A 72,089-nucleotide genomic window follows, 5' to 3' on the forward strand; every position below is an offset into this window, starting at 1 on the left:
CCCAAACGGTGTGTCGCGACTCGATCCTAAAACTATCAGAAACCATCAAATGAACCACCAGAAAAGATAATAAAAATCTAAACAAATCGAATTGTGTGCAAACACATATATATTGTTAAATAAATATCTGTTTTGCTACAAAGTGCTTATAGTTTGTCAACCATTTTCAAATCAGAACACAAATTGTCTATCAATAATCAATCTGAATCTTAAAAGCACATATATATGTATATATACAATATTTGATGGTAAAGTATACATACTTACATAAAGAAGGGGTTCGATACAAATAAGGTTGTTTTACTCCACCGTGGACCGATAGACCGTGGAGGTATTATCTTTGAGAGATTTGTGCAATGGGAGTGCATGATTTGATGTTACCTTTTGGACACACGCCATTGCTAAGCACATGTATATCTTTAATTTGTGTTTTTGTCTTTTGGGTTTTTTTGTAGTTTTCCTCTACAGACATACATGTGCTTAGCAATGGCGTATGTCCAAAAGCTTACATCAAGTCGTGGAGGTATTCTTCCTATAAGGAAAGGTGGGTCGCCAGCTGAAAAGGTTTGGGAACCACTGCTGTATACTGAAGCCTGACAACCTTGAAGGTTTTCCCCGCTCTCAGCCAGTGACACTGACCATCGGGTTGATTCCCGTAGTTCCCTGCGTTACGCCTTTCTGTTCGTGCACCGCCGCCGGCCTTGCTCTGCGCACGCATTCCCCACCATGGGGGGGGGGGGAAGCGGGATCTCCCGGGCCCTGGAAAGTAATTGGAAACGAACTAATTAAACTCCCGGACGCAGTACTGGTTTTATCTCCGCCGCCACACTCGTTCTACTTTCCGTTTGCGTCCAGCCTCCTTTTCCTTTGCGACCCAGTCGAGCCGGGGGAATTCACAGAGGTTCAGACAGGCCCGACCCGATGATTCAGGTTTAAGTGAAGTGAAGTGAAGTGGCGTGGAGTTAAGCAGAGTTTGGCAGCCGTCTACCCGACCCGGGTTTCGCGTAGCGTTTTATTTTCTTTCAATAAAACTCACTTCAAAAATTGTTTGAAGTGAATCTTCCTTTACGCTCTATGAGAGTGAAATTTCAAAGCCGAATTTTAATGTAACGTTTTCGTTGTGAAAAGTTTCTGACGCGAAAAGGACAGAGCATAGGTACTTGGCTGAAGAAAGATACAAAAAAGAGCACTATGCTTTAAACGTTTTTCTGCGCTCGTTTTCGTTCTCCTCTCAGTGTATTGATTCGTTCGACACACAAAAATAAAATAGAACGGAGATAGATAGATTAACGAAAGAATAAGACAGCAAATGTGCGCATGCGCTTGTTTCAGATGTGAATGCCTTGAATTTTATATTTGCTACCAGCACGCTCGCGTTTCTCCTTGTTCAACCAGCAGCGTAGAGAGCGCTGTAGAGACAGTCCCTGCATTTCCCGCATAGATAGCGCTACCTGTTAGGAATTTCATGTTTCGTTCAGAGATTTGGCGTGTTCCCAAAATGCAGAATTGTTTGGGGGAAAAAAAAAAGTGACCTGCACAGTTTTACTTTATGGTGTGAGTTTTTCAACAGTGGGTAATATTTATTTTCAATCATTTATTATTGATTGATCAATAATTAATTATATCCTGAGCTGTTATTTTGAAGTAAGTAATAATTTGGTTCATTCATTTATTAATTTATTAATATTTTAATCAAATTTCTAATAAATACAAAAATATTGGAATTCTTAAATACGTTAAAAAGAAGTTAAAGCTAAAAAAAAAAAACATTCTGTGTTATTTTTAGAAAACTAATTTCTTTCTTTTCTCTCTCGCTCTCTCTCTCTCTCTCTCTCTCTCTCTCTCTCTCTCTCTCTCTCTGTCATTTACCCTGTATACCGATGCACAGTACAAAAAACAGGCTAATTTCAGTTTATTATAACTGACGGGCCTTTGAAATTTACACAAGTTATAAATAAAAAAAAAATATTTAGAAAAAATCTAAAAGTGTAGACAATCTAAGAGAACGTTTTTTGATAGGCTTAATATTAACAAGTTAATTGTTTTAAAAAATAAAGTTTTCAGAAAACCTTCAAAAAATGCTGACGTTTTGGTTTAAAAAAAAACATGTAATGTAAATATCACACTTGGTGAATATCCATTGCTAGGGACTGGAAAAATTCGCGGGTTCAATGACCTCTAGGATGAACTTTATAGTTCTACATACACTCGGTCAAATGTCACCCTCTCATTGGCTGCTATATTGTGAAGGTGTCCCAATGTAGCGGCCTGTGATTCGATACAGCTTCGGTTGAGTGTTTCTCACTGGGCCAGAGACATCCAGGTGAGTTGTGAGCCAATAGCAGAGGCAGCACTGAGGTACAACTATATGAATTTTAGGCTGTCGTGAAATGAATCCGCGAATTTTTCCGGTCTCTATCCATTGCAAATATTTGGTACAGAGAAACAAATGCAAGGGAGGTATCGAGTTAAGTATTTTGTAAATAAAAAATATCCTTTAAAAATAGTAATAATGGGAAACTTAAATAAAAAATCAACAATGACAAGTGAGACTGAACCTTAAAATAATCACGGTCATGTAGACAGATGTGGCAACTTCCTATCCTCTGTCTCGACGTGTCTCGGCAGCCCGCGGTCTAACGGCGCTAGCAGCAGTGTTATATTGGAGTTTCGCAAATAATATTTATATTTATCCTAATTCACAGAGACCGGAAAAATTCGCGAGTTCATTTCGCGATAGGCTAAAATACAAATAGTTATACCTCAATGCAGCCTCTGTTATTGGCTCACAACTCACCTAGATGACTCTGGGCCAATGAGAAACACCCAACCGAAGCTGTATCGAATCACAGGCTGCTACGTTGGGACGTTTCACAAGACAGCAGTTAATGAGTGGGTCACATTTGACCGAGTGTACGTAGAACTATGGAGTTCATCCTACAGGTAATTGAACCCGCGAATTTTTCCTGTCCCTTTTCCTGTTCCGAAATCACAATTTTTTTTTGCATTCGTGTGTGTGCTTCGTAAATGCCTAATCTGTGCCGGTTCCTTGACCTTTTCCGCATTTGTCGGTTAAGTTAAGGTGTAGTGAGAGAGAACACCCTGGCTATTGTATTGCGTCTGGCTTCAATGAAGGTTACAGCTAAAAACCGTAATTTTTTTATTTTTACATTTTTATACCTACTAAAGACCCGGTTAAAAGAGGAAAATAATGGCAAGCTACAATACCAGGAAAAATGAGAGTGGAAATCTTATGTAGATTTAAAAGAATTACTGAGAAAAAAAATGAAACTATCTTGATGATCATAATGTATAGCAAACAAATATTCTTGATTTAAATGCGCAAATAACATTTCAGACATGCCTTCTTAAAAGGGATATCCCGGTTATTTTTGGGATCCGCATTCTCAACTCTCCAACTTTTAACTGACATTTACGGCAAAGTTACAAGATATTGCCATAAATTCAATCCCTAAAAAGCTCCCGAATTATATTATAAATCCTAAACTGTAACCGTAAGTTTAAAACTAAACGGACTGTTTAAATAAAATCCCCCACTTTTAAACGCAACTCCCATTTAACGCAATGCTTACAAAATGTTCCACTAAGTGTACGGATAATGAACGTAAGTTCATAGATATAGGGGCATGCAGATTTCGCGAAAAGATTTTTAGACTAGATGAAAGTTAAAACACTGTAGCATCGTCTGTGTTTCGTGAATGGGTGAGTTTCTCCCAGGTACTTATCGATTGTAACAACACCAATCACAGTGATTCATTGCGGAAGTAAACGCGTCCTGAGTGGCTCGGTCAAATAAGGCAACGACTTCTCTCACAGACGGCCGCCAATCACAAGGAAGAAACCACAGGTGCAGTTGTACCTTGTTGCAGTCTAATAAGTGTTCAGATCTTTTCGCATAAAATGCCTGCCCCTATTAATAGACTTATCTGTATGACCGTGACAAGAATAACGTAACCCTGTGAGAGTTAGGGGCGAGGGGGAGTAATTATCACAAAAAAAAACACACACGAAGCCCGCAATCTGAGTCATAGTTGATTTCCGGCAATGCGAAGTGCTGGTGTCGCATTCGCTTTTAATTTTTTTTTATCGCAAGCGCGTGGCTTCGAAATCATTAAAATGTAAATGATGCATGGCGAGTATTTACTGTTAATTGTCGGTTTTATTCTGCGGCGTTTAGAGAACGTTTAATTTGTTTTAAAAAAATAAAATAAAATTGGGGTCAGGGTGAGAAAAAATAATTATTATTTTTATGGAAAGGGGTTGGTTGGTAATTATCGTGAAAAAATAATTCTGATGATTGAACTAGTTCGTTCGGCACAGTTGGGGGAACCCGATCCTAAAGCTCGCGTCGCACGAATGTAAAATGAATCACTGCTCTTTTGTCCTTTATGACTGCGGGAACATTAATAATAGCAGCCATTCCAGCCTGCGAACCACATTCATGTGAACCAACCCCTCACACTGGGGGGGAGGGGTGATAATAATGGAAGGGGGACGTTAATTAATCTGCAATCAGCCCCTCCCTCCCCCAATCAACTCTGGTTAGGATGTCGGGAGAGAAATTTAAGAGGGTTCATCATTCTGGAGCCTATTATACAGAGAGAAAAAAAATTGTTCAGTACTTTTACAAAAGATTTCTCTGGAAACCAGTTGCCAAGAAATAGTTTTGAAATAATACAAGATAGATATTGCGACTTTCTACAACACATGGCTATGCTTATTTGTGCATACATTAAATACTGTTTTTTCTAGATAACACTGAGTGATTCTTAAAAATATTAGCGCATAACGTTGTATTTCAATTGATGTTTCACTCAAACATGAAATTTTTTTAAGGCACAGAAAATACAATAGAATATTCAGCAACTTATTTTGTCGACTCGTGCTTATTATTGTGCGCAGTTAATACTGGAAAGCTATTCAGGGAACGGTTTACAAATAACTTTCAACTATCGGAGGTTACTGGGACAACACATAGCATAAATACCCGGGTAATAATCCGAAACCAGTAGTACTTCGAACACTCTTTTGTAGTGATTCAGTTGTTTTCACGTAAATGTACAAATATCTGAAATTGTACATGACTTTTTTTGTTCCATTTACAAAAAAAAATGTTTACATTGTTTTGCATTATACTTCGTTGCCATGCTCTCGTGTGACACTAACCTATGATTGCAAGTTACGTTACGGCAATGGTCTAGAATTTATAGCACTGAACGTAATATTTTCCCGCGTGCATAGAGGATGCATGGAGTCTCTCCTACAGGTCATTGAAATCGCGAATTCTTCCGGTCTCTAGTCATTATTAACTCCCCCCCCCCCCCCCCCCACCCTACCCGAACTTAAAAATAGATCAAAACTTTGTTAGGTTGGACCCAGGTTTAAACCCGCAAACACTCGCGGGAAACCCTGGGTGACGGACATGTGGGGTGAAACAGCGCAGGAGAATACAGGAGACAATGTGATGGTCTTGATGAAGAGTTGGACAGAGCAGAAAAGAGTCTACCAAGCTGGGGTTGGGGAGCACTTGGACGCAAAGTCCGGCTTCGTTCTCTATTCCACTTGTGTATTTCGATAACCAGGAACTGAAGCGCCCCTGGTGGTGGGTGGCTGAAATCTGTCTCACGCTTGGATTGTATTACAAGAGACCGTAAAAATTCGCGGATTCATTTCGTGATAGGCTGAAATTCAAACATGTGTACAGTTCTGCTGGTTCTGCTATTGGTTCGCAGTTCAACTGGATCTCTGTGGGCCAGTGAGACACCATCGACCAAAGAATCATCGAATCACAAGCTACCCAGTGGAGACGCCTCACAAGTTAGCACCCAATGAACACGCCTGTTTGCTTGATAAATGCATAGGATAATGGAGGCTATTCTAGAGGTCATTGAATTCGCGAATTTTTCATATCTCTATGTATTACAGATCAAGTGGCCACCACTTTTGCCAGATTGAAACCTACCCGGCTTACTAACATTAAAATTCTTATTTTGTAGGTAAGTTTTAATTTATATATATTTTTTAAATTTTACTAATTTTTTATTTTTGTTGGATTATTAAATAGTGTCTTTTGACAGTAACATAACTTTTGTGCATCAGTGCCAAACGGAAATTATTATTTCACAGGGGAAACTATGTGTTGCAGTCGATCTCTATTAATAAGACATTCCATTAATTATGTACCTTGGACGAAAAGACCCTAAATGTTTAATTATAAATTACAAAACATAGATGGCAAATTTTATACGTTGTATGTAATGTTTAAAACTTTTGTGCTATTTGCCCATAAATACCTGGCAACCGAGCACGCTGAAAACAAGGCAACAGGGCAAAAACGGCAGGGATCGTGCGTTGGAAAGAGAGAGAGAGTAAAAAATACCGTTGAAACGCGCGCTGCAGTCTGTAAGGATGAGACACGCTGTTGGCTCGTTGCAGGGCCGCTCGCCGCGCGCGGAAAAACCCGAGCAGCTGCTCCGGAACTTGCCAAGGTCTCCCCCCCCCCCCCTCCATCATCGGGGCAGCCATATTTTCACAGACGAGAGAGCCAAAACCCGAAGTTCCCCGAAGTTCATGTTTTTTTCCCGTATCTTTAATGTAGCTATCCTAACCAAATAAACCGTCCACAATGTTTTAAAGTATTTATAATGCAACCAACCTTACCTAATTGACCATTAGTATCCTTTTATCAACACCGCCATATTTATTTACAATGAACAAAAAAAAACCTAAGATGCACTATCGGGAGTTTGGCTCTCTCGTCTGTGAAAAGAAGGCTGCCCCCCTTCCCAGCCAGATCCCTCCCTCCCTCTCTCTCTCTCTCTCTCGCTCTTTCTCTCTCTCTCCCCCCCCCCCCCTGACTGTCGCTTCCACTCGGGCCGCTCCAAGACGGCTGTCCGCTCGGCTGAAGGAACTGGCAACTAACTAACTAACTTAGCCCCTCTCCGATGGCTCGACCGGCTTGGGAGGACTCAGTGTAACTGAGGCTCGGGTTCATTGGCCTCTCGCCGGTGAGAATACCCGTGCTAGAGACCGGAAAAATTCGCGATTTCAGTGACCTGTAGGATATACTCCATGATCCTATGTGCACGCGGTAAAATATAACATCTGCTCGTTGGCTACTGACTCGTGACACCTGTTTAACTGTGATGCTAGTGATTCGATACTTCTTTTGTTAAAGGTTTTTCACTGGCCGAGTGTTATTCAGATAAACTGTGGCCCATTCACTGATGCAGTAAAGAGGCAAACGTTTTTGGATTCTAGACTATTACGAAATTAATCCGCGAATTTTTCCGGTCTCTAACCCGTGCGCTACACAGAAAACAATTTCCTGTACTTTTTTTTTACAAAAAAAATGCCTTTGGAAATAATTTACCAAGAAATAGCTTTTGAGTACTACAAGAAATAAGTAGCCTGGCTTCTGGGTTGTAGCCGTGTGCTTGGAGAATAATTCACCGACGTTTCGGTCGACTTCGCAGTCGCCATCATCAGGGAGCAGTTACCTACTGACAGTTACAGTAGGTAACTGCTCCCTGAATGATGTCGACTGCAATGTCAACCGAAACGTCGGTGAATTATTCGCCTAGGACACGGCTACAATACAACCCAGAAACCAAGCTACTTCAGACAATGGCCGTGAAAGCCTACGAACATTACTACAAGAAATATATTGTAACTTTTGACAACACATGGCTATGGTTATTTTTGCATACATGAGAATATACTACGTGTTTATTTTGAAAATTGACTAATAATATTAAATTAAAACATAATTTTTTGAAACCATGAACATGATAGTAATCGAATTTTCAATAAATTTACTTAAGATTTTTTTTTGTGTCATGCTTATTATGTGCGCAGTTAAAACTGAAAAAGCTATTCAGGATGCGGGTTACAAAATAACTTTATTTAATGTGGGTCATAGGAAAACTCGAAGCATGAATGCCCGGGTTAATAATCCCAAACCCAGTCCGTATCACTGTGAACCATAAGTGTCGTAGTGAAACAGCTGTGTTTTTCGTGCAAATGTGAAAATTTACAAAATACCTGTAATTTTTACATTACCATTTTATCGGTTCCATTTACAATTCCCCTTTGCAGGAATCACTGAAGGAACAGCTTATCGCTAAGAGCGTGTATTTTTTTCGCAAATTAGACTTCGAGGCTAGCTGAGGTTTTAAAACACTGAAACATCATCTTTGTTTCGTGATTGGGTGAGTTTTATTTGAGGTGCATGTCTACTGTCCGGCACACCAATCACAGCCACCCAGTGTGGAAGCAAGTGCGTCCTGAGTGGCTCAGGTCAAATAAGGCAATGGCTAAAGGGGGGCATTTTTCGCGAAAAAAATTTGAACGCCTATTACACTGCAACAAGGTATACCCTCACAAGCGGTTTCACCCTTGTGATTGGCGGCCATCTGCGAGAGAAGTCGTTCCCGTATTTGACCTGAGCCACTCAGGACGCGTTTGCTACCGCGCCGAATTACTGTGTGGTTGGTGTTGTAACAATCCACGTGTACCTGAACGAAGCTCTCCCAATCGCGAAACATGTAAGATGCTACGGGTGGTTTTAACTTTCATTGTAGTCTCTGGTACCCTTTTCGCGAAATATGCATGCCCCTAGCAATGGCTTCTCTTTCAGACGGCCGCCAATCACAAGGAAGAAACATCTGGCACGTGGCATACTATATATTGCAATCTGATGGACGTTCGGGTTTATTTTTTTCTGCGAAAAAAAAAATGCCTGGCCGTATTTATCGCGTGGATGTTGGTGCAGGGTGGCAGAGGCCTGCAAAATTCGCGGTTTCGATGGGCCTTCAGGATAGACTGCACATACCCCTGTACACTCGGGCAAATAACGCAAGTTCATTGGCTGCCGACTTGTGAGTAGTCTCAGCTGGTTTGTCTGTGATTCGATCCTTCTTTGGTTGAAGGTTTTATAACTGGTTGAGATGGGTCCAGATGAACAATAAGCCAATAGCCAAAATTATCTAAGAGGTATATGTGTTTGAATTCTAGCCTATCACCGAATTAATCCGCGAATTTTGCAGGTCTCTAATCTAATGGGTGAGGAAGGGAGGGGGTAGGGGGTAGTTGCACGACGAGACACCAGGCGCACGCCAAGCTGTCTGTGCTCGTGTCTGTGTTCGCCCGCTGGTAGGGGGAGGGGGGATTTGCCCGAAGCCCAGCACACACAGACTCCGGCCGGCCCGCGCGCGGTATCGCCGCTGCGGAGAACAAAGCTAGCTGCTCCGGTGTTAAACAGGCTCGCAGCCTCGCGCTGCTCTGTTCGATACGGTGCGGTGCATTGTTCCCGGTGCAGCGGCCGGACCCAGGGGTGACCAGCCTTGCGGTGGCGAGGCCCGATCACTAGAGACCGGAAAAATTCGCGGGTTCATTTCGTGTTATGCTAACATTCAAATAATTATAGCTTAGTGCTGCTTCTGTCATTGGTTCACTGTTAATCTGGAGGACTGAGGACCAATCAGAGACCCTCACTCATAGAAGTGTCGAATCACAGGCCACCCAGTCGAGACGACTCACAAGTCAGCAGCCAATAAACAGTTGGCATTTGCCCGAGTGTGTAGAGGATATTGGAGTCTATCCTGAAGGTCACTGAACCCGCGAATTTTTCCGGTCTCTACCAATCACCAACATTCCCAAAAAAAAAAATACCCGCAAATGCCTTCTCTTTAAACGATTCATGCAATTGGGGAATTGTTGATTCTATTTATTTTTTGGACGTACGCCATTGCAGTTTTGCACTTTTTGTCGTCGAAAAAAGTTCCTAAGATAAAAAATAAAATATATAAAATGTCTGTTTTTTTTGTGAATTTTTTACACCCTTCTTTTTTTCTTTTTTTTTATTTATTTTAATTTTTGGAATTTTTTCCATGACAAACAGTGTAAATTGCAATGGCGAAACAAAACTGCATTTTACCTTACGAATGCAATTTTTATCTTGTTCGTCTTTTCTAATGCCAATTAATGTTACGAATCAATGCCAGTTTAGTTTTCTTTAAGTCAATTATAAATTATTTAAAAATGCTGAATGCATTTCCCCTTTGTTTTAATTGATCTTTAAGGGTGGTATCAAGAAGTAATTAAAAATGATTAATTTTAAAAAATCAAAGTTTTTTTTTACATTTGCGAATAGTCTTTAAACAGAGAACTGTATACCTATATAAGTATTTTCTAAGACTTTGAAATTAAGGGTTAAATGTTTCAATGGATTTGTAAAAAGCATAAAATAACATAGCTGAATAATTTACAAAAGAGTATTTATAAATTTAGTTCGACCTCCATCCTATTGAAAACTTAAAAGTAGAGACCGGAATAATTCGCGATTTCAATTACCTTTAGGATATACTCCATGATCCTCTATGCACGCGGAAAATTACATTTGCTCATTGACTACTGACTCGTGTTACCTGTTAACTGGGACGCTAGTGATTCGATACTTCTTTTGTTGAAGGTTTTTCATTGGCCGAGTATCATTCAGATAAACTGTGGCCCAATAAATGATGCAGTAAAAAGGCAAACGTTTTTGGATTCTAGACTATCACGAAATTAATACGCGAATTTTTCCGGTCTCTACTTAAAATGCCTACAGAAGTCGGTGATGTAGGCACCGCCTGAGAAGTGCTCCGTCAAGCAGCCCGCAACACTGTTCTGTTATGCTCGTAGCCTATCACCATGAAACCGTGGGCTTACAAAAACAAAAGCCAAACAATTGGGAAGCCTTCGTTTCACAGACGAGACAGCCACACCCGAAGTTCCCCGAAGTTCAGGCTCGCTTTTTTTTTCCTTTCTATCTCATTGTATAAACCGGTGTGGCATTAAATTTTGCGGTCGATTAGGATAGGTTAGCTACATTATAAATACTTTAAAAAATTGTGGATGGTTGGTTATATTAGGTAAGTATAGCTACATTAAAAACACTGTAAATTCATTTTATGGTTGCTTAGCGAATAACTTTTTATTATGTAGCTATCGAGGGCTAGGAAACCGTTTACATGATTTCACAGTATCTTTAATGTAGCTATCCTAACAAAATCAACCGTCCACAATGTGTTAAAGTATTTATAATGTAGCTAACCTAACCTTTTACAATGAACAAAAAAAAAACCGAAGATGCACGATCGAGCGTTTGGCTCTCTCGTTTGTGAAAAGAAAGCTTCCCCAAACAATTCTGAACCCCAAAGCGACAAACAAGAAAGCGAGTTAATATTTCATTGTCATCCAGTTTTGAGCTAGATTCAAAGCCTCAAGTCTCTCGTCGGGATATTAGTCTAAATTCGGTTGCAAAATTTATACCAAGCAGACAAACAGACAAGAAAACGAGTTAATATGGGTTGGTATGGGGTTTTTGCCCCTCATATCACCTCGCTAGCTGGCGAAAGAGGCACTGTGAAAGTTTGCCATGGACATATTTCAAATAAGCAGCGCAGTTCACTTGCGTTTAAATCATCGTTTAAAAATAACGTCACGACATACGGAGAACAACGGAAAAATTCTCGGATTCATTTCGTGATAGTCAAGAATCCAAAAACTTTTGCCTTTTTACAGCATCAGTGATTGGGCCACAGTTTATCTGAATTATACTCGGCCAATGAAAAAACTTCAACAAAAGAAGTATCGAATCACTAGCGTCCCAGTTAACATGTGACACGAGTCAGTAGCCAAATAGCAAATGTAATTTTCCCGCGTGCATAGAGGATCATGGAGTATATCCTACAGTTCATTGAAATCGCTAATTCTTCCGGTCTCTACCTATACGTAGGGACTGGAAACATTTGCGGTTTCAATGACCTCGGGGTAGACTCCACAAGCCCCTACCTACTCGGGTAAATACAACCCGATCATTGGCTACTGACTCGAGAGACCTGTCAGTTCGGATGCTTGCGATTCGATACTTCTTTGGTTGAAGGTTTTTTTTTTTTTCATCGGAGCAGAGCCCTTCATATAAGCTGTGAGTCAGTCAATCGCAGAAGGAACAGGGAGGTACGTGTGTTTGTATTCTAGCTTAACGCGATTTGAACCCACGAAATTTTCCTGCCCCTACCTATACGTGTTCACGGTCTGTCCGGGTGCGCCCCTCCCCGGATGCGCTCCTGGCTGGGAGGAAGGTTGCGAGAGCGATGCTGAAGACCTCGGTGTACCAGGGCTCAGGAGGAGCAGGAGGAGAGAGGGGAGGGGGGAGCGCGCGCAGATCCAGTGGCTGTCACCACGACGACGGGGGAGGGGTTCGGTAGAAGGAGGGGTTAAGGGATCGCGCCCGGAGAGACCCCGTGGCTCATGGTCGCCGGCAGTCCCGGAAGTCCCTCGGGAGACTTGAAGGAGGGGAGGAGCTGGGGTTGTTAGACCCCCCGTCTACTTCTACTAACTTATCCTACTGCTTCTTCTACTTCTTCCGCCGACTCGCTCACCGCCCGCGTAGACCTGGCGAGCAGATTGTGTTCTTAGGAGGGGGAGGGGGAAAGCACCCGGGCGAAAGGAGAAGAAGACAAAGAATGATCCAGTGTGTGTGTGTGGGAGGGGGGTTGAAGAGGGAGAACGCCCCTGGTCCGCGGACAGCTGATCGAGCGGCGAAGACCCCTTGAGGGTTTCCGGCGGCGATGTTGGTTATTAGGGTTGGGGGGGGGGGGGTGGATAGGGAGGTTCGCCTCTCGCCGACCGACGCGACGGGGAAACTTCATCGTCGGTGAAAAGGGAGAGGGAGTGAAGGGGGTTCCCGCCTGGGCCCTGGCTAGCGAACCACCACACGCGCGCACCTTCTCCGCCCTCCGTGTGCTTCCGAGTGGGTGACGCGCCCCTATGAGACTATAAACGGGAAGAAGTTTAATAACGCGGCGTGATATTAAGAGCCCCGCCCACCCGGTTACACATACGGTGTGCAGAGTTACAGGATAAAAAAAGGGGATGGGTTGTCTGATAAAGTCATTTTACGGACGAAAATTTTACGTGATAACGCCATAAGAAAAACATTGATGAAAAAATTACATGCTTTTTTAAAATTTCAAATATTACTTACAATTTTTAATGCAAATTTAATTTAAATAATTTTTTTAAATATAATAACGGACAATTTGTTAAAAAAAAAGCCCGCATTTAACCTGTTTGATATTAACAGAAGATTTTCTCGCACGGTGGTTGGCCGGTACTTGCACGCTCGGCTCAGGGCGGAACGTGACAATTTTTTTCGTCCGTGCAGCCGGCGTTCATCGATTTATAAGACGTTATCACTTCAAAAAAAATCCACGCGATCGTAATCCCGCTCAAGATATTGTTTTCAAAATCCTTTTTTTTTTTTTTTTTTTTTTAAGATGATTGAAACTGGCTATAACGCGAGTTTTCAGAATAACTCTTAGACGTAAACTTTGTGAAGGACTTAACAATACGACTTTAATCTTCATTTCTTCCGCCGTGCAGTCTTATGGTCACCGCTCAGATTACATATCTGTACTGCGGGCCAGTTCAGAGCCTTGCGCTTAGAGATGAGGCCGCATCAGAACCACCAGCGGGCGTCGCACTCATCATCCCGCCTCGCTGACGCAGATACGCCCCTCTGATGAAACAGGACACCGTTAAGGTCGTCGTTCGGCTAGGGCGTAAACGCGCTAGCGGCGTATGTGGCCTGTCGTTCCTGCTCGGAGCTGGATGGCGAGTTAAGTATATATTGTTGCTCTGCACCCTCTTCTCTTCTCTTCTGTTCTTCCTCCCCCTGCCCCTTCTCCTAGTACCCTCCCCCTCCCTCCAACCTTACTGGCCTTGAGACGACGTCACGCGCCCGAATCGCTCTTCGCTTCTTCAGTTCAGTTCAGTTCCCCACAGCTGGCGCGCGCCGGTTACACAGATCATGTTCTGTGTTGCGATATTGCACAATATACTTATTTTAGTAATTGAAAAGTAACGTGTCAACACTGTAAGGTATTTTTGCATTACGTCACACAGACAAATTTGTGACCGCGTGCGAAAAAAAAAAATAATTCTGTCGGAATCCCTGTCCTAGAACTACATGTCTGGACACTACTATACATGGACTGTTGATTACAATGTGATTGTTTCTCGGTTATTCGCAAAAAACCAAAAAAACTACTTGAAAACCTCTACAGTACTACCAGTACAGCCGTGCTATGAATTATCATTTCAATTTACAAAATTTTCATTACAATTTTTTTTTAGCTATTTAAATTTTTCTTAATTTGTAACTATATTTTTTTTTTAATTTTTAAACGGTTACTTAATTAACAGCACGTCTTCACCATGGCGCGAACAGTTTTATTCAGTCACGTGGGTGTAAAAAAAAATCCAACATTGGCAAGTTTCCAGACTGAAGTCAGTAGTCGGGATATTCGAAATATAAATAATTTAACAAGCACATAAACGGCTTTTACATTTTGGGGTTGTGATAATGGAATTTTTTACATTTCAGTTTTAGGATGTTTTGTATAAAACAAAAATTAGATACGTTTTAAAAACGTTTAATAACAACCAAATCGTCGTCTGAAACAAATCTAACCAAATGTTTTCTGAGTGTTAAAACTTTAAAGAAAAATATGTATTTAATAATCGTTAACTCTTTAAGTAAATTTACCTTACAGCAAAAAAAAATTCTTCAGGGCTGCTGCAAAAGAAATTTATGTCATTCAACTTTCTTCGTAATCACTGAACCCCATAGTTTGTTCAGTATGACCAATGGAGTAAAAGAAATCATCCCTCTTGGCATATCCTACGGGCGTAGGTAGATTTAGAAGTACATATTGCTTCTGGAAATGTTCTGGAAACTTCTATAAACTTCTGGAACATATAGTATGTTTTCCAATAATCCAATTGATGGATTAAACCTTTCCTTATATTCCATTTATTCCAATTAATTGTTACACATTTCTTTTTTCTTTTTTTTAGGTTTCAACATAAATAAGAACGGATTTAATAGTGTAAATGGTACATAAATTGAGTTTTTTTTTAATATGTCTACCCTTGCATTGCAGTTTTGCGCAGTTGGTCGCGGGAAAAAAAATTCAAAATTGCAAATTGTATTAAATCGAAACTCCCCCAATTGCATGGATCATTTTAAAGAACGCGCTCCCTTGAGGTTAACAGGCGCGCAGTAGTGCTATTTAAGCCAATTTTGGTGGGCGGACATTTTGGACTTGGCCACGATTTTTTATTTTTTTGTGAATGGCGCAAGTGATCGCGAAATTTAAGGCGAACAAAAAAAGCTCCCGCGACTATGGCTATTCGCTTCCTTCCCGCTCGCAGCCTGCTTCAGGGCGAAGTACATAATTTATTCATCGGCTCGGACGACGCCACAAAGGCTCGTGGAAAGGAGGAAAAAAAAAAAGAAGGGCGTTAGTGTTGTGAAGGGTGCTAGTTGGGTTTTTGGTCTCATCGGAAGGGGGTTGGGGGAAGAGGGTTGTGTTCAGAGAATAATGGAGCCACAGCACACCACACACACACCACTCCTCCCCTTCTTCTTCTTCCGCGGGTGTTAAAACTGCCGGCCATTAGCCACTTCCCTGCGCCCCGTGAGGAAATAAAACAAGTGCCGTCCCGGGGCGTCGAACTGCTTCCCCTCTGCTAACAGAGACCGCCTTTACCCGCGCCTTTGTCCACCCCTGTGGTCCCCCTTCCCACCAACCCCCTTTTCAATGCACTCACCCCTTCCCTTCCCCTGGTCGTGCTTCCATTACCGCTTGTCTCGCCGTGCTAGTGCTCACGTGCCGTCATTCAGGAAATGGCTCTTCAAAAGCACGTTCATGAGTGGGTCTGTTGTATCATTTTACGTACCCCTGCACGCACTACCTTTAAATCACTAGAGACCGGAAAAATTCGCGGATTCATTTCGTGATAGGCTAGAATCCAAAAAACGTTTGCCTTTTTACCGCGTCATTGATTGGGCCACAAATTTATCTGAACGATACTCGGCCAATTAAAAAAACCTCCAACAAATAAGAAGTATCGAAACACTAGCGTCCCAGTTAACAGGTGTCACGAGTCAGTAAGTAGCCAATGAGCAAATGTAATTTTCCCGCGTGCATAGAGGATCATGGAGTCTATCCTACAGGTCATTGAAATAGCGAATTCTTCCGGTCTCTATAAATTAAACGATTACACATATATTTTTTATATCATTATTTCTGACATATTTCCCAAACTTATGTTAAAAGATTAACTAATAAATTAATAAAAAACATATTAGGTAAAGATGATATTCTGTATTTTCGAATAAATAAAATAAATTGAATTTTGAAATAAAAAAACTTCAACTTTCAAAAAAGGCTATTCCACTTAAGATTACAGAAATTTCATATTCGGTTATTAAGTAATCTATTAATAAATATTTTCTTAACTTTTCCAATTTTATTAAATTAAAGATAACTTTTTTTTTGTGTAGGGATTTTAAAGCTCTATTGAGAAATGGTTTTGTGGCGTTAAGGAATTGGTATATTCCATTATGCTTGTGTTAAACTGAGTTTTCCCTCAATAAAAGTTTTTAATGTTGCTTTTATATACTTTCTTAAATGTTTGGTAATTTTCTTGAATAGGTACGATACGTGATTAAGTTAAGGTTTTGTTCATACCGTATCTTGTCAAAATTTACGTACTGCTAACAGTTTCAATATTAGCTAAATAAACACAATTCCTTCTACGGATAATACCAAACTAAGTGCAATAAATTATTTACAATTTTCCATATTTTTCTTTTAAGGCAAGAACAGTGAAACTCTCTCTTGCACGTAACTGTAGACATATTAACTTCATGTCCGTCTGATGTGCATTTGAGCAATTAGGCAAATGGTTGGAGGAAGTAATTACGTTATGTTAAGTCTTATAAAATATGTTCTATTGTAATTTGTCTTGTCTGACTCTAATTTTTTTGTAATTGTAAAATAAAGTATTCATGTAAAATTACATATATTTGTAAAAGTTAACATTCACAAGAAAACTCCATGTTTCGCTTCAAAATAGTGTTCACAGTAATACCTACTGGGTTCGGATTCTTACCCGATCATTTATGCTTTAACTTGCCCCAGTACCTCAAATAGTTAAAGTTATTTGTAAACCGTTCCCTGTATAGCTTCCCAGTATCAACTGCGCACGTAATAAGCACGGTACAAGAAAATAATGTCAAAATGTAAAATATTCGATTATCATTACCATTATTTAAAAAAAATAATATGCTTGAATGAACCATCAATAATGATATAAAATTATGCGCCAAGAAATTCTGAGTATTACCTCGAAAAAACGTATTTCATAAATTCAAAAAACAACACATAGCCACGTGTTCTACAAAAGTTACAATATCATTCTTGTAGTGTTTTACAACTATTTCTTGGCAACTTGTTTTTCCGAAGGAATCTTTTTGTAAGATTACAGAACTTTTTTTTTCTCTTCTGTTTACGAACGTGAGAGTAATTTTTTTTTTTTTTTTCCACTAATTGAGAGCGGCGATTTACTAGCAATATTATTACTGGCATCTTATAGATAAATGTTGGGAATGAGTATATATTTTTTATATTTTTACTTCGTTATTCCCCTCCTCCCCCTCCCTCCTTTCTCTGCGTAGAAAGTCGCGTTTCCGGTCGACGGGACCGAAAGTGAAGTGACAGAGACTCCCGCAAGGCAGCGGAGCAATTCAAGGACCTTCTCCCCGCCAGGACATTCTTTCCGCGACCTGGATCTCTTTTCTCCTTGCAGGAGCGCTTCCGCGTTGCTCTTTGCCACACTCGCACTGCGTCATCAATTGGTGGCCTCTAATACCCCCCTTTTTTTTCCCACCCCTCCCCTTCTCTACCTCCACCCAGCACCCAACCTCCCCTTTCGGAAGCAAAAGACCTTCGCATTTCTTATCGCAAAGTAGAATGTTAATTTGTTTTTTCGGTGAAAGAGATACCGTTACGTACTTTCTGTTCTATCGGCCGGCAACGGTTCTTGAATTCTTAATCCCCCTCTATTTCGAGGAATGGCTGCTAAGAGGCAGCCATTCGACGGCGATTTTTTTTTTTTACCTTCCTTCCCCCTTTTCGTCCGAAGTAGCTACAAGTAATCGAACACTCGGGAGTTCGTTTCGCGGGGAGTACCAGCATATCCCAAACCTGAACAAACTTTAGTGTGTGTGTGTGTGTGTGTGTGTGTGTGTGTGAAATTTATTGGGATGTCCTCTCGATTTTCCTTTAAAAAGTAAACTTTTAAAGCAATGATAATAATCGTTACTGGTTAATAAATTAAGTTTTAAATGAAGCTGAAATAATTTTCGTTAGCAAAATTCCTAAAGAAGCCACTTGATGTTACTGAAAGAGTGTACAAAAATGGGTGCTTATAGTTATGTACCTGCATTAGAAGTGATACTTAATTGGCGTAATAAAAATCTAACTTTAAATTATAATGCAAATAATTAATATTAATTAATTAATTAAATGACTTGAGTGACGTGATAAATACGGTTGTTAAAGTTATATTAAATCCAATTATTTATTTAAAATAAATACTTAATTTTTAATAATAATATTAACACGCGTACAAAATAATTTAATTTTGTAAAAAAATCGCGATAAAATTTAATAATTAAAATAATAAATATACTGAATGTTTATTTATATATTATTATTTTCAATTATTTATTTAATAATTTAATAATTTATCATTTATAATGTAAATAAATTATACATACAAGAACATAACCTCAATTATATAAATACACTTGAAAATGTTTGTAAACAAAATTTATATCACTTATATGCACATTAATTAATGTTTTAAATAAATGGACCAGTATTTAATATCAATCATTAATATATAATATTTAAAAGCACATACATGATTTTTTTATTTGAATGCAGTCTTTTTTTTGTATGCAGTATTTTTTTGTAGACTATTTTTCATGCCGTATAAATTTCGTTGCATGGTGAGCGCGCATCATAAGAATTTACGTCTTATAAATCGATGAACGCCGGCTGCACGTACAAAAAATTGTCACGTTCCGCCCAAGCCGAGCGTGCAATAACCGGCCAACCACCGTGCGAGAAAATCTTCTATAATATCAAACAGGTTAAGGCGGTTTTTTTTAAACTAATTGTCCGTGATTATATTGAAACAAATTATTTAAATTAAATTGGCAAAAACTGTAAATAATATTTGAAAATTAAAAACAAGCATGCAATTTTTCATCAATGTTTTCTTATGACGTTGTCACGTATAATTATCGTCCGTAAACCGACTTTATAGACAACCCCTTTTTTTATATAACGCACCTAAAGAAGTATAATTTCCAAAAGTTCTGTAGTAATTTACTTCATATGGATCGAGGAAGAACGGTGTGAAATGTCTGGGCTCGCGTTTCGAATGATTTCCGTTCTAATCGCTGTCCTGCAATCCTGGCTTAGGTCTGCCGTTGTTTCCTAATCTTTCCAGTCAAATGCTTGGATGGGGTTTCTAACGGCGCAGTTAGAAGGAACGCTGAACAACTACACGTGAACCAGTTTAAGTAAACATGTTTACAGACACGAAGGTGTACGGATGCACTGCAGTTGGTATAAAGTCTGTTCAACCCCAAAACCGATTATTTACTGTCATCGAATGAATGTGTTGTGGATCCTGTTTGTTTGAAAAAGTGTTCCTCAGTTAGAGAAATACAGTCATCATAAAATTTAAGAAACACTAAAATATTACCTTGTTAATCTTTTTTTTTTGTTGCAGTCGGTAAAATGCTGCATTAACTTGTGCAAGGAACATTTTCCATCTTGCATTTTTCGCAAGGACTGTTTATACTTTCATCACTCAACAGCCATCACAGGATTACGTATAAGGGATGTAACTCTGAACTACTTTACCAACCTGTTTAGGTTGAGTGAGATATGGCCTTGACAGAATCATGTTCAAACTATGTGTAACCGCACGCCAAAGTTAAATATGTTTACCTGGATTAGTTCAGAGTTCAGTGTAACCGCGCCCTAAGATAATAAATGGCCGAGTCCTTTCCCAATATTCATGTTCTGTGTGGTTGTGCTACCGTCTCTAATGACAGTTTTTTTTAAACTAGGTCATTAAAAAATTACTTAATAAAGCAATTAGTTATAACACCTTTAAATTTGAGTCAATATGTGCACTAATTCTCGATGAACCACCAATGCTTACGCGTAATTTATTGGTTAGGTTCTTGAAGCAAGTCTTGGTCCTCCATTAACATATAAGTGCTCATAAAAAAACTTCCAAAACTTATGTCACGTGTCTTAATTTTTAAATGTTAAAAAATGTAAGGGAAAGATTAGTTCAGATTACAGAAAATAAATTAAAGTTTAAAATGAAAAATACAAATACATATAATACTTAAAATAAAAAAAAAACTATAACACAAAATTTAACGTAAACATATTGAAAATATTTCCGAGCATGATAAATATACGTAAATTTATTCAACTAAATTTCTGGACGCGAACCACACGTAGTTTCCGCACCCACCGCTAAAATTTTCTGCTGGAGCAACTACGTCAACGATCGAATCATTCCAATAGCAGACCAAAAATACACTTGAAAAAATGATAAAAACAATTTATATCACTAATATTCAAAATAAATGTTTTTTTAATTATATTGACCAGAATTTAATTTCAGTCACAAAAGTCAATGATTTAAAAGCACATACGTGATTTTTATTTTGTGTATAGCCTTTTTTTAAATTCATCCTTTGATGATTTAAATTGCACGGTGCGCGCGTATCGAAACAATTTTTTTTTGCTCTCATAATTTTTTTCTCCCTTTCGTAACGCGCCTACAGAAGTATAACTTCAGTGACCAGAGCCGACGGCGTGTTGTGCCGTTGTTGCCCGCGGTGTGACGTGCTGTCCGGTGTAGAGGGGGGGAAGGGGAAACGCTTTGCCCGTAGTCCCCTCAGGTTCAAGAACAGTGGGTCTTTGCAGTTAGTTCATTGGCCGGCGCCTTTCTCCTGTTCATGTCGGCCCGTTGGTGGCGGGGAAGGGGGAGGGGCGGTTTGGGGGAGGGAAGAGGGGAGTTCGCAGCCTCGGGAGACAACCTCCGTAGTAGTAGAGGTCTGGCGGCGGTAGAGGAGCCTCTCAAAGTTCCAAACGAGAAGCGCGGCGGACGTTTCCAATCTCGTCGCTGCGTCTTCTCGCCGGTCCACTCCCTCGCCCGGCTTTGTGAACGTAACAGAAACAGCCACGTAAAATACTGACAGATATTATTTCGTAATGTTTAACACTCACGCGAAAACAACCGTATCGCTACGAAACAGTATTCGCAGTTGTACTGGGTTCAGGAATCTTGTTTTTTTGTCACAGTACTATCATTAGTTGAAGTTTCCAGTATTAACTGCACAGGTTAGTGGATGTAAAAAAAAATAATGTTAAATTATTGAATATTCGATTATCTTTTCGTGGTAAAAAAATTATTGAATTAATTAACATATAAAATTATGCGACAATTTTCTTAATAAATACTCGATATCATCTCGAAAAACCTATTTTATTTATATTAATAAACAACCATACAAATTTGTGTTTTTCTTCTTTTAAAATTACAATAACTTTCTTGTACAAACTTTCTTTTTTGGTAACTGGTTTCCAAAGAATTTTTCGTAAAATGTTGTTCTGTGTACGATCTCAACGGCTATGAGATGCTTAAGGATACCATGCATATTTAAACATGTATATGTTACTTGTCTGGCAGATGATGGTGTACTTTCTAGCAGAGTTCTGCATGATTTTTATTCTCGGGGAATTCGTTCTCTTATCTGGAGGTGTGTTTGCTCAAGAACATCGGCAGAACTTCACAGGCTTGAACTAATCGCTAACTCAATTTATTCAAATTTTCGAAGAAAAAAAAAAGACAGCAACCGGCAGCTTATATATATTATATTTACATAAAACCTTTCTCTAACTGAATACTTTCTAAAGAAATATTAATTTATCGTTAAATAAAAAAAAATAAAAAAATGAAAACTGCATTTGCTTAAAAAGCTCTGGTATCCTATTTTTAACGTGTGTACCCAAAAAAAAATATCAATCAGTATCCATGCCAGTTTCACGACATGATTGTTAATTATCTCAGTTAAATATAAGTAACTTTATTGAAGTGTTCAGAATTTTTTTTTCACGGGAAAATTTTGAAACCAAATTAAAGTTACATACATTTGTATAAGTTTATTAAGTAAACATCAGCTCTGACATTCAGTCTGGAAAGTTTAAATCCTGTTAACCTTCTACTTGTTTTTTTTTATGTTTTGATAATGATATTATTAAAAATGGAAAATTTTCAATAATATTCTACGTATAAATTTTAAATAATAAGTTGTTTGGAGCCAAACTTTGTTCACTTGGCGTAACGGCGCTAGCTGGTCCACTATCTTGTCATCTCTAAAGTCCAAGCACGAAACTCTGTTCTCTTTGTTTTTGACGTGACAACGTCTAATAAATCGATGAATGCCGGCTGCACGCACGAAAAAGTGTCCCGTTGCGCTGTGTCCCGTTACGATGTGTCCCGTTACGCTCATTGTACGCTTGCGCCGCATCTATCTCTCTTCCACTCGTTTGGAACAACCATCGATTTGACTTTTTCGAGGCACATTAAACTTGAAACACTCCCATTCGTTTCCTACTTTTCCTATAATCGTCCTATCCTTAACAGAGTAACACAGATTGGAAGAAGTTAAACAGCAAGCATGTATAAAAGTTATAGTTAAAATAATCTGTTCGTTAAAGTAATAAACCTATTTGAATTAATGAGTGCAAATAAAAGTAAATTCATCAATTAAATTGTAGATTTCATTTCACTCCTTCCTTTGTATCCATACAAAATATTGATAATTCAATAAAAAAATGATTCAATTTTATTCATAAAAGTATTCAATCATTTCATCAATGTTTTGTTATGACGTTGTCACGTTAAACTATCATCCGTAAACCGACTTTATAGACAACCAATTTTTTTTTGCAATATTAGATTGGTTTCTTTCGTAAGCTGACTTCCATATCAACATTCCTCCATTTAGCTATGTTACAAATGCATATTTTAAAACAAGAAAAAAATTAACGCGTTGGACTCAGTGCATGTGATAGAAGTGAAACTTCTTTGAAAATTCATACTGTGCGAGTTACTGTTTCTTGAAACATTTCTGCCATTTGGAACACGTCAAAACTCTATAAACGAAATACATATGAAATTTCCTAACAGGTAACAGTATCTATGCGGGAAATACAGGGACTGACTCAACAGCGATCTCTGCGCTGCTGGTTGAACAAGGAGGAACACGAGCGCGCTGGTAGCAAATATAAAATTCAAGGACACTCACAGCTGACCGTACAGGATACCTATATCTATTTTCTGAAACAAGCGCATGCGCAAGATTCTCTGTCTTATCCTTTCGTTCGTCTATCTCTCTCGGTTCTATTTTGATTTTGGATTTCACAACAATGTTTCACAAAAACGTTGCAATAAAATTAGGCCTTGAACTTTTACTCTCATCGCGCCCAAAGAAGTTTCAATTCTAAAAAAAAAATATGAATTATTTTTTTTAAACTTTTTTATGACATATGTTTTGTGCCCTAGCACGAAATGAACTGTAATGTTACTTGGCGTGAACTTTCGGAGGAAAAGTGTTTTGATAATATCTAGGTAATAATATAGTTATTTTCGTTCAAATTTCCGTTCCCAACTTTTATTCTCATACATAGGGCTTTGTAAAAAAAATAGCTCTCAAGAAAAGCTGTATTTAAAGCAAACTTAGTGTCGCGTTATTTAATTCTGAAAGCTGGCGGGATGGAATTTGAATTATTCGAAAGTAATTGATGTGTCTGCGCTACTCTCTGTTCAATTTGTCATGACCTTGCCCATTTCTCTAGGCGAGCGTTCCACAGCAAAAACGAGGATAAATTACGCCTGCTGCATACCAACCGCATTACATGCTTGTTGTGCTGTTCTCGTACCTAACTGCGATTAATGCTTTGTGATTAGCAGCTAGCTTCGGCTGGTCCGTGAACACATTAAAGGTTTTGCTCAGTGGAGAAGTTTAAATATTAAAGTACCTTACTAAATGGGTTGTCATTTTGAATAGTTTTAACATGTATCATCATATGAATTAACACAATAAGAACTCAAATGTATTTATCCTTTTTTTAAAAGAAAAAAAACCACGCAGTTAGTCCATATAAAGTTGGCATTATTAAATAGACATTTTTTTTAATTGAGTTAAAAATAGTTAGAATTAAAATATTTTACTTATTGAGTTCCTCGGTTATTATTGAATATTTGTCTGTTTGTGTCTTTGTTTGTTCGATTATCGCGCAAAAAAAATACTGGAACGATTAATGATGCAAAACAAGTAAACTTTAAATGCTCATAAACACAATTTGTACCACTAATATTCACAATAAATAAACATGTTTAATTATTTATACCAGTATTCAATTTCAGTCACTGAAATATATAAGTATTATTTTTAGAAGCACAAACATAATTTTTATTTATATATAGTTTATGTAGCTTGCTGCGCGCGCATCGTAAAAAAAATTTATTGTCTGTAAAGTCGGTTTACGGACGATAGTTTAACGTGACAACGTCATAACAAAACATCGATGAAATGATTGAATACTTCATGAATAAAATTGAATCATTTTTATTTTAATAATAAAATAATAAATACTTGATTTTATACTTGTAATCAGTTTTTTAAAATGCAAGAATAATTTAATTAACCTTTATTGCCTAAATTGTTGTTGTAATAAGCAATGGAAACCACATTAACTTTTCACTTCACTTTATAAACAGTCGAGTGGAAGAGAGATAGATGCGGCGCAAGCGTAGAATGAGCGTAACGGGACACAGCGTAACGGAACAATGTGCGCAACGGGACACTTTTTCGTGCGTGCAGCCGGTGGTCAACGATTTATTAGACGTTGTCACGTCAAAATACATTCTGCTCTCCTTTTTTTTTTTTTTTTTCATAACGCGCTTAATGGAAGTATATTTTGGAAAAGGGTTGGTGGGGGGGGGGATGGAGGATTTGATGTAGGGTGCAAGCTTGGCAGTTCGCAATCCAGCTCTCTAGTGAGTTGGAGGTTCCCAGACGGGCGGGCGACTTGCGCCCTTGTCGCTCGGAGGTGCGGCACAGAGAGCCGAGTGCGTCAGGGGAAGTGAAGGGAGCCGGACTCTGCGAAGACGCCTTTCACACCAACGCACGTACACACACACACACACGCTCGCTCACACGGTGTGGTGTGTGTGTGTGTGTGTGTGCGCGCGCGGAGAGATGGGAAATGCTTTTGCTTTCGTCGACTCGGTCGCTCTTGGCCTTCCACACCAACCCCCCCCCCTTCCCCCCAGCATCCACCATCAAGAGGTCATCCCCTCTCGGCAGCGCGCTAAGCATCCCCTCGTCCTCGCCCCGACGGCATAAAGTGGAGGGCGTAACTGAGCGCGCGGCCATCAGCGGGATTGCCGCTCGACCCTCTATCGAAGGGCGGCGGAGGCTTCCAGTCCACACAGGATGCGGCCGGAACTCGGTTCGTCGTGGTCCCACAGCGCGGACAGATCGATGGTTGGGGGGGGAGATGAAGAGTCGCGCACGTTCACAAATTCCAAAAAAAAACAAAAAAAAAAAACTACGTGTTCAATGAAGCTTGGACAAGACCCCAGATACGTGCAGGACCAATGCATTGATAAAAAAAAATTGGTTGTCTGTAAAGTCGGTTTACGGACGATAGTTTTAACGTGACAAAATCATAACAAAACATTGATGAAATAATTGCAAACTTTTATGAATAAAATTGAATCATTTTTATTGAAGTATCACTATTTTGTATGGATACAAAGTAGGAGTGAAATGAAATCTACAATTTAATTGATAAATTTACTTTTATTTGCACTCATTAATTCAAATATGTTTATTACTTTAACGAACAGATTATTTTAACTATAACTTGTATACATGTTTGCTATTAAACTTCTTCCAATCTGAGTTATTCTGTTAAGGATAGGACGATGATAGAAAAAGTAGGAAACGAATGGGAGTATTTCAAGTTTAATGTGCTTCGAAAAAGTCAAATCGATGGTTGTTCCAATCGAATGGAAGAGAGATAGATGCGGCGCATGCGTACAATGAGCGTAATGGGACACAGCGTAACGGGACACTTTTTCGTGCGTGCAGCCGATGTTCATCGATTTATTAGACGTTGTCACGTCAAAAAAAAATTTAAACAATGTAAACACGGGGAGTATACGCGCCTTTTATTACATACGCAAGAAAATACTTTTCTGTTCTTTGGCTATGTTTATTTTTGCATGTATGAAATACGTTTTCCGTGATAATACTGAGTATTTCTTACGATAATCGGCGCATAATTTCATATTCTAATTTTTTAATTTAATCATTTTTTTTAAATCATGGAAAAGCTAAACGAATAATCAACGATTTGGCTTTTTTTTTTTTGTTTAAATTATGCTTATTGCGAGCGTAGTTAATACTGGAAAGCAAATAGCTTCAAATAACGGAGGTACAGGAGTCAACACAAAGCGTAAATGCCCTGGTAAACACCCGTACCCAGCATTACTGCGAACACGTTTTTCTAATGGTACTAGTTGTACATGAATACGTCTGTCCCATTTACAAAAAAAAAAATGTTTACAATGTAGCGGTGGACTCTACAACTAATCACTGTTGCGTCACTTCACCACCTCGCTCTGTGGTGATGTTTATTTCAAGCAGAGGTGACGACAAACAGAGATCCAAAGTAGATCGCGAAATTTAGCAATGCTTCAACAACGCGTCTTCTAAAAGACGTTATTACAATGTTAACTTTTTTTTTGTAAATGACACATAACATATTTTTTTTTTAAATTGCAGATATTTGTAAAGGTGTACGCTTACATAAAAACAACTGTATCACTACAAAATAGTGTTCGCAGTAAAAGTGTGTTCAGATTGTTAACCCGGGGAAATCATGCTTTGTGTTTTTCCAGTATTAATTCTTCGGGTTTTCCCAGTACATCCAAAGGCTGGTGCATGACTTGTGGTCTAAATGCTTCCCAAAGATGGTATATAAATTGTGGGCGTTGGTGATTCTCAAGGTCGATAATATGACATGAGGTTAAAAGTGCTCTCCCAATGTGGAAAATGAATTGGGGTTTAAGGTACTTCCCGAAGCTTGTAGGTGATTGGTGGGCTAAAGTTACCACATATTACACCCTTCACTACTTATGTACTCGACCTACCGATCACTCTGTATATAGCAATGGCGGCCACTTTTGTGACTCTGGCACGTGAAGCTTCCTTACAGACATTAGCGTAAGTCGAAGCGATGACTCATCAGATCGTAACGAAAGGTGCAACGCGCAGGAGTGGGGAGTTCGATGGGGTGAGAATTTGGAGGAGAAATAAACGAATGGAGTAGATGGACGCATTGTACTTTTTTTTTCCGTCGCCAAGTTGGTTCCATTTGCGTACCTTCACTTTGTAATTTATGCAAGGCGAATTTATGCATAATATTGTGGCCATCAAATTACTTGTCGAAAACACAGGTGGCAGCATAAGCGCACGGTATCACACTAGAACACTTGCTATCTCGCATACTTCCGCACTCGCAAACTTATGCACTCGGAAACTTGCTCATATTATTATACACTCGTCTGTACGCTAGTACATTTTTGTAAATGTAACACTCGTTCAAAAATATTAGTGTACCCTGAAAGTTTCCTGTTTTGGATTAAGTAACAAGCACTCGGTGCACGGAGGTATAAACTGGACACACATGGTGTACACACTCGTAAAGTGTTGTATATATATATAATACCGTAATAGGACGATATGTGGAACTCTGGCCAATTAGCAATGGCGAAGCACGGGAGAATTTACTGCAATGCCTTCAAGCTATTTCACACTCCGCGCCGCCAGATGCCACTGGAGTAAACTAGTTTCACGCACTTTAATAAAGTGTAAATGCACTGCACACCGCCAGGTTCGCTGGAATCACTTGTCTCGCGGGTTTCTGACCAGTTTCCCATATTGTGCCTATTTCAATATTTTTATATATGCCGAGTAAGTAAAACAACATATGAAATTGTGCAACACAGAAAGAGGCGCTGTTGGTTGGGGTATTTGCAAGCACATCAATTGATGGGATGGTAGTACACAACACATTTCCCGGTATCTTGGGGCTTTATTTATTTTAATAACCTATTGAGAAGTACTTTTTAAAGATAAATTAAGTCAAATAAGGGGGGAAAATATTCTGAAAGTAAATTTTAATGATTTCGAAATCAAAGATTTAAGGAAAATTTTCCCTTAAATATAACAAAAGTAAAAACCAAATATTTTAAAATCAAACCAAGCCAGTTTTTTTTATAAGTATTTGTTAGTTTTTTTTCCAATTTTTTTATTTAAAATACGTTTCCAACACGGTACTATAAATTTCATTGTGTCTGCATATTTTTTTCCACAAATTAAATTTTCAAATTAAAAAAAAACTATAACCTGTAAAATTTCATAGCTCGAAACTATTAAACCGGCATTCAAAAATTGAAATTTATAAAAATATACATAATTTATGTGGCAAAGATGATATAAAAAGAAATTTCATTACAACAGATAGCTCCAAGGTGTTTTTTTTTCCAGTGCAGGGGAGATTGGTAAGGTTCTCGTAACGGTCTTGAATCTCGGACGGGCTCTCTGTAGTGCCCTGTTCGGCCGCCGCACAGCCGCAGCGCTGGGCTCGACCCCGGCCTCGTGACGTCACGGATCTGGCAGATCGATTCCCGCGCTTTCGCGAGACCGCGACGTCATCGCGGCTCGCGGCCCCGCTTTATTTTTTTTTTTTTTGACGTGACGTCTAATAAATCGATGAACGCTGGCTGCACGCACTAAAAAAATGTACCGTAACGTACATTGTCCCGTTACGCTGTGTCCCGTTACGCTCATTGTACGCTTGCGCCGCATCTATCTCTCTTCCACTCGATTGGAACAACCATCGATTTGACTTTTTCGAGGCACATTAAACTTGAGACACTCCCATTCGTTTCCTACTTTTCCTATCATTGTCCTATCCTTAACAGAATAACACAGATTGGAAGAAGTTAAATAGCAAACATGTACAAAATTTATAGTTAAAATAATCTTTTCGTTAAAGTAATAAACATATTTGAATTAATGAGTGCAAATAAAAGTAAATTTATCAATTAAATTGTAGATTTCATTTCACTCCTTCTTTGTATCCATACAAAATAGTGATAATTCAATAAAAATTATTCAATTTTATTCATAAAAGTATGCAATCATTTAATCAATGTTTTATTATGACGTTGTCACGTTAAACTATTGTCCATAAACCGACTTTACAGACAACCAATTTTTTTTTATATTTCACTTCCTTTGATGTAGCCTCGAATGCCGTCCGTCATTTCCTGCGTCGGAGGAAGATAAATTATTTTGTTTGGCTCCAGCCATGGGATCGATTTACTTTCTTGCGTTTTCTAGTAGCTTGGCTTCCGGGTTGTAGCCGCGTCATCGGCAAAAATAATACGCCCGACGTTTCGGTCGATACTGCAGTCGCCATCATCAAAGAGCGGTTACTGATCCCTGATGATAGCGACTGCAATGTCGACCCGAAACGTCGGTTAATTATTAGCCGAGGACGCGGCTACAACCCTGAAGCCAAACTACTTCAGTGTACCATCTTTTTTTTTGGGGGGGGGGGGGGGGGTGGCCTGAGGCATTTCAAGGCGACGATTACTCTGGTAACAGTGTCAATAATGGGAATTTTTTTTCTTTCTTGGAGCGGAACATAAGGTGATAGGCGAGATAAACCAAGACCCACCCCCCTCCACCATTTCTCAACGTATAATTTTTTTCAAACTCCACAGTTTGAAAAAAATAAAATTGAAGACTGTGGTCATAACTGTAAATGTAACCTGCGCGAACTTTCATAACTTATAAAATTTCTAATGACTTCTGTTAATTATTGACTTGTTATTTTTTCCTATTCTCAGGGTAAAAAAATCCATTAAAAAAATATAGAAACTCAAAAGGGCCTCTCTTGGTTCCCAGGCTTTGTTCCCCACCCCTCTTTTTAAAAAAAATAATATAACTGATGGCCCTGGCTGTACTTAACTAGAAGCTTAGAGAATATTACTGACGACTTAGCTAGATACTTATAGAGGATATTACAGACGACTTAGCTAGGGACTTAGAGGCTATTACAGATGCCTTAACTAGGTAGTTAGAGGCTATTACAGATAACTTAACCAGGTACTTAGAGGCTACTTAGAGGCTACTACAGACGACGTAAGTGCTTAGAGGCTATTAAAGATTACTTAGCTAGGTACTTATGAGACACTTTAGGTGTCTCATGTTATTATGTTTAATGTTTAATTATGATTAATTTTAATGTTAACGTAATTTTTTTTAGGTAATGTTTTCATATTTATTTTTATATAGGTCTTCAGTAGTTTCAGTTAAAATTAATCAAAGACTGTGGTTTTACGTGCGGCCATTTACCTCTGCTGAATAGACTTGTCCACGTATGAAAGAGGGGGAATTAGCGGAGGGAGGTGGATGACGTCACGGGAGTGTGACATATGCGGGGAGCGGACGTTTTGGACGCTAGGCAGAGAGAGGCTTGCGGGCGTTGACCGACGGCGGAACAGTTGTGAATATGGGTTCCCAGGGTAACTCCGTGCACGGGAGTTGGGACACGACCCACACCTCGTTATGAACTGTTAACCCTGGAGACTGCTACGCGGAGCTATCGTTGCCGCGGCCCGCATCAGCTATTTTATATATTTTATAATTTGGAATGAACGGCAACATATTTAGCATCAACGATTTTAAACTTTTCGCGAGTCGCGAGTGTTAATGCACCACGCCCCGAAGTGCGTCGACCGTGGCCATTTGACTGTGCTACATGTGTCACATACGCCGAGTATACAGCCCGGGTACCCGGAGGCGCTACAGTTTTGGTAAATTTCTACTGCACGGCGAGAATTACTGTAAGTAAAACTTTAATTTATTATTGGTGGAAGAAGAAGTTGTTTTGGGACGGTAGCCAAGATTTGGTGTGGACTCCCCCCCCCCCCCCCCCCTCCTCGCGCGTCTTTGAAGTACGGACTTAGACTTATGAGAAGGCAAGGCTTTTGTGCCGCAGGTAACGTGATCGCTAGGGCCGGGCGTCACGTATAGGATTAGTAAATTTTATGTCGTTTTTATGTATTTTATTCCACTTATCTGTAGTTCATGTGTTATAATTTATCCGGAATAAATTTAAATGTTTGCTTATAAAGTAATTGGTATGAACGCTACAATAACGTACTGAATACATAATCAAGCTTTTAATTTAGTTTTGCGTCTCTACCGTGTCTACGCAACTAGCCTTGGCGAAGTCAAGGTTAGCTGGGTTCAAAAACAATGATTGTAACTGGCGGTGCTGGTAGAGATGGACGTGGGCTGTTCGCCCCCGCACGGGGTAAGTTTAGACCCACACTTAGAAACTATTACTGACGATATTACATAATTACATATTGGGAAACGAATAGATCATGACCTATCGCAAATAACCACACAAACATTTTCCTATATAGATTTAGAAGAAGAAAAAAGTAAATATAAACAAATATAGATGGACGTAACCCATCACGCCATCTGACTCGGTGGTTTCGGAACAGAAAAGTTGTGTTGGTATCAAATTACTGTAAAGCAGTTTCGTCTGAGAAATAAAATAATTGAAAATTTGTTTGCGTCACAAATATATATACATATTTATTTATTTCGATGTTAAATTTTTATTTTCTTCGTACGGCTCGCACGGGGGGCCTCAAGGTTTAGTAATTTGTCAGGTTGGCACACTTCATGGAGGGGTTTTTTTTTTTGCCCCTTCTTTTCACCCCGGCAGTTATAGCTTTTTTTCCCTCGCAGTACCTCTTCCCCTCCCACCCCCTGCCGTGACGCTGTGGGCTTGAATAATGAGCTTCCAGTGGCTGTGTTAAAAAATACGCCCATTCGATCGTCAATTATTCTAATGGCGCCTTCCCCCGGCTTGTGTTTACGACCGGTATCACGTGACACTGCCAACACCATCAGCGCCCTGCCAGACATGGCCAGTAGTTGGACTGCGGCCCTGTCACCCTTTATGGCCAGTTCCACCATTCTGCTCTTCGATCTCCGATCCAATGATCTCAGGATCATTCCCCCCCACTTGAACGTTGCGCCATTACATACTGGGACTACACAAACTTCTATCGCGTGAAAAAAAAAAGTCCATACATTTCCAATCTGCAAACAACCAGGCAGAAACAGCAGCAGTCGAAGAAACGTTAGGTTGAATTACTGTCGGCGTGCTGGAACGATTATTAGTCGCTACAATCGATTGTGACAAGGCAAGGTTGTTGCGATTTCGACAAGATAGCAGCACTATGTTGTCGCTGTCCCAACGACTGAAAACACGTACTGGTAGTTGAAAATTAACACAAAACGAAGAAGTTGGAATATTAAAAAAATGTTTTCACTTAAAAACCCTACTATTTATTATGGGAAGTAATCATGACGAAATAAAACATTAAAACGTTAAAATAACATAACAATCATTTCGAAGATTTAAAATATGGGTATTTTTAGCGTAAAAATAATTTTTTAACACTAGGATAATTTAAAAAAAATTGTGCAAATTTTATATGTGATCTGAACTTTTTGTAAATAATACTCTGATATTTACTTCTGATTAAATCAACTTGTTTAAAGTCAGTGAAAATGCCGATCACGTGTAGTCACGCTGTGTCAGATCGAGATCGTTGTCGTTAGTCGTCCGAACTCCGCAATGATCTGCGCTACTGCGCTCAGGGAACAATGGTCCAACAGAAGATGTGATCAAAACTATGGTCAGACCAGCTTATGACTCGAGATCAGGTCTGAATTTAAAAAAAAATAATAATAATTCTTAGGCATTCGCTAATTGCAGTTTTGCTCTGTCAGTCGTGGGGAAATAAATTCATAAACGCAAAACAGAAAATGAAAAACATAAACCCACAGGTCTTAGGCTCAATAAAAATTGGGCAAAATATTTGAATTTATACGGGAAAAGAACTGCATTGGGTCAGTACTGAAAATCAGATAAAATATTGTGTAGAATTTTATTTTCCATACTCCATGCAATTGAAAAAGAGATTTTTTTTTTCATTTACAGGTGGGGTATCGTTTAAGACAGATAGTTAATATGATATACTGCATTAAAATTTTTTTAAATAAATTTTAACAATATTGTAAGATATTTCAGATTAAAGTTTTTTAGTCACATACATTTATTTATTATAAAATAAATATTTAATAGAAGGTGACTATTTTGCAATATCTCTACCTAATAAAACTTATTTCCAAGGTAGACTCAAACTTAAACACTTAAGTATTTATATTTTCTTGCAACACTTAGTTATTTCGGATTCTGAGTTTATGACAGAAACTTTCGGATGATTTCATTACATCAAATGATAGGCACCAGCAGACTTATACGTTTTTTGTGACCAGAGTAGTAATTTGTCCACTTTTATCTCGAACATGTAACACGTGTATTTGGTTGCTGCAACTATCTCTTCCCTCATGGTTACCATAGTCTGCACAACTTACTCTTGCCCTTACAGTCTGCTCGTATCCTACTCTTGTCCACACATTCTGCTCTTGTCTCACACTTGTCCACACAGGTTGCTCTTGTTCCACTCTTGTCCACCCGGTTTTCTCTTGAACACACGGTCTGCTCTGGACTCACTCTTATTAACATGGTCTGCCTTTGTCTCACACTAATCCACAGCCTGCTCTTACCTCACTATTGTGGACACAGTCTTCTCTTAGCCCACTCTTGTCCACACGGTCCGCTCTTGTCCACACGATCTTCTATTGTCCACACGGACTGCTTGTACCTCACTCTCATTAACATGGTCTGCCCTTGTCTCACTCTAATACACAGTCTGATCTTACCTCACTATTGTAAGCACAATCTTCTCTTATTCCACTCTTGCCCACGCTGTTTGCTATTTTCCCACTCTTGTCCACTCGGACTGCTCTCGCCCCACTCGGTCTGCTCTTGTCCACGCAGTCCACTCTTGTCCACTAGGTACACTCTTGTCCACTCGGACTGCTCTCGCCCCACTCGGTCTGCTCTTGTCCACGCAGTCCACTCTTGTCCACGCAGTCCACTCTTGTCCACTAGGTCCGCTCTTGTCCACTAGGTCTGCTCTTGTTCACTCTTGTCTGCTCTTGTCCACTTGGTCTACTCTCGCCCCACTCGGTCTGCTCTTGTCCACTTGGTCTACTCTCGCCCCACTCGGTCTGCTCTTGTCCACGCAGTCCACTCTTGTCCACGCAGTCCACTCTTGTCCACTAGGTCCGCTCTTGTCCACTAGGTCTGCTCTTGTTCACTCTTGTCTGCTCTTGTCCACTTGGTCTACTCTCGCCCCACTCGGTCTGCTCTTGTCCACTAGGTCTTCTATCGCCCCACCCGGTCTGCTCTTGTCCACCCTTGTCCTGGTTCTGCCCTCGCCTCGCTAGTCCACGACGAGCAGCACCTCACTGGTCGGCCGCGCCTGCCGCAGCGTGTTCCTGAGCGGCCTCTCCTGGCGCCGGCCCACCTGCTCGCAGTCGCTCAGCCTGACGTGGCGCAGCGCCGCGGCGCCCGCCGTCATGGCCAACAGGTGGCGGTAGCCCAGCTCGGGGAACCTGCAGAGGCTCAGCACCTGCAGCTCCGGGTACACCGCCGCCTCCCTGTGGCCTCGGAGGAACAGCTTGTCGGCGGTGGAGGCCGCAACGCGCGGGGACTCCAGGAACAGTCCCTCCAGGCGGCTCGGCCGGCCTGGCTTGCCTGCGGATCAGCCCCACACACACACGCTTAACAGCAGGCCACGTCGACCTACGTCCTGGTGTCGACCTTAGAAACTGTCATCACCAGGGTGGCAGTTACCTACCGGTAGAGACCGGAAAAAATTCGCGGATTCATTTCATGACAGCCTTGAAATTCAAATAGTTACACCTCGGTGCTGCTTCTGCTATTGGCTCACAACTCATCACCTGGACGACTCTGGGCCAGTGAGAAAACTTAAACCGAAGCTGTATCGTATCACAGGCCGCTACGTTGGGACACCTCCACAAAGACGGCAACCAATGAGAGGGTGACATTTGACCGAGTGTACGTAGAATCTATAAAGGTTAATCCTAGAGGTCATTGAACCCGCGAATTTCTCCGGTCCCTACCTACCGGGTCATTGAGGGGTCCACAATGCGATGTGGATAGAACTGGGTAGGCGCCAGCAACGCCGATAACATCTAGGAGCTTAGGACACAGACAATTGTCTGGTCAGCTGCGTGAGGCAGGGGGGTGAAGGCGATGTCTATTCTGAGATGGGTAGCCTCAACCTCTGGACACAGCTGGATCTCTAACACCTCTCCTGTTTCGCGTATACCGCGTATTCCCAGGCCGGTAGGGCTGATGCTAAGAGGGCTGGGTTAAACAAAACCAAAAGGGGTAGCAATCCCTTATTCAGTTTCACTTTTACTTTACTTTCGCCGATCCATCGGAATGGATAAGTTATTCTTGGCTTAAAGCCCCGTGGAATGGTATGTTACACCATTCACAAGGCAGATTGGAACCATCTAAGCCTTAATTTTCTACTCAGAGCACATGCCATGCTAGGGTATGCATGGTTAGATAGAACATCAAAGTTGTGCTCCTAGTATACCCTAACGGGTTCATACCTAGGCCGGGCTTTGCCCGGAATAACTTGTCATCGATCCATAATATTGCCATCCTGGACATTTAGTGCGAGCGAGAACAGAACCCGAAGTCTTTGTAACTCAGCAATGTGCATTTTATTTCAGCTGCAACCCACACACATTTGTTTCAAATCGTTTGGATCAACGGTCGGGGTGCGTGTCCTGTTGGATAAGTCCGGCACACGGGCCTGTGTGTGCCATGAGATGTAGTGTTTTGTTAGAATGAAGTTACGTTTTCATGTCGACGGCGTAGGAGGGGAGCTCCCCACCAGTAGCGGATCCAGAGGGGGGGGGGGGGCTAAGGGGCTCAAGGTCGCCCCCCCCCAAAACAAGCATCTGGGTCCACTATTGTTTTAGTGTTTGCCTTGATAAAGCCTAGCCTCAGCTGGGTTCAGCCCCTCCCAAACCAAAATCCTGGATCCACCACTGCTGCCCACCAGTCAGATCGTCCAACTGGCGTGATGTAGTGTCATATTGGTGAGAATTAAATGCTTGTAAGTGTTCTGACATTTTAAGTGTCTTAATTGATCTTGGGTGAGGCGTGTAGTGTAAAGTATTGTGAGCTGCTCTAACGAGACCCTCCAGAAACATGCATGGGTGTTTAGCCCATAAAATTATCCTGCCTTTAATATTAGCGACTTAAAAAGGAGTGTTGCCTGATTGTTGAAGCTGTAGATCAATTAGAGCCTTTCTTTCTTCTTCTGGGAAGGCTGGTTTTTTTAACCAATCGGAGCTGGGTTCCTGTGACTGGCTGGGACTACTGGCTAATCAGTGGCCTTTTCTTCTTCTGTTGTGACTTCAGAGGCGATCACTCTTTTGTTGGATGCATAGCTAGGTTTTGAGGATTTCTGAAGATAAATGATACAAATTAATCAGAATATAAGAACCAGTCTTCAGAAATCCTCAAAACCCAGCTCTGCACCCAACAAAAGACTGATAGCCTCTGATTGGCCAGACAACACAGCCGACTGGAAGAGAAGAGGCCACTTATTGGCCATCAGCCCCAGCCAATCACTTAAACCCAGTTCCTATTGGTCAAACCAACCAGCCAACCAAATGAAAGGAATGCTCTAATTGGTCCACAGCTGTAGCCAATCAGGAAACACTCCCCTCTCAGAAGAGAATATTTAAATTCAGGATAATTTCCAATAACCTCACTGGATAACTGCTACCCTAATGATGGCAGATAACAAGGTCGATCGAAACGTCAGTGAAATCTTCTGCTTTGACGCGATTGCATCCGAGAAGCCAGGCAACTCCATACATGAAAGTAAATAAATTAAAATTCATAAGCAGCTTAATATGTATTCAATAAGCTATTGCAACTGAAATCTTACTGCAGTCATCTCAACAGGCACAAAAATAACTTAAGCGTTCCAGCACATAGAAGTGCAGTTTACAAAAAAAAACCTTAATACACACATCCAACAAACTGTGGAAGGGCTCACCAAAAATTGAGTCCAAACAAAACTTCAGTTGAGAGTATTGTTCCAAAATTGCATTTTAAATTAAATCTACGTTAAAGCACTGTAATTTAAATGTATTCAAACTAAAAATATTAATTGTCTGTTTATAAATATATATTCAATTTTTGTATTTCATTTCCCAAATGTATTTTTTGAGGGGGGGGGGGGAGGGTTGTTACAACCAGCATACTTAAAATTGCTTTATATAAACTGTTGCTCTTTACCATCTACACTCATACTATACATAGTTTGCACTTCATTTTCTTAGCCAACCTTATTCTTTAATTTTCTTAAATTGAATCAAAAAGCAACAGATTTTACTATGTAAACTGCATTAAATTGATCTGATCTTGATGCAAAGAAGACAGGTATAAATGTTTTTACTAATCAATTGCTTATAATTAATTTGATTTATGTATATTAACCGCTTTTATTAACTAACTTTTCAGTGATGTAATCTCACAACAGTTGGCGAATTAACCATAAAAATTCTAAGGTTCGCTTGCCTTTATTTCAACTAGTAGACTTGTGGTTTAAACAAATAATTTTTAATAATTTTTTTTTAGCATTATTGTAATGCTCCTCCATAAATGAAAACTACACGCCACCAAAATTACAAACAAAGACTACTTAATAACATTTTACTTGATATTACTAAGTATCATCATTTGTTAACTATAACTTTAAAAGTATCGACAACAACTACTGAACTTCAAAATCGTAGTTATAACATTCGTGGCAGATGTCACTAACCGTGTCCATCAGGTGTTAACGACTGAATGTATCGGTAGTATTGCCAACATCGCAATCGCTAATAAGCAAGTCACTATTCATGTCAGCATTATTAATTTTTCGTGCTTTGAAAAATTGTTATGTACTTGTAACTGTTTTCTCTAAGGCTTCTCTAAATTAATTTCAGGCAAATGGTGAGGTTTCTCATAACAGTGGTCCCTTGCCCAAAAACCCAAAAAAAGAGTTTTTTTCTGTAGAATCAAATAGATATTATCTCCTTCTAGACAGAAACTAGCGCAAAACTACTGAACCAAGTTAACCACGTAGTGACTTTCTTCGGGAAGAGTGTCCGGGGGGGGGGGGGGGGGGGACGCACCACTACGCCGAAAACCATAACGCCGTTTGCCAAATTGACTACAACGCCGACAGCTAGAAAACTGCTGTGTACCACAACGCCGAATTATCACAACGCCGAAATACATTAACGCCGAAAAATATAATTGCAGGACTGCCACAAAGGTTAGGTTAGGTAAGGTTAGCACACAAATTCATTCGGTTGTTTTTCATTTTGCTCCTGTGCCCCCCCCCCCCCCCCCCCCCGTCCACCCCGCAAAAACATTTTTCGGCATTACTGTATTTCGGCGTTGTGGTACACAGCAGTTTTCTGGCTGTCGGCGTTAAGTTCAATTTGGCATTCGGTGTTATGGTATTCGGCGTTATTGTACGTTCGGGTTTGTGGTATTTCGGCTTTGTGGTAACGACCAGTGTCGGGGCATACCCGGGGCGAGCACGGCGAACCAGAAGCACTGGGGCACGGCGTGGTCCCAGCTGAAGTCGTCGCCGTCGGCGAAGAAGAGCAGCCTCAAGCGAGGGAGGAGCGGCCCGCGCCTCACCGACGGCTTGGTGCAGCCGTGGCCGGCGCACGTCTCGGGATACACGTTCCCGCAGCCGCTCAGCACCAGCCGCTCCAGCCGCGGACACTCCTTCAGGATCACGTGCACGTCCACCTCCTCGATCACCTGCTGAGTCCATCACAGTGCATCACTCACTGGAACTGGGGACAGTGCTCCGGGAAGACATGGACATCCACCTCATCCTCAATCACCTGCTGAGTCCATTACAGTGCATCACTCACTGGAACTGGGGTCAATGCTCCAGGAAGACACTGACATCCACCTTCTCTGACTCCCGCTGAATGCCATATACAGTGCATTCACTCACTGGAACTGGGGTCAATGTTCCAGGAAGACATGGACATACACCTCTTCCTCAATCACCTGCTGAGTCCATCACAGTGCATTCACTCACTGGAACTGGGGGCAGTGCTCCAGGAAGACATGGACATCCACCTCCTCAATCACCTGCTGAGTCCACCACAGTGCATCACTCACTGGAACTGGGGGCAGTGCTCCAGGAAGACATGGACATCCACCTCCTCCTCAATCACCTGCTGAGTCCACCACAGTGCATCACTCACTGGAACTGGGGGCAGTGCTCCAGGAAGACATGGACATCCACCTCCTCCTCAATCACCTGCTGAGTCCACCACAGTGCATCACTCACTGGAACTGGGGGCAGTGCTCCAGGAAGACATGGACATCCACCTCCTCCTCAATCACCTGCTGAGTCCATCACAGTGCATTCACTCACTGGAACTGGGGTCAGTGCTCCGGGAAGACACGGACATCCACCTCCTCCTCAATCACCTGCTGAGTCCACCACAGTGCATCACTCACTGGAACTGGGGGCCGTGCTCCAGGAAGACATGGACATCCACCTCCTCCTCAATCACCTGCTGAGTCCATCACAGTGCATCACTCACTGGAACTGGGGGCAGTGCTCCAGGAAGACATGGACATCCACCTCCTCCTCAATCACCTGCTGAGTCCATCACAGTGCATCACTCACTGGAACTGGGGTCAGTGCTCCAGGAAGACATGGACATCCACCTCCTCCTCAATCACCTGCTGAGTCCATCACAGTGCATTCACTCACTGGAACTGGGGGCAGTGCTCCAGGAAGACACGGACATCCACCTCCTCCTCAATCACCTGCTGAGTCCATCACAATGCATTCACTCACTGGAACTGGGGGCAGTGCTCCAGGAAGACACGGACATCCACCTCCTCCTCAATCACCTGCTGAGTCCATCACAGTGCATCACTCACTGGAACTGGGGTCAGTGCTCCAGGAAGACATGGACATCCACCTCCTCCTCAATCACCTGCTGAGTCCATCACAGTGCATTCACTCACTGGAACTGGGGGCAGTGCTCCAGGAAGACACGGACATCCACCTCCACCTCAATCACCTGCTGAGTCCATCACAGTGCATCACTCACTGGAACTGGGGTCAGTGCTCCAGGAAGACATGGACATCCACCTCCTCCTCAATCACCTGCTGAGTCCATCACAGTGCATTCACTCACTGGAACTGGGGGCAGTGCTCCAGGAAGACACGGACATCCACCTCCTCCTCAATCACCTGCTGAGTCCATGACAGTGCATTCACTCACTGGAACTGGGGGCAGTGCTCCAGGATGACACGGACATCCACCTCCTCCTCAATCACCTGCTGAGTCCATCACAGTGCATCACTCACTGGAACTGGGGTCAGTGCTCCAGGAAGACATGGACATCCACCTCCTCCTCAATCACCTGCTGAGTCCATCACAATGCATTCACTCACTGTAACTGGGGGCAGTGCTCCATAAATACACGGATATCCACCTTCTCTATCTCCTGCTGATTCCTTTGCAGTGCATCACTCACTGGAACTGGGGGCAGTGCTCCAGGAAGACACGGACATCCACCTCCTCCTCAATCACCTGCTGAGTCCATCACAGTGCATTCACTCACTGGAACTGGGGGCAGTGCTCCAGGAAGACACGGACATCCACCTCCTCCTCAATCACCTGCTGAGTCCATCACAGTGCATCACTCACTGGAACTGGGGTCAGTGCTCCAGGAAGACATGGACATCCACCTCCTCCTCAATCACCTGCTGAGTCCATCACAGTGCATCACTCACTGGAACTGGGGTCAGTGCTCCAGGAAGACATGGACATCCACCTCCTCCTCAATCACCTGCTGAGTCCATCACAGTGCATCACTCACTGGAACTGGGGGCAGTGCTCCAGGAAGACACGGACATCCACCTCCTCCTCAATCACCTGCTGAGTCCATCACAGTGCATTCACTCACTGGAACTGGGGGCAGTGCTCCAGGAAGACACGGACATCCACCTCCTCCTCAATCACCTGCTGAGTCCATCACAGTGCATCACTCACTGGAACTGGGGTCAGTGCTCCAGGAAGACATGGACATCCACCTCCTTCTCAATCACCTGCTGAGTCCATCACAGTGCATCACTCACTGTAACTGGGGTCAATGCTCCAGGAAGACACGGACATCCACCTTCTCTGACTCCCGCTGAATGCCATATACAGTGCATTCACTCACTGGAACTGGGGTCAATGCTCCAGGAAGACATGGACATACACCTCTTCCTCAATCACCTGCTAAGTCCATTACAGTGCATTCACTCACTGGAACTGGGGTAACTGCTGGCTCCATGCCACCCTCACCTTGAGCTCGAGCGAGACGAGGTGGTGTCTGCCGTGCGCCGCCAGCACCTCGGCCACGTCGCCGAAGTCCAGCAGGCTGCGCTCGCCGCTGGTGACGCAGACGGCGCTCAGCTCGCGCAGGCGCCGCAGCGCGCACAGGGGCGCCATCACGTCGTGCGGGGTCAGCGGGTCGAAGCGCACCCGCGCGAGGCAGGCGTCGGGACACAGCCGCGCGGCCAGGCGCAGGGCGTCTGGTGGTAGCACCGCCGTAGGCGAGGAGGAGCTCCTGCCCTGAGCCAGGACGTGTCGCTTCACCATCTCTTTCAGACCTACGGTCATTTTCTCCGGGTCGTTACCACAACGCAGAAATACCATAACGCCGAATGTCAAAATTGACCACACAACGCCGACAGCTAGAAAACGGCTGTGTACCACAACGCCGAAATAACAACTGAATGAATTTGTGTGTGTTTCTTAAATGTACCTTAACGCCGAAATACCACGATCTAACCTAACCTTACCTAACCTAACCTAACCTAGCGTAATATAACCTAACCTAACCTGGTCTAACCTAACATAGTCTAACCTAACCTAGTCTAACCTAACCTAACCTTTGCGGCAGTCCTGCAATGACATTTTTCGGCGTTAGTGTATTTCGGTGTTGTGGTATTTCGGTGTCGTCGTGCGTCCCCATTTGCTTCTTATGTTTACAACTCCTCCGGAGCAAAACAGATGGATAGCTAAATAGACGGATTGTCCACGAATGAAGAGGGACACGAGGATCACCTTTTTTTTCAATGGCTCTAAAGATGTGAAGATAAAAAAATTGGAAAGGTGCTGACAGCCATCAAAATAAAAGTGTTCGAAAAAAAATCCCGAAATTGAACCGTTAAATAGAGAATTTTACAAAAAAAAATACTTTTATAAGCCTTTTCTACACTTTCGTTTATTGCATTTCAATCAATTTCTACATTCTTGGAATGATTCTTGCAATGAGAAAGATTGCTTTATAACATTATTATGAACATAGAAAATTAATTATTTTCTTTTCCCTGTATGTCATGGAGAAACCACAAAAATGGAGGAGTAAAGATGAATAGACAGACCTCGTCTGGAGCTTCTGGCTCATGGGCAGCGACATGACCCCCCTCACCCAGTGGACCCTCTTGTGCGCTTCCGATCCCGCAGGAGATCGTCTGAAGGCTCATGGGTAGAGCCCGGATGAATTCTCGATTTCAATTACCTGTAGGATAGACTCCATGATCCTCTATGCACGCGGGAAAATAACACTTGCTCGTTGGCTAGTGACTCGTGACACCTGTTTAACTGTGACGCTAGTGATTCGAAACTTCTTTTGTTAAAGGGTTTTCACTGGCCGAGTGTCATTCAGATAAACTGTGGTCCAATCTCTGATGCAGTAAAGAGGCAAACGTTTTTTTTTTTGGATTCTAGACTATCGCGAAATGAATCCGAGAATTTTTCCTGTCTCTACTCATGGGCATATGACATCTTCCCCTTACCCATAGAACTCAGAAGCACTTCACCGAGGTGAAACCCTCTTGCGCTTGCAAGATCGCGACTTTGAAACGTGGCTGACAATTATAAGCGTCATAGGCTATGTTTCATTGCAAAAAACTGTCTGCATATTTTTTTAAGCTTTCAGGTTATTGCGTGCGTGAAGGCATTATACGACGTGCAAGCACCTCATTACAGAGAAGACTTCTGTCGGTTAAAACCTAGGCGCGTGGCCCCCGTTGAATTAAGAACAAATCCCCCCACCCCAACCCCCCCCCCCCCCTTGTTGCTGCCGCTTGCGCTTGCAAAATCGTGAACTGTGAAACGAGGGTGACGGATGTAAACACCAGAACTATGTTTGATGTAAAACACTCTGTATATTTTTAAATCTTTCAGGTTAATTGCGTGCGTAAAGCCCAAAATGTGGGCTCTATACAACGTACAAGGACATCAACAAACTGTATCACCCAGATTTTGTTATTATTCGTTTTTTTTAATTAACTCCCGCTGTGGAAGCAATTTTTAAGACATATTCACGTCAAAGAAATCAGTTCATAAAGATCGCAGGCTTTCACGGCCACTGTCTGCAATTTCTTGGCTTCTGGGTGTTGCGACGTTTAAGCAGTCATTGCAGCTGCCGTCATTGGGTAGACTAAGTCAGGCTTAAGTCTACCTGATGATGGCATCTGCAATGACTGCCGAAAACGTCGCAAAATGACTGCCGAAATGTCGCAAAATGACTGCCGAAATGTCGCAAAATGACTGCCGAAATGTCGCAAGACAATTACCTGACACGGTGACTTTAGTATACCTGATGATGGCAGCTGCAATGACTGCCGAAACGTCGAAAAATGACTGCCGAAACGTCGCAAGACAATTACCTGACCCGGTGACTTAGTCTACCCGATGAAGGCAGCTGCAATGACTGCCGAAACATCGCAAAATGACTGCCGAAACGTCGCAAGACAATAACCTGACACGGTGACTTAGTCTGCCTAATGATGGCAGCTGCAATGACTGCCGAAACGTTGCAAAATGACTGCCGAAACGTCGTAAGACAATAACCTGACACGGTTACTTTAGTCTAACCTGACGATGGCAGCTGCAATGACTGCCGTAAACGTCGCACGGCCCACACCCAGAAGCCAAGAAAATGCAAAAAATAAGTCAGTCTGTTGGTGAGTATAATGCGATTTGCCTAAAGGCGGTTTGCCTAAACATGGATTCGTTATGGCGATTTGCCTAAAGACATTTCGCCTAAAGGCGTTTCACCTAACGTCGAATTGCCTAACGGCTATTTGCCTAAAGGCGATTTGCCCAACGGCGTTTTCCCTAAAGGAGGTCTGCCTGACGGCGATTTGCCTAACGGCGTTTTGCCTAACGGCGTTTTGCTAAACGGCGTTTCGCCTAAAAATTAGGCCAAACGCCTTTAGGCAAAGACGACACATGCCTAGAGACCTGAAAAATTCGCGGATTCGTTTCGTGTTATGCTAACATTCAAATGATTATACCTTAGTGCTGCTTCTGTCATTGGTTCACTGTTAATCTTAGAGACCCTCACTCGTAGAAGTGTCGAATCACAGAGGCAACCCGGTCGAGACGACTCACAAGTCAGCAGCCGATGGAACAGTTGGGCATTTGCCCGAGTGTGTAGAGGATATTGGAGTCCATCCTGAAGGTCTCTACACGTGCGCTGTTGGGTCGTGGTTGAGGCGGAGCGGAAGGGGCTGTGGTACTCGCCACGTGGGAGAAGTCGGCATCCAGGTTGCGCAGGCGGTAGACGGGCACCCCCTCGCCGTTGCGCCACTGCGCGGCGTGTAGCAGGTGCAAGGCCTCGACCAGGCGGTAGTGCCTGAGCAGGCGGAGCCCGGGGGCCATGAGCAGCACCTCGCCGAGCTGGTGCGCCGTCAGAGCCACGTCCCCCAGGTGCAGCTCCGTCAGGCGGCCCGGCTCCAGGCGAGGGGGCTTCTGCCGCCACGCGTGAAGGGCCCTGCGTGAGGCACACACGACACTACCTCTCACACCCCCTATCTGGCATTCCACCCCGGGTCTGACGTCACCCTAGTCGGCAGCCGGTTTTTTTTTTTTTGACCGCGACGCACTATACCTAAGTATTTTATATCCTGTACTCTTTCTATGACACTACATTTTTTTTTTTCACAGTTAACGTTTATTTCGTTACAATGCATGAATTTTTAGTTCATGTTCGATAGGTCGAACGGTTCAGAAGTCGATGCGCTGCAGCGCTATCTAGTAACCGGTTACAAAACAAATGGATAGCATTAAAAAAAAACCTTCTTCATGGGGGAGAAAAAAAAAACACTTCGATGTGCCAACTTTCATGGCAATCGGTCAAACGGTGTCGGGGTTCATCGACGTCTTACGCACCAAGGGAAACTCGCTCGGCGGCACCGGAATAAGGCAGACGTCTCCAGCGGCGCCGTTGTTGGTTCCGGAACTCGCCGCCACACCGCGCTGCCGCCGCCGACGCGGCAAAAAGCACTCCCGGACGGGAGTTCTAATGAGAGGGACTGCAGATAGTCGCGGGAGAACCCAAGAAGACGAGTTGGTCGTGGGGGCCGTCGTCGAGGGGGAAAGGGGGAACGTCTTTTGTGAGAGAGCTGAAACTTGTTTGGCTGAAATGGATGCGACAACCTCCTCCCACCAACCACCCCCTTCCTCCGTCGGCCAACCCACCGGATGTTTTAGAAGCCCCGAGGGCGAGTTGCGCGCAAACTGCGTGTTTCACAGCTCACCGCGCAGCCCCGCCATCTTCTTCAGGAAGTGGGTAGGTGCGGTGTGGAGGGGGGGGGGAAGGTTCTTCCGCCACCCCCCCCCCCCTGCATCCGCAAACGAGTTCGCAACTGCGGGCAAAGTCCGCTGGAAATTTCAGACCTGCTTCTCTCTCCTCTTGTTCATGCGCTCCTCCTGCTCGCGTTTGCGATGAGCCCGTGATGCTTATTCCCGGGATGCTCGGTGAAACATCTCGTTGACGTAAAAAATGTGCCGGGTGATTCTGAGGCGGCACAGACTTGACTCAGCGGGGGACCAAACAGAATCTGATGAAACGGAATGACTTAATTTTTCACACGAGTTTTTACGAAAGAAGCAAGTTGAAAGAACATTTTTTTGGTGCTCTTTTTAAGTAAACGTTAAAAAAGACAGTACCGACTAAATTTCAAGATTAAAATGAAATTACAAAAGCAATTTAAACTAAACTTTTTTTTAGTACTTAAAATATGTAATATTAAAATGTAATTGATTTTCAGGTCCGTAAGTATTTTGAACCCGTCCGGTTCAAAATACTCTTTATAAAAGATAATTGAACACTTCATTGGGCGTATAAACAATATAAATGATTATGTGTGCCAAATCATATCTATTTCGAAGTACAATTATTCATCATTTGGAAATAAATAATAAAAATATATATTTGTTGGAATTTTCTGAACACGGCATGCAGTAACCGTTTTGTGATGAATACACCATGTTTAGGCGTAAAGGCATCGCACTTTGAGTATTCCCTAACCCAGAACCCTTCCAAACTAATACAGATAGTTTAAGATAGGCTTGGGAAAATAATACAAGTTTCGTTCCGTGGATTCTTCTATAACTTGTGCTTTTTTTGACGGTGAATGGGTGTTTTCAGGGACCTTTTTTAGGCATGGAAAAATTCCACCACTCGCACAAACGGTACAGGAACGCTCAGGGAGCCGTGATCGTTAACATTCCAGTGTAAAATGAAAATAGTCGCCGTTTAAAGTACCACAGAGACGCCGTTGTCGATGCGAAGACTGCGCGACGGTTCGTTGCCTGGCGCGTAGGGGCGAAGGGGCGCGTGACGCGCGAGGCTGGTGTCGCCCTTATCGCCCGCTCGGAGCCCTGAGTGTGGTCCGAGGCTGAGGGCAATGCTCCCGGACGGGTCGTTACCACAACACCGAAATATCATAACGCCGAATGTCAAAATTGACCACAACGCCGACAGCTAGAAAACTTCTCTGTACCACAACGCCGAAATAGCAACTGAAAGAATTTGCGTGTGTGTTTCTTAAATGTACCTTAACGCCGAAATACCACAATCAAACCTAACCTAACCTAACCTAACTTAACCTAGCCTATCCTAGTCTAGCCTAACCTAACCTAACCTAGCCTAGCCTAACCTAACCTAGTCTAACCTAACATAACCTTTGTGGCAGTCCTGCAATGACATTTTTCGGTGTTAGTGTATTTCGGCGTCGTGGTAATTCGGCATTGTGGTACACAGCAGTTTTATAGCTGTCGGCGTTGTGTGGTCAATTTGGCATTTCGGCGTGGTGGTGCGTCCCCATCCGGGTGTTGTGTGCGCGGCGGACGAGAGTGGTGAGAGGCACCCACCGTGCCCCAGAGGAAGGGGGTTGGAACGGCGGTCTTGGGGGGGGGGTGAGCAGTTCTGTTCGCGGGGGGATCGTCTTGTGCGCCGGCTAAGGGTTGCGAGCGAGGAAGGGGGCTTTGGTGGAGGATGTAAGAGTAGAGGGGGAGGGGGAGAAGACGCGTCGTGATATTTCGCGCACAATGCCTGCGATCCAGGTCCTTATCTGCCAAGCCGAGCAATCTACGGCTGAAAAGTTTTCGCCGGTCCCGAACTCCACCCCCTTCTCTTCAAAAACCACCCCAAGAGTTTCAGGGGGTATGGCGGATTGTGAGGCCATCCCCTTTTGCGTTAAAGGAGAGTGGGAGGGGGGAAGGGGGAAAGGAGGGTGAGATTGCATAGGAAACAACGCCACCCTCAGCGGTGGGGATGTCAGGATGGCGGTGGCTTTGGGGGTTGGTGGTTAGGGGGTTGTGTGAGGATCAATAAACAATTTCCCGAGTGGAATGGGTTTAGCGAAATTGGCGCCCGCCATTTGCCAAATGGCTCGAGGGCTCGCAAGTTTTGTCAAGGGATGAAGGGGGGTGGGGTGGGGGGTCGGGCGAAGAAGAGGGTCGCGCGGCATTACAATGCGGACTCTTCAACCCCTTCAGTCGAGATAAGCGATGGAAGGTGGGTGGTTGGGCCGGAAAGGAGGGGGGGGGGGTACAAACCTTTTGGTGGTGCTAGCCCGGAGTCGGAGCGCAAGGCCCTGACGAACATTTAGTCATCACCCCTTCATCCGACGTAAAGCGGGTTCGCTGGGTTTTCGCCCGTGACCATATAATTCATGTTTTTTTTTTCCACATCTCACTGAACATAATTATTATACCGTGCAAATTTAATGTTACCTCAACACGTAGACTTGTAGGAAGGAGTCTTTCATCCGCATATAGGCTACAAAGAAAGAAATTTGTTTAAGGCTATGAAGAAAAAAAAGGAGAGTTTCTTCTTACGCACAAAATTAAAACAAAAAAAAATCATATAATAAGTTCAAAATACCTGCGTTAGGAAAACATTTTAAGGTTTGTCAACCAAGAATAATTTTGCAGTGCTGTGACAAAGGCTAACCTAAGGGCAGAGGCTTTCGTCAACACATAACCAAAGAATAATCTAAAGCTAGTGCAAAAAAAAAACATTGGTGTTATTTTTCATGTATGATTGTCCATATACTTAAAGAAAAATATTTCTGGAAATTTAAGAAAGCAAAAAAAAACATTACGATTAAAATCTGAGGTGGCTAAATAAAGATTACAAAAAAAAATCAGGAAACGAATGGTAAAACGTGTTACAGGAAGTTGTACCTCTACCCTTCCCCTTCCCTAAATCTTTGGCAGCTTGCAGGCGGGAGCGGGGTGTTTGCCTGATTCCGCAGTTGGTTTTGTTCTTTGGCGGAGACGCAACTTGTGCAGGGGCTTCGGTTTAATTAAGAACTTGGGTAATTAAACCAAAACTCTGGGCAGAAACTCCTTCGAATCCTCCGAAAACTTCGTCAGATCCATAAACGAGATGCATGAGGGGAGTTTCCTTTTCGGATTCCCGTATCCCTCTTTTTTTTTTATTTTGCACCATGTTGGCCGGGGCGTGCTCGAAATACTCCCCAGGACGAGCGACCCCCCCCCCCTCCCCCATAAACCCACCCCCCCCCCCCCTAGTCGCGCACCCCTAATGGCGCGCTATTCAAGAGTCGTTAAAAACAGAATATCTGTGGAAGTCAACAAGAACTGCAATCAAACAACACGAAAGTTGACTAGACCCTTTGTAATCACAAAGATATGCATCCTTGATTGTTTTCCTTTAGTCACTAAATAGTCAATGTCGATTTGATTATAGTCCACGAGCTATGTCCAAGTGCTTACAGAAGATTCGTTTGATTCTATCCTAGTCATCTGATAGTCGTGCTTTTTTCCTACACTGAGAGACTGGTAATCTTGTCTCAACAACATGTTTTTTTTTACACGGCCAAATATTTAGTTGTTTAAAACAAATATTTTGTACCGGGGAAAAGTTTTATTGGCCTAACAAAAAAAAAATAATTTTTGTCAACTCAGCGGTATATTTTGTGAGGTGCAAAAAAAAATCAATTTTGTTAGACACTAAATTTGGTTTGGCCAGCAAAATATCTTGTTACGGTGAGTAAATTTTTTGTTTCGCCGTACACAAACAGATTTTTTTTAAAATCAAACCAAACCTTTTTCATTGTGTTTAAAATAGTTTTATGCATATCAACACTGCGAGGGACCCTTTTTTGTTAAAGGTGCTAACAAAGTATACAGAGTGGTATCCGAACACGAATAAACCGTGCCACGGGGATGTTAGCACGACAAACGACCCTCACCAATTTCGTAGGACGCCTCTGCTATCATAGTTACCGAGGAACCCCACAACACGGCACTAAACCCTGAAGGGTTATGTAACGGCCACATACACGCCATTGCAGAAGGGTCATTCATACTCATGTAAGCGTGGTGCCGTGAGAACTTCCAATGAAAGAGCGCCTCTCTGAATGCAAGACCGACTTTCTGAATGCAAGAACGACTATGTAAACGCAATTTCAGTTCTCTTAAAAACGAGAGTGACTTTTTGAATGCAGAGGTGACTCTCTGATTACAATCGAGTCTCTCTGAATCAATATAGCGACCCCTCTGAATTCAAGAGTGAGCCTCTGAATGCAAAATTGAATCTTTGAGGGAAATAGAAGCACTCTGAATGCAAGATCGTCTCTCTAAATGCAGTAGAGAATCTCTCAATGCAAGAGTAGTAACTCTTTTATTGCACGAGCGACTCTGTGAACGCAATAGGAACGGTTTAACAGCTTAAGATATAATTTAAAATATAATAATACTTTGTAATGTTACATAAACCTAAGTTAAGAGAAAAATTCAGCATGCAAATAGTTTATAAATCAGGTGCAATAGGTATTAAAGTGCAACAAGAAAGTTGTAAAAACTATAGGAGAGAAAGGGACACTTTATAATGCTCAAATGCGTGCTGTTTTTGAGAAAGGTGCATCGTAATGGTACACAATTTGTACACATTCTTAAAGACAAATTATATCGCTGTGAATGCAAGTTAAAAAAAAAATATGTACCCGCAAACGATGTCTAAACAACTAAATTCAGTAACAAGTAAATTGTTGTGTTTCCATGTTGTAAATAAATTTATAATACGAAACCCGGACGCGAAATTTTAAGTGTAGAATTCTTCAAAATAATGCCGAAAGTGTTAAAAAATATACGAAAATTGTTTTTATCAACTACATTTCTCGTCGCGTAATCCCACGTAGTTTTCCGCACCCGCCGCTAGAATTCGCTGCCGGAGCTGGCAGGTTGACTATCGAATCACTAGATTTGCCGTGCAAAAGGTTAAAAAAAATATAATGAAACGGCTCACGATAAAAGCGAAAAAATTTTTTGAAAGAAATAAATTTGTAAACTCCTGGCTTTGGACGTAATATTCAACTAGGAATTTTAATAAATGCGTTAAACAGTTAATACTTTAACGTTTCGCTTTGTCTGTTTGAACTTGCGTGCACACCATACGCTAAAGATGGCCCCGACGTGGTTACGCATTTCCGTTCCACGCACGAGGTCACTCCTGCCAAGCGCCGTGTGCCGAGAGCTGAGAAGTTCGCGCGTCAAAAAGCCAAATAGGTAGAGACCAGTGACGGATCCAGGATTTTGGTTTGGGAGGGGCTTGACCCAGCTGAGGCTAGGCTTTATCAAGGCAAACACTAAAACAATAGTGGACCCAGATGCTTTTGGAGGGGGCTTGAGCCCCTTAGCCCCCCCTCTGGATCCGCTACTGGTAGAGACCGGAAAAATTCGCGATTTCTATTACCTATAGGATAGACTCCATGATCCTCTATGCACGCGGGAAAATTACACCTGCTCATTGGCTACTGACTCGTGACACCTGTTAACTGGGATGCTCGTGGTTCGATACTTCTTTTGTTAAAGGTTTTCCATTGGCCGAGTGTCATTCGGATAAACAGTGGCCCAATCACTGATGCATAGAGACCTGCAGAATTCGTGGATTCAGTGACCTCCAGGATAGACTCTACTACACTCTACACACTCGGGCAAATGCCACCTGTTCATTGGCTGCTAACTTGTGAGTCGTCTCGACCGAGTGTCTGTGATTCGACACTTCTTTGAGCGAGGGTCTCTAATTGGCCCTCGTTACTACAGATTATTAGTGAACCAATTGCAGAAGCAGCGCTAAGGTATAATTATTTGAATTGTAGTATATCACGAAATGAATCCGCGAATTTTGCAGGTCTCCACTGATGCAGTAAAAAGGCAAACTTTTTTGGATTCTGGACTATCACGAAATGAATACGCGAATTTTTCCGGTCTCTACAAACAGGGGGTTTACGGCGGGACGGGGGAGGGTCGCTGAGGGTGCACTCGCCTAAGGGCTTGCTCAGCCTCCGGGAGCCAGGCCTGCGCCCCGGACCCGCCGCGGCGGAGAGACAGCCCGCGTGACCCCCGGAAGAACAGCTCGCCGTCGAAGTCCAGGCAGGCCACGGACGGCGGCAGCCAGCGCAGGTCAGGCGGCGAAAACTGCCTCCAGCTGCTCACCAGCACGGCCGTCAGGCGCTGCCCCGGCACACGAGAACATACATACCCTCGCTGCGGCACTGACCGCGTGGTGGGCCCGTCCTGCAACCCTGACTCGCTCTCCGGCTGCGCATGACGTCACCGTGACGCGTGGTGGGACCGTCCTGCAGGCCTGACTCGCTCGTCCTGCCGCGCATGACGTCACCGTTACGCGTGGTGGGACCGTCCTGCGAGCCTGGCTCGTCCTCCTGCCGCGCATGACGTCACCGTTACGTGTGGTGGGACCGTCCTGCAAGCCTGGCTCGCTCTCCTGCTGCGCATGACGTCACCGTGACGCGTGGTGGGACCGTTCTGCAAGCCTGACTCGTCCTCCTGCCGCGCATGACGTCACCGTGACGCGTGGTGGGACCGTCCTGCAAGCCTGACTCGCTCTCCTGCTGCGCATGACGTCACCGTTACGTGTGGTGGGACCGTCCTGCAAGCCTAACTCGTCCTCCTGCCGCGCATGACGTCACCGTGACACGTGGTGGGACCGTCCTGCAAGCCTAACTCGTCCTCCTGCCGCGCATGACGTCACCGTGACGCGTGGTGGGACCGTCCTGCGAGCCTGACTCGTCCTCCTGCCGCGCATGACGTCACCGTGACGCGTGGTGGGACCGTCCTGCAAGCCTAACTCGTCCTCCTGCCGCGCATGACGTCACCGTTACGTGTGGTGGGACCGTCCTGCAAGCCTGACTCGTCCTCCTGCTGCGCATGACGTCACCGCGACGCGTGGTGGGACCGTCCTGCAAGCCTGACTCGTCCTCCTGCTGCGCATGACGTCACCGTGACGCGTGGTGGGACCGTCCTGCAAGCCTGACTCGTCCTCCTGCTGCGCATGACGTCACCGTGACGCGTGGTGGGACCGTCCTGCAAGCCTGACTCGTCCTCCTGCTGCGCATGACGTCACCGTGACGCGTGGTGGGACCGTCCTGCAAGCCTGACTCGTCCTCCTGCTGCGCATGACGTCACCGTGACGCGTGGTGGGACCGTCCTGCAAGCCTGACTCGTCCTCCTGCTGCGCATGACGTCACCGTGACGCGTGGTGGGACCGTCCTGCAAGCCTGACTCGTCCTCCTGCTGCGCATGACGTCACCGCGACGCGTGGTGGGACCGTCCTGCGAGTCTGACTCGTCCTCCTGCTGCGCATGACGTCATCGCGACGCGTGGTGGGACCGTCCTGCAAGCCTGACTCGTCCTCCTGCTGCGCATGACGTCACCGCGACGCGTGGTGGGACCGTCCTGCAAGCCTGACTCGTCCTGCTCTGCGCATGACGTCACCGTGGTTGCACCGCGTAAGATACCAATGGTGAAAGGATTCTGGTTCTCAATTATTTTGAAAAAAAAAAAAAAAACCTTAGTTGTATAAAGACATAACGATGTAAATTTATTCAATAACTCTTAAGGAACTCGCTGGGAATAGTCGTAAAAATGACATCCTCGCGTGTGAGTTTGTTATAACAAACACGATAACGACAGTCCAACCAGGAGTCTGCTTAAAACTCAAAATTTAAACGCTGATGTTTTGCCAGATGGTGAAGGCGTTAGTGATCTTTCTCGTTTTGAGGTCAATTATTATCACGACAAAGACTGTAAACAGCGCGTCAAAGCAGCCTCCTCTGCGCATGACGTCACCGTGGTTACACCAGCGCGCCTTCCTGGCCACACACACGCGTGGTGTGCGGAGCTTCAGTGGACTTATTAGTTATTATGTTTCCGTATTGCGTTTTTAAACAGTATTTTCATTTATTAAACAACCGGTAACGTTTCTCCAACTCAGTTAAAACCTTTATTTTAATTTTTCCGCCGTTACGATGTTATGGTAACCTTTCAAATGCACGACAAGAGAAGACTGCGCGTGAGTTCAGAGCGTCCGTCGCCTCACCGACACAAATACACCTAAGAATTTTACTGCCGTCTGGCGCCCGAAGAGGAACCACGGAGTGTAAGGCGACATTTACGAGTTTAGTTGAACGAGCATTTCATCCAAAACTTTGTTTGACGTTAACCAACTACGCTTCTCCATTACACGGCATTTTTTTTTCTTCCTTAGCTCTAAGTTTATCTTCAAGTACGAATGCCATCAAAGGAGAGCACCGAAATGCATTGCTCGGTCGAGTGGCACGAAAGCTAGCGTAAATCAAATAGAACGTCCTCGGAGGAAGATATCCGGCTACAACTTGAACGATTCTTAAACATTACACATATAAAATTTTGAAAAATTATTTTTTTTTTCTAGAAAAACAGGAATGTTTAATGTTTGTTAAATATTGTGTTTAAGGTCAATTTTATTGGTTTTAAACTCAGTTTCAATCATGAACAATGTTGGGTTTTATTTTTCAGGTTTTTTGTTTATCAATGCTAGTGCAAAAATTATTGAAGGCATGTCTTTGTAAGTCGAATAAAATATTTTTGTGTTTGAATTTAAAAAAATGTCTTGCAGTTTATGGTATGGTTATGACCAGAAACATGTAATGCATTTTATAATAATTGACCTCATAACTCTACAGGAATCCTTGTAGAGATGAGTTCTTGGCTATTTGTAGGGACCGGAAGAATTCGCGGGTTTAATGACCTCTAGGATGAACTTTATAGTTCTACGTACACTCGGTCAAATGTCACCCTCTCATTGGCTGCCGTCTTGTGTAAGGTGTCCCAACGTAGCGGCATGTGATTCGAGTACAGCTTCGGTTTGAGTGTTTCTCACTGGCCCAGAGATATCCAGGTGAGTTGTGAGCCAACAGCAGAGGTAGCACTGAGGTACTTAAATTTCAGGCAGTCGTGAAGTGAATCCGCGAATTTTTTCCGGTCTCTAGCCTATTTGTAGAGACCGGAAAAATTCCCGTATTCATTTCGTGATAGGCTAGAATCGAGAAACGTTTACCTTTTTTACTGCATCATTGATTGGGCCACAAATTTATCTGAACGATTGAGGCCTTACTTAAGGCGCTCGAGTTCAAAGTCGGGAGCCGCAGAAGGGTGTACCAAGTAAATGCAGTGAGAAGTACGGTCCCTAGGCAAAAAAGAATGACCTGGATAATAATTGAAAACATCACTGCCTGTTTACTATTTAATATTCCTGCTTGGCATCGGCTTGGTACATTAAAATACAGAACCATTTACACAAATCTGCAGAAGATCTAGATCTCACATTAAAGGAAAGGACATCTAATGTAATCACATATTATAAACACTATATTACGGGTAATTTTACAAACATTTAGAAAGGTTAAGTTTTTCCCTAACAGGTCCGTTGATTACACTCCTGGATGACGTAATTGTCTATAAAGGTTGTTTAGGCACAATTCCGAATATTCTGGTCTAACCGGACTCTCGTTTCGACGTAATTATGCGAGTCTCACATCCCGCACCACAGCAACGTGATAAGTCTGGCTTGCAGTTTACGTAAATTCTCACGTAGCGTAAAAAGGAGAAGTAGAGTTTATTTCGCCACATTACGATTCAAGAAACTAGCAAGATAATGAATTTGAGTTTATGATCAGTCAAGTCTCTCTGCTCATAGCTTTTCCTTAAAAAACCAACCCGGTGCCCGGTTGTTAATAGCGGTTGCGTCGAGGCTTACTTGTAGTTGCGCAGCATGGTGGACGATAACCCGGGCTGGGCACTGGTCGATGCGTAGGTGAATGGAACAGCCTTTCCATTTTAGCAGCGGCGCAACACGCCTGCACCCGACGAGCCGAAGTCGACTCCACCAGCCGCCAGCACCGTCTCCCAGCTCGCCAGCCGCAGACCGTCGCAGGTTAACGCGTCACCATGACGTCATAAGGCTCAGCGCGCCGCGCGGTGTTGGCTCGCGGAAACACACACGAGCGCAGCGCCGCGAATGTCCGTAATGCTTTTGTTTTAATCGATCTTCCAGACGAAAATGAACCAAGTGCCAAACAATCTATCATAACATATTATATAATTAATTACCAAATTAAAAGGACGTTAAAACAAACAAATAATAAAAGTAAAGTTAATGGAGGCGTGGCAAACGCCTCAATATCCCCCCCTTAAAAAAAACTAATTTAACACCAAAAACAAAAAAAATTTAGGTAGCTACGAGCCACTATAAGGCGAGAAAACGGGGAAGCACTCAAAACACGCCATTCAAGCAACAGACCTCAAAGAAAAGCAGGAAGAAAAAAGCACACAGTGAGAAAAAACACGCGAAGCAAAACACATGAGAGAGAGAAAAAAAAACAATGATTAAGACCAAACAATGCTTTGTGCCACTTTCCCGTTTACTCGTTAACATACAACAACATACTTCAAAACAAAATCTCTATTCACATGACTAAAAAGGGCAAAAACAATCATTTACTTTGATCGGGTGTGAACCTCTTAAGATGACTAATATGCGCCTTACGTGTCTCAAAACTTTTGTCCACACGCTGCAAAAGAACGGTTACTCCCCCTAAATGCCTAATCACCTTGTAAGGCCCCTGGTAAGAAAACTCTAATTTAGCGGTTTTGTGCAGAGCTTTGTTACTGATGGGAAAACTTTTGCAGAGCACCCAGTCTCCCACCTTAAAAGGATTTTCCAAGCGCCCCTTATTATATTGTTTCGCAACCTTATTCTGAGCGTTCTGGAGATTTTTTATAGCTTCTACCCATTTACCTTCTAATAAACGTGGACTACTGATCGCCCATAATTCCTCTCCTATACCCCAAACATTTAAAAGAGGGTGTGGTATTTTCCGCCCCAGAAATAATTCGGCGGGAGTGAAATGAGTGGCGTCATGTTTAGCCATGTTAAATCCTAAACTCAGCATATCCAAATTTTCATCCCACTGGCGATGGTCTTGATGATGATAAATAGTAAGAGCAATCTTGATATTTTTATTCACTCTTTCTACCAGGTTTGGGCAAGGGTAATGCGGGCTGGTGTTAATGTGGCAAATTCCCCAACGAAAACACATGTTCCCAAATATTTGACTATTGAAATAGGCCGCATTGTCAGAAACCACATTCTCAGGTGCTCCAAAAATTTGCCATATTCTTTGCGTAAGAGCCTTGACAATTCTCGCCGCTTTCATGTCAGATAAAGGTAAAAAAAAATTAAATTTAGTGAAACCATCCACAATAATCAAAAGACAATTATTTCCCTCTCGAGATCGAGGCAAAGGACCAAAAATATCTATGAAAACCTTCTCCCAGGGACGCGTGGGCAGAGAAACGGAGTATTTACCCAATTTCGAATTTACGGTTTGTTTACTTAGCAGGCAACTTTCACACGTGTTAACATGATTTTGCACATCTCTTTTCATATCCGCCCAATAGACTTCATCTCTCAATTTATGATATGTCTTGTCCACTCCTCCATGACCCCCAAACGCACTATCGTGATAATATTTTAGCACCATAGGCCGTAAGAGCTTAGGAATATAAAGTCTTTTCTCTTTCCCACTTTGTTGATAATATAATCTATGCTTCACTAACACGAAATTCTTATTTTTGCCCTGCAGTAAATCCCGCATTATATTTTGCCCTTCCAAATCTTGTTCTAACACCTCCTCTACTTTGTTGAATAGTTCTGGCTCCACAGTAAAACGCCCACACCTGATTACTTCACTCTCGTCTTCCAAATCCTGTTCACCGCCTTCCTCCTCAAACATCCGCGAAAGGGCATCCGCGACCACATTGTCCTTTCCCTTTACATGAATTATTTTGAACCTAAACCTAGTGAGCCTCATTACCCACCGCCCTATTTTCCCTAGTTGTCTCGGATGCGAAAACAACCAGGTCAAAGCCTGATTATCCGTGTAAAGGTCAAATTCGTCATGCTCTAGATAAGTGTCAAAACGTTCCAAAGCATACACGCAAGCAAGGGCTTCCTTTTCATATGTGCTATAACCTTTTTCATGTCTATTAAGTGTTCTTCCAGCAAACATAATGGGTTGTAGACCCTTGCCAAAATCTTGCAAGAGAACCGCGCCTAACGCGACACTCGAAGCGTCAACCTGCACTACAAATCGCCTCTGGAAATCTGGTAACGCTAACACCGGTGGGTGGGAAATGGCTTTTTTCAAACCGAGAAAAGCGGCCTCCTCTACCTCACCCCAATTAAAAATAACCCCTTTTTTTCTTAAATTATTTAAAGGGTAGCACAAATCCGCATAGTTCTCAATAAAGCGGCTAAAATAGCCCATCATGCCCAAAAATCTCATGATGCCTTTTACATTACGAGGTCTCGCGAAATTTACAATGGCCTCAATTTTGTCAGGGTCCATTACAATTTTTCCTTCCCCAACAATGAAACCCAGGAACCGAATTTTCTTTCTGGCCCAACAAACTTTTTCAGGATTGACTGTTAACCCTGCACCTCGTAATTTTTGCAAAACCCCTTCCACATGTTCCAAGTGTTCCTCGAAAGAATTAGAAAATATACAAATGTCATCCAGAAAACTAATGACATTTTTAAATTGATATTCTTTCAGAATGTAAGATAAGATACGCGATAAGCATTGTGAGCCAAAATTTACCCCGAAAGGCACTCTTTTCCATTGGTACTGTCCCCACGGGGTAACAAAAGCCGTGAACTTCTTGCTACTCTCCTCCAACATGCATTGGTGAAAAGCAGCATTAAGGTCTAACACTGTAAAATATTTCGCTTGCCCCAAATATTGCAGCACAGTTTCCACCTTGGGCAGCGGGAAACCATCTAGTTTTATGCGATCATTCAAGATTCGGTAGTCCAAGACTAAGCGATACTTCCCCGGTGTTTTTTTTTTTACTAAAAAGGCGGGTGAAGCGTACTCTGAACTCGCTTCTTCTATAACATTTTGCTTAAGTAAATCATCTATGATTTCCCGAAAAACTAGCATTTTGGGAGGAGCACATTGATAGGGCACACACCTCACCGGACGTTGATCAATTAATTCAATCCGGTACGGCATCAATTCACATTTTCCCACCTTTTCCGTAATTACATCGGGATAACGAAAACAAATATCCCTGATTTCGTCCTTCTGTTTTTCTGTTAAGTGTTCCTCCACCCCCTTTAAACCTCCGCAACAAACTTCAAATTTATTCTTGGGTGCCTCAAGACTAATTTTGACTTTTTTATCAAACGCGAAGCATAACCTCCTATTCTTACAATCCACTATAGCTCCCGTGCCCTTTAAGAAATCCCATCCTAAAATCAATTCTTCGAGTAGTCCAGGCATTACCCAAAAATCACGTGTCCAGGCAAAATTTCCTATTTTAAAGTGCAAACGTACTTTCAAGGAGATTTTCCGGCTTTTCCCGTCAGCCAAATGTACCTCAAACCCTGGCTCCGTTTTTAAATTTTTTTTTAGTTCGGGATGTCTCGTTATTAACCTACTCAAAAACGCCTGCTGTACAAATGAATTGCTAGCCCCGGTATCAATTAAACCCGAGACTATCTCCTCATAAAAACTTACCCTGACACACACATTACTTCTAGCTTTCAATACCGCCAGACGATGCTTATTTTCAAAACGAAACCAGCTAACCCTTTTTTTTTGTAAACAATTGCGAGACAAATGCCCCCACTTGCCACAAAACCCACACACTCGTCTAACGTTTTTCCCCTGACCTTTACTCTGCTTCTTCTCTGCGCATTTAGCGATGAGATGGCTCTCACTGCCACATGCATAGCACTTCTTTCTAATTTTATATTTATTACTTTGATCATATGCTGAAATTTCGGACTTTACACCCACCTTATCAACTTCACTGCACCTATCCACTCTCGTGACATTCAAGTCCGCTTCCCCATTTATCCCCACGCTACTTTCACCCTCTTTTAAAATGTTTGATTTTTCCTCCTCTTCGCATAAATCGGAAACCCAACACACATTATCCACCTCCACCGCCCAATTACTAATATCGAACAAGTTGGTGGGCCTCTCCACAAAGCTACACTCCCTCCTAATGTGGGGATGCAAGTTTTCTAAGACTAACCGTATCCACTCCATTTCCCTCATTTGGACATTAAGGGCCGAACCATGGTCCAAAATGTCATGTACATAACTCAAAGTTTTTTCCCCTTTTCTTTGAAAACGACGGGTTTTCTCTATTATAAGTTCCTCTCTAACTCTACAAGGACATAAATTTTCCCATAACGCCTCCTTGCAATCAACCCAGGACATATGACTCTTATAACGCGCAATGAGTATATCGTAAGCTAAGCCTGTGCAACGCGAAGCAACAGCTAAAATTAAATCGCTCTCATTGGAAAAATAATTTGCGTTAGCTAGCTTGTCCACGGCCATGCAAAACTCTAATATATCCTCTACATTTGCTGACTGCAGTTTCGGAACGTTTTCTAGTGATCGCAAAGCAAACTTATTTTTTAGAAAATTTGTACTAAGCGAGCCAGACCCCCTCGCTTCTGCCTGTTCCGTTTGCCACGAAACTCTTTCTCCTTTCAAATGCGCCACAAACTTTTGTCTTAAAACATCTATGCTTTCGTCCGCACTGTGCTCGACTGACGCAGCTTTTAAATTAGTCATTATCTCCTCTTTATGCAATTTATATATCCAAGCCAATGCCATACCGGTGATATAAAAAATCAATAAGTATCTTAAACACCGAAAACTACCGCGTCTGCGACTCTGACTAGCAGAGTGGCGCAGTTTTGAGGCCTTACTTAAGGCGCTCGAGTTCAAAGTCGGGAGCCGCAGAAGGGTGTACCAAGTAAATGCAGTGAGAAGTACGGTCCCTAGGCAAAAAAGAATGACCTGGATAATAATTGAAAACATCACTGCCTGTTTACTATTTAATATTCCTGCTTGGCATCGGCTTGGTACATTAAAATACAGAACCATTTACACAAATCTGCAGAAGATCTAGATCTCACATTAAAGGAAAGGACATCTAATGTAATCACATATTATAAACACTATATTACGGGTAATTTTACAAACATTTAGAAAGGTTAAGTTTTTCCCTAACAGGTCCGTTGATTACACTCCTGGATGACGTAATTGTCTATAAAGGTTGTTTAGGCACAATTCCGAATATTCTGGTCTAACCGGACTCTCGTTTCGACGTAATTATGCGAGTCTCACATCCCGCACCACAGCAACGTGATAAGTCTGGCTTGCAGTTTACGTAAATTCTCACGTAGCGTAAAAAGGAGAAGTAGAGTTTATTTCGCCACATTACGATTCAAGAAACTAGCAAGATAATGAATTTGAGTTTATGATCAGTCAAGTCTCTCTGCTCATAGCTTTTCCTTAAAAAACCAACCCGGTGCCCGGTTGTTAATAGCGGTTGCGTCGAGGCTTACTTGTAGTTGCGCAGCATGGTGGACGATAACCGGGGCTGGGCACTGGTCGATGCGTAGGTGAATGGAACAGCCTTTCCATTTTAGCAGCGGCGCAACACGCCTGCACCCGACGAGCCGAAGTCGACTCCACCAGCCGCCAGCACCGTCTCCCAGCTCGCCAGCCGCAGACCGTCGCAGGTTAACGCGTCACCATGACGTCATAAGGCTCAGCGCGCCGCGCGGTGTTGGCTCGCGGAAACACACACAAGCGCAGCGCCGCGAATGTCCGTAATGCTTTTGTTTTAATCGATCTTCCAGACGAAAATGAACCAAGTGCCAAACAATCTATCATAACATATTATATAATTAATTACCAAATTAAAAGGACGTTAAAACAAACAAATAATAAAAGTAAAGTTAATGGAGGCGTGGCAAACGCCTCACGATACTGGGCCAATGAAAAAACCTTCAAGAAATAAGAAGTATCGAATCACTAGCGTCCCAGTTAACAGGTGACACGGGTCAGTAGCCAATGAGCAGGTGTAATTTTCCCGCGTGCATAGAGGATCATGAAGTCTATCCTATAGGTCATTGAAATTGCTATTTTTTTCCGGTCTCTACTTATTAGACTGCAACAAGATATACCCGCACCAGCGGTTTCTTCCTTGTGATTGGCGGAACTCTGCGAGAGAAGTCGTTGCCTTGTTTGACCTGAGCCACTCAGGACGTGTTTGCTTCCGCACTGACTCGCTGTGAATTGGTGTCGTAACAATCGATATTGACCTGAAAATAAACACGCCCAATCACGAGACGCAGACGATGCTACAGTGTTCTAACTTTCAGTTAGCCTCGTAATCTTTTCCGCGAAATGTGCATGCCCCTACCTATTTGTTACGTTCCTGAGACTGTAGGTGCAGTGTGTGCAGGCTCGACCGCGCTGATTGCACGGGGAAAGGGGAAAGTGGACGTGACTGGTTGAGCCGGGTCTCCGCGGAGAGAGAGAGAGAGAGAGAGAGAGAGAGAGACACTCACCGGGCACCTGGCCGCCGCCAGCTCCAGCAGGCGCCGGTCCCAGGGCAGCACCGCCGCCTCCAGCCGGGAGGCGAGGTACAGGCCGCACTGGAGCCTCCAGCAGCCGCCCCCGGCCGCCGCCGCCCGAGCGAGCGCCGCCAGCATCACGTCTCCCGCCGCCGCCGGGTCTGCGCAGGGGACGGAACAACACTCTCCCTCCCTCTCTCTCTCGCTTGCGCTCACCCACCCGGCGCCGAACACATTCCCGCCGTCCGTCTGTGTAACGTTTAAATATTTTCGACGTGATAACGTCTTGTAAATAGGGGCATGCATATTTCGCGAAAAGATTCCGAGACTAGCTGAAAGTTAGAACACTGTAGCATCGTCTGTGTCTCGTGATTGGGCGAGTTTCATTTCAGTTCAATATCGATTGTTACAACACCAATCACAGTGAGTCAGTGCGGAAGCAAACGCGTCCTGAGTGGCTCAGGTCAAACAAGGCAACGACTTCTCTCGCAGACGTCCGCCAATCACAAGGAAGAAACCGCTGGTGTGAGTACAACTTGTTGCAGTCTAATGGGCGTTCAGATTTATTCGCGAAAAATGCCTGCCCCTATTCATAAATCATTGAACGCCGGCTGCACGCACGAAAAAAAGTATGACTCATCCTCACGTTCCACCCGAGCCGAGCGTGCGCAAGAACCGGCCAACCACCGTGCGAGAAAATTTCTTCTATAATAATATCAAAACAGGTTAAGGCGGGCCTTTTTTAAAAGAAGCAAATTTAAAAAATAAATTTATTTATTTGTCCAATTTCGTCATTTCTAGTGACCGGAAAAATTCGCGGATTCATTTCGTGATAGACTAGAATCCAAAAACGTTTGCCTCTTTACCCCATCAGTGATTGGGACACAGTTTATCTGAATGACACTTGGCCAATGAAAAACATTTAACAAAATAAGTATCGAATCACTAGCGGCCCAGTTAACAGGTGTCATGAGTCAGTAGCCAATGAGCAAATGTAATTTTTTCCGCGTGCGTAGAGGATCAGGGAGTATATCCTACAGGTCATTGAAATCTCGAATTGTTCCGGTCTCTAATAAGAAGAAATCATATGTGGGTGGAGTATACATACGACTGTGAATTCTATCCTGACACCAAATGTATCTGCAAAATTTCCGGGTCTCTTTTTACGGTTCTATTGTACACAGTCTGTTGACAATATTAAGGTTTCCGATTAATCCAAGACTGCCGTATACATATTAAACCTTAAGTTTAAGACCTTCTGTATATTTAAGAGGTTTTGGTTATTATGTTCTAGTATAAATTATAAATTAATTTTAATAACTCTTAAAATTGTCAATTAACACCTTCTTTAATAAAAATGTATTATTCCTTGTTGTAATAATTATTTTTTAAACAAAGTTAATTTTATATTTGTAGAAAACTTTGTTATGGTATATGTAATATATTCAAATTTTTTTAAAAGAACACTTTCAAAAAAGTTAATTTATATTTCGACTAACTTTTATTTAGTATAAAAATAATTCTCGCTAGATTACCGTGATGTTTCAAATATCTTAAATATTAAAGAAATTTTCTTAATCTCATAGTAGTTGAAAGAAATAATAAAATTATATTTATATATTTTTTTAGTAAAATTTGATAACCAGGCTTTAAAATAAAATATAATTAAATACAAGTTTTTTAAAATATATTGGTGTTACGATGCAAATTATATCATAACTTTAAAACCATACATTATTATATAAAATATTCTAATTATCTTAAACTTTTTGGGGGATATGTATACTGCCAGTGTTACGTGGCTGAAAACATTTAATAACATGCACATAAAATGTAGCCCTTTTGCAATGTGTGTTTTGCTGAATTATGTGCTACATTTTCATTTTGCATTATGGCCGTGTTGCTCGCAATAAATAGTATTGTTTTTATTTGTACTTTACACAATAATACACGCTTCCACAAAAAATGTTTTTTTCTACGGCATTTGGTGGGAGTAATTAACTTAATGAATGCGGTGAAGTCAAATAACGAAAAAGTGTAACCTCGGTGCTTCTAACAGCGGTGGATGGTGCAAACCAAAATTCATAAAGCGAAATGAAATATTTAAAGTAGTAACTGTTTGATAAATCTTAACCAGATGGGCAATATTTTATTTAAAATTCCTTGTCAAAAATCAGGTCCGAAGCTGGAGTTTAGTATTTTTTTTCAAGTTTATTTAGCCTTTCTCGGAGCCATTTCATTATATAATTTAAAATTATGAAGTTTATAACTTCGCTCTACAAATCGAATGATTCGATAGTTGACGTAGCTGCTCCGGCAACGCATTCTAGCGGCAGGTACCGGAACTACGTGTGATTCGCGTCTAAAAACGTAGTTGAAAACCCAATTTCGCGTGCGCGCGCGTGTGTGTGTGTGTATGTGTATGTATGTATATATATATTTATTTATTTATTTATTTATTTGTTTGTATATTTATTTATTTATCGCGTACGCGTGTATATATATATTACGCTTGACATTATTTTAAATAAATATACGTTAAATTTCGTGTCTATGTGTCATTTTATAATTGTACAAGTCCTTGTCAGAATTGTAAAGGGAGAGGGAAATTAATGATAGTCCAAAAAATGAAAATTAATTAAAAATAATAACAATAATTCTAGTAAAAGAAAAAAACAAATTAAACACAGAGAGAGGAAAAAAAACAATAGTTTAGGTTTGCGATTTAAAGTGATAAAAAGTATTTAAATACTAATTGAACTCTTATGAGGGTACTGATTGCTTCGTTGTTAATATCACACAGGTTTTTTTTTTACTTGTATGGGAAAATTAAGAATGATAAGGCATCTAGTTCGTAGCAACAATGTTAATAGGCAATAGGAAATAATCTTCTAGCGCCTGCGGCATTGTCAACACACACTTCGTACGTGTACCGCATATTGTATCTAACCCCCTCCAACGCATTTGATTCTAAATTGGACTTTTAGTAAGGATCCCTAATGTTATTGATAATATAATATAGCCTTTAGCCTTCCTCGATAAATGTACTATCCAACACTGAAAGAATTTTTCAAATCGGACCAGTGGTTCCTGAGATTAGCGCGTTTAAACAAACAAACAAACAAACTCTTAAGCTTTATAATATTAGTATAGATTAGCAACATGACAACACATGAATTCACTTGTTACCGAGGTTATGTGTTACACATCTCTGGCGAATACTGAATGATTCGCTGATTTTTTTTTAAATTAAAAAATGTACTTACAACTGCAAATTCAAATTTCCATAAATCATTATATTAAAAAAAAGATTTTTCTAAGTATGGCAGGATTGTGTTAGGCGTGCGATAAATCTCATATCCAATGTGTTAAGTTAATATAAATTATTATTATCCATTCCTACAGATCTGCGATATACACGTTATTTTCTGCACCATGGTAGACATTAAAATTCTAGTCAGAGAAAGTTATAGGTATATTGGCTACTTTCACATTTTACCTACAGTCAGGGTTTCATGGAATAAAATATTGTTATTTTCGTGAGTTTGTGCTTGGCTTAAAGTACTTTAGAACGTGTCAAATTACTCGTGATTAAATTATAAATAGATTCGCAATTTCAACTAACCTTAATTAAACTACATGATCCTATATGCACTCGGAAAAATTACGTCTGCTCATTGGCTATGACTCGTGGTTTGATACTTTTTTTGTTGCATATTTTTTTTCACTGACCCAGAAACTTTCAGATAATCTCGGACCAAATCACTGAAGGAGCAAAAAGTCAAACATATTAGGATTCTAGCCTATCGCGATATGACTGACAAGTCTTTAGTTATAAAGGTCATTCAAATGTGTAGGTTTATGCATTCTAAATTTTAATCAAAGAAAAGCGCGAATATTTCAGGCTCCTATCAATCGTGGACATTTTTTGTACAAAAATAGTTAACTCGAAGTTATTTGTTTGTCTGGCTATTGCAGTAATAAAAAAATTTGATCCAAGTATTGTATGTTTATACTGCTTTCGCAATCAGATGTAGATGGTAAAATAATCTAAAATCCAACTGGAAGCTGTTTGGATTATTTGTGTACCCAAAGCAAAACTTAAAGTAAATAAGTTGCGCTGAGATGTGTTGCATACTGTAGATTTTTCCGGTTTTTAATCATTACACGGTCATTATAATTTATGGAGCCCTTTGGTTATTTTATAGGTGGAACACAGTAATACTAAATCAGAATTAAAGAGCTTTTAATGGCATATTCATGCTGGAAATTTTTTATATTAATTTTAAAAAAACTGTGTTCGTTAACAACGAAATGAAAATGAATTAGGTAAACAAAATTTTAAAAAATCTGAGAGAGTCTTTCAATACTCGCCATTGATGTGTAAATATCTAACTTCGGTAACGAGAAAATTTATGTGCACTCATGTTTCAAATTAAATTATAGTATGATACTCAATCACCAAATTTAACGTAGAATTCTTGAAAATAACGCCAAAAGACTACATTTTAGTAAATAAGGTTAATGTTTTCAAACTCTTTTTAATCATATCTATAAAACTGTTTATTTAAGATGGTTCTACTGTTTTCTGTGAGCAAGCCAAACAAGAGGAGAACCGAAAAAGTCGCATGTAAATGCCTAGAGACTGGAAAAATTCGCGATTTCAATGACCTGTAGGATAGACTCCATGATCCTCTATAAACGCGGGAAAATTACTTTTGCTCATTGGCTACTGACTCGCGACACATGGTAACTGGACCGCTCGTGATTCGATACTTCTTTTGTTGAAAGTTTTTCACTGGCCGAGTGTCATTCAGATAAACTGTGGCCCAATCACTGATGCAGTAAAGAGGTAAAACGTTTTTGGATTCTAGACTATCGCGAAATGAATCCGCGAATTTGTCCGGTCTCTATAAATGCCTCAACGCTGAATTTGTGACATCCCCCCCCCCTAGATCGGTATTATCATTGCCTGCGTTTTTGAGGTTATAATTATTTAGGCTCTTTTGAGGGCGAAATTTTAGTATGCGCCAGAAATGAAATAAAATAAGCGCGCATCACACAACAGAAATTCGACGGGTTGAAAGTCCAATGCGCTTGCGTGCAGAAACTGCTATAGCCACGAGCTGAAGTCTTCAAGATGGCGGACCAAAATGGGGCAACATGCACCCGAGCATGTTTTGGAGTATCGTGGGATGTACTAAGCGTGTTGGTGTGCCAAAGTAAAGGTTGAGGAATTTAAACTATCGTGGAATACATTGTGTAAACCTTAATGTTTTATTTTTAATATAATAGCTAGGGGCAGGCATTTTTCGCGAATAAATCTGAACGCCTATTAGACTGCAACAAGGTATACCCACACCAGCTGTTTCCTCCTTGTGTTTGGCGGCCGTCTGCGGGAGAAGTCGTTGCCTTATTTGACCGAGCCACTCATGACGCGTTTTCTCCCGTATTGAATTACTGTGATTGGTTGCACTGACATTAGACATGTACCTGAAAGAAACTCGCCCAATCACGAAACACATACAATGCTACAGTGTTTTCTTCTTTCAGCTAGTCTCGGAATCTTTTCGTGAAAAGAGCATGCCCCTAATAACAGCATATTGAAAAATACCTACAATATATTTGCCAGGAAAATTGTGTTGGAACGAATTGGCCTCAAAGATATTTTATATTTCTGTTGGTTCTCTAAAGCATTACGGACGTTGCACTATCTTTCAGGTATTTTTCAAAATATAAAGTTGCAGGCCCATGGATCCCGGATTTTGGCTTGAATTTCGACACGGAATTTTAATAAAATATTTCCCATCTTCTTACAATTCATTAAAATGTCAATACTTTAAAGTTTCAGCTCATGTAATAAATTATACTTCTATGTAATTTTACTATGATATTAACCTGAAACATTTTAAAACACATATTATAAAACTAATGTAAGTATATTTTACAAATTTGTTTTGGCTTAAAAAACAGAAATCAGTCTGTAAACACTTTCTAAAAAAAACCTTAACCTTATTAAGTTGATTAAATATTATTATTATATCATATTTTATAATGTTATAAAAAAGTATAAAAACCAAATGTGAGTATAGAGCCCTTTCCCTTCAGGGTAACAAGGGTGCGTGCTACCACTAAGCTGTCGGGACAATTTGACTTTACGGAGAAAACAATGTCTTATTAACATTATAGTGCCATTTTTCTGACATATTTTAAAACATGGGATTACTTTTTACTATGACTATTTTACTTTACCAAATATATTCCAAGATAGTTTTCACTATCATCAAGTTTTATTTAGCACACCAATACGTTTGGTATGAACCCTTATTTTAACGAAATTGACTATATACTTGAGTCCGGCTTCTTTGACTTACATTTCCGTTTCATCGACTTTGGTTCCATTTTAACGATATGACTCCTACGAAATGCCGTATACCGAGAGTTAAGATGCTTGCACTTAAAAAAATAATAATAAATATTGCCTTGCGTATCAAACAGCACTGAAAGGATAGTACACAAACAAGTTTTTCAAGCAATCACAATGCGTAATGAAGAAATTAAGGTTACCCTATTGAAATTTTGTTCACAAAAAATATATATGTTGTTTTTTTTAATCAGGTCAGTGGTCTTCTCAAGCATTATGTTTTTTAAATATTATTGGAAGTTTTTATTTCCTGAAGTTAGGTTGTAATAATAACGACACAAGTGCACTGTATTTCAAACCAAGATTGCAGTGTAAGGGAAAAAAGTTGAATGTTGCGATAAAAAAAATACATCTTCCCAGTTTTAGTTAAATTTTACCTCAGGTTGGACTGTATGTATGTCTTTTGCCTGGCGTTAAATTTAAGTAATCGCTTTGACGGAATCTCCCATTCTGTTAGGAAGAATGTCTGTCTGCCTGAGTGTGGCTCATTCTACCTGAGTGAGCTCTGGTTTTCTGACGCACTCGTCATACCCACGGCTTTCTGTCCTATCCCACCAATATCTACGTCTTTGAGTGAAGTTTTCATAGCGCTATGTCAAGCAATGGACGTTTAATGTTTAAGGGTGTGTGTGATATTTCTGGGATATAAAAAAAAAGTAACATCAGCGGAGAAATTTTTTAATTCACCTAATGAATAAAGCTGACGTTAATTAGCGTTGTAACGTGCACCGAGCTCTGACATCGTGAACTCCTGTTGATTTCGCCAGCTCGTGCCGGCTAATTTTCCGAGGAACTAACTGTTCCGTGGAAGCGCCGGGGGGAAAAACCACTTAATTCGGAAAAGTTTTGAGGGGGGGAGGTGGGAGGAGGAGAAAAAAAAATGAAAAAAGATGCTCGCCGGAGCGGTCAGCTGCTTCTGCCGCTCGGCGCAACGGAAAGGAAGAGAAGGAAGAAGTGAGAGACAGAGAGAGAGAGAGAGAGAGAGAGAGCCCGAACGGCGAGAACAGAGAACAACCCGTTTTCAAGAGACTTCCCGGCGCGCAAAAGCGTTTTAAAACTCCCTTCCCTAGTTTCAACCCACCCCTTCTCCCCCTCTTTTTTATTTTTTTAAGTTATCACCAGAGACCTGAAAAAATCTTGGGTTCATTTCAGTGTTTTGGCTAAAAATTCAAATAATTATACCCTCAGTGCTGCTTCTGCAATTGGTTTACTGTTAATCTGGAGGACTGAGGGCCAATTAGAGACCCTCACTCATAGAAGTGTCGAATCACAGACCACCCAGTCGAGACGTCTAACAGGTCAGCAGCCAATTAACAGTTGGCATTTGCCCGAGTGTCTAGAGGATATTGGAGTCTATCCTGAAGGTCATTGAACCCGCGAATTTTTCCGGTCTCTAGCTTATTACACCTTCAGGTGCGTTGAGGGTGAAGTTCTGGTACGCAAACGTAAATGCAACAGAAAGCGCTTGCATCACACAAGTGAAATATTTAACACGTTGAAAGTTCCAGCGCGCATGCGCGTAACTGCTGTAGCCACGACCCGAAGTCTTCAATGTGGCGGACCCGCGCGTGGCAACATGCACCCGTACTTATTCACTTTCGTAAACTGGGCTTGTTGGTGTGTCGAATGAAAGTTTTAATACGAGTAGTAGTGAATCTATTCTGGAAGACACTTTTTTTTGACGTGACAACGTCTAATAAATCGATGAACGCCGGCTGCATGCACGAAAAAGTGTCCCGTATCGCACATTGTCCCGTTTCGCTGTGTCCCGTTACGCTCATTGTACGCTTGCGCCGCATCTATCTCTCTTCCACTCGATTGACCTATGCGTCCGAGGAGAAGAAAGACAGCGGCAGCACACAACTTACATCTAAACGTGAACTGTTTCGTCGACTGGTTATAAAGTGAAGTGATAAGTTAATGTGGTTTTCATTGCTTATTACTACAACAATTTCTGCAATAAAGATAAATAATTCTTGCATTTTAAAAATCTGATTACTAGTATAATTACAAGTATTTATTCTTTTATTATTAAAAAAAATGATTCCATTTTATTCATAAAAGTATGAAATCATTTAATCAATGTTTTGTTATGACGTTGTCACGTTAAACTATCGTCCGTAAACCGACTTTACAGACGACCAATTTTTTTTATTTTTTTTTTGTTTCTCTATAACATTACAAATGTGGCGTGGTCTCTTTAATGTAGTTTTCTAACTAAATGTTGCAGTCAAAAAATATACATTAAAAAGATTAATATATAAATTCCAACGCGTGTATAAAAGTACTCGCACGACGTATTTTTTTTTCCCCCCACCAGTCACGCGCCGTTTCACGCATCAATATATCTGTCCGGGCGCGGTGGTGCTGATGCTCGTTATTTAAATGTTATTTTATTTAAACCTTTTTTTTATTCCTTCTCTGTCGTCGTGTCCGCGTCACGTCACGGTAATTAATATCCGTGCTTCTTTGTTTGCTCTGCGCGCTAATGTTTGCATTCCAGTTTGGGCAGCGGCGCGTTTGTTTTGCGAAGGGGGGTGTGAAAATGTTAAAAAAAAAAGGGGGGGGGGTTGGCGGCGGGGAGGTGGAGAGGAGTCTGCAGCCAAGTGTTATATTTAATGTTTTCTGTGCCATAAAAAGTTCCCCTGGCGGCAAAAAAAAAAATACTGCCGCTATCATTTACTACCCCCTTCCCCCCCTTCACCAACCGCGCGTACTGAAGGTCGCGGAAGTTGTTTACGACGAAGCGTGTGGCTACTACGTGAGCGCTCCGAAATGCGTGAATGTTAATTAGGCGGACGGGCGGTGTTTGTCCGAGCCAACCTGGCCCCGTGGAGTCTCCCGTAGGGCCTTACCGCAGTCACGTAGTGAGACCCCGGGGGCTCCTTTAGTCCCTTCCCCGTGATGACAAGTACGCGTACTGAAGCTCGCGGCGGCTTACGATCTAACGGCGCCAGTGGCATTGTACTCGGTGGGAGTTTCGTATTCAATCAAACTGGCTGAAGTATCCGGCGTATCCCGGATTAAAAACATCACAGTGTAAGGAACATCGCTACCTATCTTCAAGTGAACAGATGGACATGTGTAGTTTTGCCCAAAGGCGCTTTGCCTAATTTTAGGCAAAACGCCGTTAGGAAAATCGCCGTCAGGCAGAACTCCGTTAGGAAAAACGCCGTTAGGCAAATCGCTGTTAGGAAAATCGCCTTTAGGCAAATAGCCGTTAGGCAATTCGACGTTAGGCAAAACTCTTTTAGGCGAAATGACTTTAGGTTAAATTGCCTTAACGAATTCATGTTTAGGCAAACCGCCTTTAGGCAAATCGCCTGTTACTCCAACAGATACGTGCA

This window comes from Bacillus rossius, chromosome 14 (assembly GCF_032445375.1).
Source record: "Bacillus rossius redtenbacheri isolate Brsri chromosome 14, Brsri_v3, whole genome shotgun sequence".
NCBI classification, from domain to species: domain Eukaryota; kingdom Metazoa; phylum Arthropoda; class Insecta; order Phasmatodea; family Bacillidae; genus Bacillus; species Bacillus rossius.